The sequence below is a fragment of the Hippopotamus amphibius genome, chromosome 4 (assembly GCF_030028045.1).
Source record: "Hippopotamus amphibius kiboko isolate mHipAmp2 chromosome 4, mHipAmp2.hap2, whole genome shotgun sequence".
Taxonomy (NCBI): Eukaryota; Metazoa; Chordata; class Mammalia; order Artiodactyla; family Hippopotamidae; genus Hippopotamus; species Hippopotamus amphibius.
Window position 1 is genome coordinate 178,331,385 of NC_080189.1, and position 60,948 is coordinate 178,392,332.

Here is a 60,948-nt window from a genome sequence, read left to right on the forward strand (position 1 = left end):
AACCCCAAGCTGGTTGCTTGCACCAAGTGGGGCTATTTGGCGTGTGAGAGCTGATTGGCTTTAGACAAATCCAGCCTGGCCTCTTTTTAGCACCTACTCATCCCCCAGGGGCAGGAAACCTGATATTTTAATGATTTGCTCCAGACCCTTTGGGGGGTGGGGCGGTGATTTTGTGGAGCCAAGCTCCCGGTGGAGGCAGGCCTGGTAGATGTAATTAGCAGGTGAGGACTCTCTGGGCTGGGAAATCAGGTGCTGTCAGCAGACGGTGGGCTGTGCCCTTAACCCACGTCCATTCCAGTGGGAGCAACTCTTCATCTCCCAGAAGCACAGGGACAGCCTTCCCAGGGAGGAGACAGGCTTTCAGGAGAGGGGGCTCTTGTGCCATGACTGCTCAAATACTTCCTCTCTGTTTCTGTTTGTTTGGTCCCCACTTGCCTGTTTTTCCCCAACCCTTTTTCTTTCTTTGCTAAAAGATTTTCTTACATTTTGCTGATCCTTTCTTTGGATCACAGACTCTTAGGAAGAAAGAGGCAGAAGTTCAACCTCTTTGTTTTTATACATGGAGAAACTGAGGCCCAGAAAATGAGGATAAAGGACTTATTCGAGGTCATGGAGTGAGTTAATACAATCATTAACAACACCTCTGCTACCATCACCACCACCATCCTCACCACCACCACCATCATCATACCATCATCACCACCACCTCCACCACCACCATCCTCACCACCATCCTCACCACCACCTCCACCACCACCATCATCATACCAACATCACCACCACCAGCATCATCAACACCGCCTCCACCACCACCACCATCACCACCATCACCATCATCATGATTTATTTGTTTATATTCTACATTATTTCAAAAAGAATTTAGGGCACCTTAGCCACCGCAATCATGGGTCTACAGACTCCTTCCTTGGGGGTCCTCCTTCCCCCACCTTATCCCCCTCTCTCTTTCTGCAGGTTGCACACCATCTCTTCCTCCCGCCTCGTCCCTTCCCCACACCAGAAGATGGCTTCTGTCTGTCATCTAGGAGCTTCCCTCCAGTTCTCCTAACCTCTTTCCAGTTATTTCTCTTGTACACACGTCTTTTCAAATCCCCTGTCTCTACTTCTTCCTTTTGCTTCGGGGATGCTGAAATAGAAAGATCCTGGAGAAGAAACATATAAAACACGGAGGATGGGGGCTGGGAGTGGAAATGAAGAAAGTAGCATGTGGTATAAAGTAAAAGGGTCCCAGACAAGCTGCTGCTTCAGCTCCCCAGCCAGGTAGGTGGGGACACGGATGAGCCGCTTCCCCTCTCTGCGCCTCAGTCTCCTCGTTCAGAAAATGGTCTGAGAGGAGGGAAGGAAGGATTATGCTGGAATATCTGAAAGCCCCAAACAGTTCTCACATTGCATGATTCCAAGAGCAAAAGAAGGAAGGAGGAGGGTGGGGGGCCCTAGTCCAGGCATCCCTTGAAGAGGGCAGTGGAAACCGTCATCACAGCCCCCAGCCTCTAAATTCTGGGCTGCATCTCCACACCCCACAGGGAGATTACGGTTTCAGCTGCCAGCTCTTCTGACAAGCCATTTCTTTCTCTGGCCGCCTCTCACTGGAGCCTCCTTACGTGGGGCCCAACGGGCTCACACGTAGAGGCATCAGTGCCCTGATCTCTGCAGGACCAGCCACACCAGCAGGGCCACCCTCCAGGTTGTGCCCTCCTGGGCCAGCTCCTGAGTGCAGAAATCTCCAGCCTTCTCCCTACCCCGCAACCCCACCATGTCCTCTTCCCCACCCTCCATCCTCCCAGCCTTGCTCTTTGCAGCCTGACTCTTCAAAATGCGGGGTCCAACTTCAGCTGGATTTGGCCAGAAAATATGCATCCATCACAGCCACATCTTTGGAAGGAGAATGAAATTCACAAACCCTCCTCCAGGAGCCTCCCAGCCGGGAGGAAGGCAGCTCCGCTCTCCTCCCCAGAGTGATGAGTGAAGGCACAGATGACTTCAAGCTGCCCCGGGGGCCCTCATGAGCCCAGGGCAAGGGGCCCAGCCGAGGCCTGAGTTACGCTGGGCAGAGCAAGTCTGACAGGCCAGCCAGGCTGCTTTCCCCAAGGCGGCCTAATGAGGTGCTTCCAGCGAACCGCTGCAAGGAGAGGAGGCCAAATCGATGAGGACAGCAGGGGACTGACTCAGTCCTGGAACAACTGATCTCGCTGCGCCTCGGTCCAGCAATCCAGCCTCAGCTCAGCATAGCAGCTCTGGACTGCTCCGGCATTCACGGCTCCCAACGGCTGCGCCCTTTTGGAAAAAGGAATGCGAGGTGGCTCCCAAATTAAAGGGGGTGCAGCCAAGAGCAGCGCCCGTCCCCTCACTTGGGGATGATGGAAAGGAATGCATAGTCATCTTCCAGACACAGATGGGACTTCAATAAGGATAGGCACGTTTATTGTACATGTGCTGTACCAGGCGCTGTGCTGGGCACTAGAACTCCTGCTAGGTTGCGGTCACGGTCATTTTCATACGGGGAGGGTCAGACAGCTGCTAAGTGACAAAATCTGGGTTCGAACCCAGCCCAGCCTGAGTCCAAAGCTATGCTTCTCCCTGTTACGTCATGTTGCCTCCATCTCCGACCATTCGCTCCAAACAACCCACTCATCACAGGGACACAAGAACCAAGGTCGGGGGTAAGTGGCTTCCCCGGACCATCCAGCAAAAGGATGGGGCCTAGTCTTGCATGGCCCACGTGAAGGCAGGTAGATGGAGAGGAGGTGAAGAAGGAAGGCCGGAGCCAGGTGACAGCAGTGATGGGCCAGCTGAGCAGTGAGCCTGGAGGGCAGGGGTCAGTGTGGGTGGGGATGGCACAGGAAGAAGAGAGAGGAAGCGGAAGCTGTTTGAGGCGGGCTGGACATGATCTGAACTGTTTTTGTCCGAAAATTCTGCCAGTTGCTTGGGACAGGGATGACAGGAGAGGAAGGCTGAAGACAGGGCTGCGGCTGAGGAACCATGAGGAGGGTCCAGGTGGGCCCGAGGTTACGGCAGAACCTGGAACGGTCACAGAGGGATGGCGAGGAGAGGCATTTCCGAGGGAGAGCTGAGGACAGGAGCAGGGGAAGGTGGCCTGATGTTTCTGGAGTTGGAGATAAGCAGGCTCTTCGGCCCAGCAAAGACAAGCAGAAGAAAAATGGGTCATCCGGGCACAGGCTGGGTTTGGGGAAAGCTGGGGAGGCATCAGGAAAATCAGCTTAAAGTCAGGGCTGGAATGTGGATTTAGGAGCCAATCTGCACATTCAACATTCATTCTTTCATTCAGTATATGTATTGAAAACCTCCTGTTTCAGGCTCTGGACTAGACACTGAGGGAGACAAAGATGACTTTGTAATGGTCCTTGCACTGCAGGAGCTCAGACTCCTAACCTCCATCACCCCCTCTTTATCCATCCCTATCACCCCATCTCTCACCACCCTCATCTCCATCCATCTCCCACCTCTATACTCCTCCATCTCCATCTACCCCTTTCTCCATCCATCCTCTTCTCCATCCACTTTCATCTCCCTCATCCCCATCTCCATCATACCCCATATCTTCATCATCCTATCTCCATCCATCTCCCATCTCTTTCACCCAATCTCCATCCATCCCCCACCTCTATCCACTCCCATCATCTCCAACCATCCACCATCTCTACCCACTCCCATCTCCATCCACCTCCATCTGCCCCCATCACCCTCCACCCCGATTCTATCATTCCATCTCCACCCATCCCCCATTTCCACTCATCCTCCATCTCCATCGCCCCCATCTCCATCGCCCCCATCTCTATTCCTCCCCCATCTCCATCCACTTCCATCTCCATCACCTTCATCTCTGTGGTCCGGGTGTGGGTTTTCAATCACTCTCCGATTGCCTCTGTGCATCACCTCCCCAACTGTACTGGCGTCATCTCTGTGGCAGGAGCCGCACCCCCCCGCCCCGCCCCTCCCCCCCCCACACACACAGGGCCCACTGCACAGTAGATGCTCAGCAAGCAAATAAGGTAAGCTTGACCACTGCGATGCTTCGTTGCTTAATAAAGTTCCCCACTGACAAACACTCATTAAACTGTTCCAAGTCTTTTTTTTTTTTTTTTAAAGCAACCTAACCTCCCAAATTTGTGGCTGAAGCTAACTCTTTGGGATCAGCTCCTCCATTTTGTTTTCACATTCATTCAACAACAGACATGGCCGCCCTGGGTACAGATAGAGATGAATCTGCCCCCGAGTGGTTCCCAGGGGGATCTAGCAATGCACAGAGTAGGACTGATAACATGTGATAGATGTGTGTGGCAGGCGTGCCCAAGAAATGGTTCTGCCAAGAGGAGGAATCCAGGAAGTCTTCCCGGTAGTGGGCGGAGCAGGCGGGGTGCTTCCGTGAGAGTTGGGTGGAGCCAGTCGGGTGGAGAGAGAAGGTTGTCCTGCAGAGCAGAAGCCGGGAGGTTGAGGCCATGACCGTGGGTGTATGGGGGGAGGCTGAGGTGTATGGATTTGCTTGTTTGGGGGGTTTAGGGTACCTGCCAACCTGTTCATAACATATCGACCAAGCTAGGCTATTAGCCTTATTGGATTCTGGACTTTCCTAATCACATCGTCATTCCAAATCAGTTCTTCTGGGCAACATTCCCAGCCCTTAAACTGTCTGGCACTTGTGCCCAGTTGACTTCCAAGAGTCTGAGCTCTGCCTGGAAAACCTGCTCCTACCAGAGTCCTGCCAGCATCCACCTCCCTTCCCAGGTGTCCCCCACACCCTAATTCTGCCTCCACCCACCTTCCCCTGAATCCATCACTCCCTTCTCTCTAACTCTGGGACTCCTTTGGTACCTCCCTTGGGGTGCAAATTGTGTTCTGGCTGGTTAGTAGAATGTTCAACATTTCCTGACCCCTTTGTAGGAGGTAACACAGCATAGTGGACAAGAGTGCAGGCTCTAGAGTCCCAGCGGGAGGGCAAGGGAGGAGCTGGAAAGCTTCCTGGAGGAGGTGACCAAACTATGTCTTGAAGGGTGAAATGGAGTTTGCAAGATGAAGAAGGAGGGAGGAGGGAAGGAAATTCAGGCAGAGAAAGTTCCACAAGCACAGGGTGGAGGTACGAGAATACTTGGCATATTCGGATCCTGGTGAGAAGCTGGGTGAGGTGACATACAGGATGCTTGGCCGACTAGGATGTGGAGTTCCTAGGGACTGGATCAGATGAACTGCCCATAAAGTGTCCAAGAAAGCAGACACATCCAAGGTCCCCAGCGGATGTTGGTCATGCAACCACCTGGTGGACACGACACCTTTAGCTGTCTCAACCCTCCAGAAAATCAAGGCATCTCCTGAAGAGTTTTCTGACTGACCCTACCAGTGAGGAGCATTCTGGCTGGGCCCCGATTAGCCCTCTGTCACCCCTCCCTTCCCAAGGCTCCAAGTCTGCGATCCTATCAGCCGACTTTTTTTCTTCATTCATTCACTCACTGATCGTTACCCTCCACCCTTCCGATGCTTCAGACAGGCCGTCCATTTAATTTTGTAAAACTAAATAGCATGCTGAGTTCTTTCAGGACGCACTAGGAGCGCAATATGTTCTGGGGAATGTTTTTCTGAGCGGTGAAAAATTTAATTTTTTCCCCCAGCATCGAGATGTGTCAAACATAATTTATGCCTGGACATAATTCATCCCTAAAGACAAATATTGAAACCCAAGAGAGGAGAGACGGCTGCAGAATTTCCAGGGGCAGGGGGTAGGCAAGGGGGTCTCCCTTCCTGATCCCACCACTGAAGGGGTGAAAAAAGTGTAAACTAAACGCAAGCAAGTAGCTAACTCCAGGTCTGGTCCCAGTCTCCTTCTACAACTGCTGCAGACTTTTTTTTTTTTTTTTTTTTTTACAGGCCTCTTTTGTGTCTGTTGAACTGTTGCTCTGTCTTGCATAAAATCTCTTGCCGTAGAAGTCTTCAATTAAAGTCACCTGCTGGTCTTTGTCAGCTGAGCTTGACGCTGTCAAATCAGGCAGAGGTCCTTAAGCCAATACAAGTCATTAAGGAGGAGGTGAATTAGAGATCCGACATGGCGGACAGGAGCCATCCATAATCAATTGATATCTTCCTCTGCTGGAGGCGGGGTCTCGGGGAGTCCCCTCCCCGCCCGCCTCATCCACCGGGGACTCTACCCCTGGATCTAATTAGGCTGAGGCTCAGCAGGTCCGAGGCTGTGCTGAAAGGCCATCAGTAGGCGAGCCCATTAATAACTCGCCGGTGCCCTGCGTATTGTAATTGTCAGGCTGCAATTTACAGTAATCCTCTGATGCAAAAGCCTACATCGCCGCAGCTGATTGGAAATTCACACACCCATTTGAAAGAGAAAAACACAAGATGCATGGGTTAAAAGGCCAAAGCATGCAAGTGTGTGTGTTGAGTGACAGACATTTTAGTACTAGCCTGGGACCATATTTTAAAAGGTCACTGAAAACTCTTGGCTTGGGCCCTCTGACAAACAATGAACGTTCCATATATTTATTTGCCATCTCTTTGTTTTTACAGCAAGCAGAATAAATGAGTTAAATGACGTTGTGCGGGCCTGCATATTGTCAGCACAGGTTATAAGTCATTATTAAACTCCATCAAATCAAACCGAACCCGGTCAAGGCAATGAGACTAAAAGTTATTTGCATTCCTTCTGTCATAAAAAATCATATCCCCTTACTCAAGACTTTCGTTTCTTTATTAAATGCAGCCACAAGAGTATTTCAGGTCTGGCAATATAAGCTCAGGGAAACCTTCTCGGTATAACTCAGTGTAACTGCTTAGACCCGATTCCACTAAAAAGTCCCAGTTGAGCGTATCTGGGCACTCAATCAAGACATACATATTACTTTTAAATAAGATTAGCCTTTATATTTTGCTGCTTAAGTTAAAACTTTTCATGTCATTCTCTACTTTTATGTAAACTCCAACATAATTCTCTTTTAGCAAAATACTTCAAACAAATTAAAAACCTCAAGTCAAGCGTGTCCTTAACAAAAACTTTCTTAATGGCATCGCAGTGTTTGCTGACACTAAAACACTTTTAAATAAGATGGATTTTCCCTTCATTTCCCTGCATTTGTAATTACTGCCGTGCAGAGCCAGGTTGCAATGGCAAAAGCAGTTATCTGGACTCCAAATATTATCTGACCAATAACTTAACCAGTGACCCGCAGCAACTGTGTAAAACGTCGTCTGTCCCTATCTGTCTCCAATTGGGTTCTACCTTAGTTGTGAAATGGAGAGTGATGGACAGGGACTATTTGGGGGAGGGGTACCGGGAAGCCAGAGGGTAGGTAGGTGGAAAGGAGGGGCAACTGTGTCCCACTGAATGGCCCTCATATAGCAAATCACAGGGTTGTTGATCTTGGTGCCTTTCTGAATCTGATGAATGGTTGGGAGGAGATGAGGGAGTCAAAGTAAACGACTGGACACTGCAACCATTCCTAATCCAGTAAAGATGTCATGGCCATTATTAAGAGTGTGAGGATTTGGAAAAGGAACTGTTTTGAAAAGTGAACTATAAGCAACTTCAGTGCCCACTCAGGTCACTGATCAAATGACAGGGAATTGAAGATGTGTCCATGGTGTCTTCTCTTCTACATCCACTTAGCGTATTCAGTGGTACCTGCAGCCGGAAGCAGGTAATACTCCCCCCATCTTATTCTTCCACTCAGGCACTTCTGCCTGCCTGGGCACCGCACCAGGGGCTGCCCAGCTTACCCCCTGATTTCTGATGCATTATCTCCTTGAGGCTGCCAACGTCCCTCCAAGACAGGTAGGAATTACCATCCCCATTTGACAGTACATCAAAAGGAAAGCTAAAGAGCTGAAGAGACTCACATGGGGTCACATCTGTGGTGTGGCAGGCAGAATTCTAAGATGCCCCCGGGATCCCCACCCCTTGGTGTACAGCCTTGTGTAACACCCTCATCTCGCGCATGGGTGAGACCTGGGAATACGATGGGACGTCGCTGTCATAGTCAGGTTATGTTACATGGCAAAGGTGCAAGGATTTTGCAGATGTAATTGAGGTCCCTAATCAGTTGACTCTGAGTCAGCTGATGTTATCCTAGGTGGGTCCAAGCCTTCCCTGGAAAGAAGGACTGAAATGGGAGAGAACTTCTCCTGCTGGCCTTGAAGCAGCAAGCCTCCAGCCCTGCACGTGCAAGGAAATGAATTTCGCCAACCACCATGTGAACCTGGAAGCACCCAGGGCCCAGATGAGACTTCAGCCCAGCTAACACCTTGACTGCAGCCTCATGAGATCTGAGCAGAGGACCCAGCTAAGCTGGTGCCCAGACTCCTGACCCACAGAAACTGATAATGAACGCATGTCATCTTGACCCATCAAATGCATGGTTATTTGCATTAATAGAAAGCAAACATGCATGGCTAGTCAGGAACTCAGGGCATCCTGCCCACCAACCTGGTAGACTTGCCCCAACATCCACACCGTGGCCATATTTCAATGTGTACTCCATCCTCATATTTAATCTACACATCAAGTATAAGCTTACTTTTAAGCTGTTCTTATTCAGCCATCTTATCCTAAAATATACTCTGAAATATACTAAAATCCACTTCTTGATTTGGCTATTACTGTGAACATTATCTAAGAGCATTCCTATAATACAAACAAAAACAAAAACAAAACCCCAACTACAATACCTTCTCTTTTTTCATTTCAAAGGCCCACAAACAGCAGCATACTTGACACCAATATGAAACTTGCTTGTTAAGCCCATAAAAATTAGTACCTTATGAGAAAAATCATACCTTTACAAACACCTGACTAAATATTTCATAAATGCAGTGCACACCAAATTCCTACAGTAGATTCACTGGATTTACAACCATCAAACTATATTAAACTTACAATATCAAGATTTATCACCTATTAAATGGAGTCTCGTTTTCGTAATATCTTGCATTTGATCCCAAAGGATCTCAAATACCTTCGACCCTTCACCAGGGCACTGCGCTGTAATTCATAACGAGGTAATCAAAACCCTCATTGTAATGCTGCCGCCACCACATTTGGGGATTAGCTCACCTATCAAGGAAAGGTAGCCAGATCTGGGAGAGAAGGCAGCTGCTCTATGGAGTGCAGAAATGGTACCAAGCTCCAGCCCTCGGGGGAAAACCACAGATGGAGAGTCAGAGGGTCTGAGCAGGCTTCTGGCCCAATGGTTTTCAAACATTAGTTTTGGCAGAAGGGCCCTTTCTTTCCACACAACGTTATGAGAAAGCTCAGTAAATAGAACAGATACAATTGGAATGGCTCTGGCTGAGACAGTAGCAGGGGTCTCATCAGCCTTCTGCAGCACACGGGGGAAGACCCTGCTTCCACTCTCGTGGCCCCTCACCTTGGCTACACATTATGATCATCTGGGCAACTTTTTTTTTTTAAATGCAGATGCCTGGGCCTCAGCCCAGACGTTCTGATTTCGGTGTGATGCTAACTCTGATTCACTGGTTTGGCTGAAGCCCCACCTTACATTTGAGGAAACTGAGACTCAGATTTGCTTAAGGAAGTACAGGTTTAAAGCTACAACCCAGAAAAATACAGCCTGCTCTGAGAATGTTTGCAGGGATGTCATTATCCACACTGACATTGTAAATCTAGGCTAAAATGTGTGAGTTAATTTTGAAGATTTATAGTGACCACTTCCCTTAAATAATTCCTCAAAAACATTCAGGGCTTTATGAACTGGCCAAATAACACGACCCACATCTTAGGCGCCTCCCTGGACCCATCATGCCAAAGAATCATGTGGTCTATTAAAAAGCCTGCAAATACCCATGGTGCTACAGAATAACAGTTACCACAGTGAGACATTCCGTGACAACTTCTACTCATCCCTCAAAACCCAGCTCAAGTATTGCCCCTTCGGTAAATGTTCCATTAATCCTCCAGCTTTCTTCCACTTTGCCCTAGTCAGTCCTTTATCAGAGGGGACACTAGATTGAAGTTATTTGGATATACACAACTGTCCTCACCATAACTTGAGCCCTGAATGCGGGGTCTGTGTTTTACTCGTTTTCAAGGATGTCAGCAGCATCTCTGCATATCTTTACTCATGCGTAAATTGGCAGTCGTAGCTCCTCTGGTATGAAATACAGGGACAGTGCTTAGAACACTAAACAGTAAATGTTATCTGTCATTGTGATCTAACCTTGGCCACACCACTCCACCTGCCACTCGATTACGTTACCTTGTTTTACTATCTTCCAGGCAATTATTCTCCAAAACTATCAGATTTCCTTCAGATGTCTTCCCTCCTACCCCCACCCAATTGGAATGTAAGCTTCCATGAATGTGAGAGGCCAAACTGACTGAATCCCATTGACTCCCGGCGCCCGGACAAGGCTTGACCATAGTGGATGGCGAAGCGACACTCGTGGATGAATGCACAGCTGATATGGAGCGAGAAAACAAGAACACGACCTTGGCTTCTAGGAATTCATGGTCCTGACCAGCCATGACTCAGATTTCTATTACGTCTGTATTCACAAGTTCCAGTTTTGTGGCTTTGAGTATTCTCAGCTGTTAGATTCTGCAGGTTGACTCCTCTACTGTACACGGAGGAGGCAGAGGCCACGGAGGTGATGGCTTGGCTGCGGTGCAGGCTCCTGGGCACCGGCTGACTGGCTCCTTTCAGCATCCTTGGTACAGGAGGGTTAAAGCTGGATCGCCCTGGGGGCGTCTGGGACTCAGGAATTCCAGATGCCTAGAAATGCTCAGACCACTAGCTGACAGTACCTCCCCTTTGTCAACAAAATTGGTTTTAGTGAGCTTTAGTTCTGGAAAGCCTCGATTTTCTATTTATAAACATAACCTCAAGTTGGAATTCTGGCTTGTTAAGGGGACTGATTCAGCCCTTTATTCCAAAATAGGTAAATACAAGTAAAAATAACCAACCACCAAACAAAACCCAAAGTGGCCTTACGGCTCTTAGAAGAACTTAAAGCTTAAACACACTTTCCCATAAAAGCAACTTGTGTCCCACTACATCTGCCCACATTGGAGCCTGGGCTTGGGAGCAAGAGGAACACTGAGAGCACAATGTCCCCTGTCGTGGTGGGAGAGCAAGACTGGCCGTCGCCTTGCTTGTCTTCACAAAACAGCGTGTGGACTGTGGCTGCACCCATTTAACAGGCCGGTCCACTGCGACCTCGCAGCAAAACCAGAACAAAGTTCAAAGCTGTGACTCTACTGTGCTACCTGCCTTCTCAAGAACCACCTTAACTCATCTCAGTCAGCTTCATGCTGAATACTCGTCACCACAGCTATATAATGCATAAATTCTGGACCAAAGAGTATCAACATGCTCGTTACAGCTCATCTTATTCCCAACATCTGTGGCAATGACTGCAGAGATGCTGTAACAGGATAGGCTGGAGACTTAGGGGAATGAGGGCAAAGGGAAATGAGAAACTACTAATACAAACACAGGGTTTTATTCCCAGAAAGTGACTACCCGTTGGTTTGGCCGCGGCCTGCCTTCCCACTGGGATGTGACAGCCTGTGACGAGGACGAGGCCTTCGTGCCCCTCACCGCCCTGCCCTCAGCGCCTGTAAGAGTACCGCATACAGATGGTGCCCCACAAATACTCCAGTGAACAGATGACTCGGAGGCCTGCTGCAAATCTGGCTCTGAGTTGCTGAGCAGTCAAAGCAAAAAGGGAAAAAAGATCAGTTACAAGATTCAGTGTCCATTCAAACCAGATCTTCAGGAAAAGCACAGGCTCTTCCAGACACTTCTCGACCAGGCTTTCAGCCCTATGTGAACCAACAGTGTCAGATGGACCAGGAGACCCACTCTTCACCCAAGACTATACACAACATTCAGGAGGACCCAGGTCCCAGTCCCCTTAGCAAAGACATTGTACAAAGCAGGGATTCTCCCCACTCTCCACTCGGCTGCCCCCTCACCCCCACCCCCCCAACCCTGCCCTTCATCAGCCTCCTGAAGAATCATTAACATGTGCAGATAGAGGGCACCCAGCACTGAGCTGAGAGCAGCACTTACTGAGGTCCTCCTGTGGTCCAGCAGCATCTGGGACCCTGAACACGTGGTGGTGGTTAGGACACAGTCCTTCCATGCCAGAGGCTCACAGACATGTGGAGGGGTGGGGCGACGGGGTGAAATGTGCTGTGAGAAGGGGAGGGGGCTGTGGTGGGGACCCGGGCTGAGGGTGGGGCTGGGTATGGAAAGATGTCCCGGGGGCGGGTACCTGGTTCTGTCTGCAAGGAAGGGGAGCACTGAATGAGTGAAAGAGGTGGGGAGAGGGCCAGGAGAGCTTTAGGCAGGCTCAGCAGCACTTAGAAAGGCCTCCCTGAGAGCTGCCGACTTGGGGTTATCGGGAAGACCACGTCCATCATCCGGAGGTGGCCGAGGTGCAGCCCTCAGGAGGCAAACATCCTGAAGCGTGTCCTGCTCTGGGACTGTCAGGGACCAAGCCCTGGGCGAGCAAAACTCATTTTAGCAGAAAATACATCCAACAGGAGCATGACTTCGTGGCTGCAAATTGCAAGTCAAGTGTAGCCAGGACCACAGGACTTGAACTCACCTATGACTGAGGACCCAAAGCGACCCAGTGATTAGAACCCTTAGGGTCCCTTCCAGTCCACCAGCCACGGGGACTGCTTGTCACCTGTACGTGTGACCTTGGGCCTGCTGGTTGACAGACCAAAGGCTGGGCTCCTGGGCACTGTCAGAGACACGGTTCACCAAACGCCCACATGCTCGGCAGGGCATATCTTCAAGTGTATGGTTCAGGATGCTGGTACCTAAAACCTGTGAAGGTGTCTGTGGTCTATTAAGTTTGGGAAATGCAGCCCTCTCTCCGAGGCCCAAGGCACTTCAGCATAATAAAGGACCAGCGAAGTCCTGCAGAGAACCCTATTTAATTGCGTATAACCCACAAATGCCAAAGCTTGGTCAATCACGGAACTTTCTTTTTGCCATATCCCATCTGTTAACATCCCTGGAATCTACTCAAGTCTCCATCTCAAAGGCAGATTCAGGCACTGATAGGAAAGTGGGGATGGGTGGGGAGTCGTACAATGAAAGGCAATGTTCAGAACAACAACAAAAAACTCAGGAATACGCAACATTAGTAAACAGCTCGTCAAAAATTATTCCCTGAAAATGTTATAGAAAAAAATTTCAAGACACCAACAGCACTCTAGCACTGCTACATCACCTGATACCTTCTTAGTTAGATTCGAGGTTACGCACACACCAACCACCATACCCAGTCCCCCCAACCCAGGAAAACTGGGAGGAGGTCACCAAGATGAGGAAACATCCTCTTTACTTTGCAGGGTGTAAATGCCATCATGGTCCACGCTTCTGTTGTGAGGCTGTGTGTGCGCGCGCACGCATGCAAAGAACACACTCTGGACTGAAGCCCAGCTTCACTAGCTCATTTTGGTCCTGTTATAATGACATCTTGCAGCATAGTGGGAGTGGCTTTACTGAGGTAAAGGGGCTTTCCTTTCTTTTCAAAATACAGTGAATAAAAAAGCAGGAGAAAAAAAGCAAAGAGGTTAAAATAAACACCTGCTTCTTGTTGGACCAGGAAGAGTGTTATTTAAAACAGGGAACCAATGGCTTCTCTTACCAAGACTACTGGCCTCAGGCATAGCTCTTAAAACAGCCACTGGGCATGTCCCTAGTTTTTCAGACTAATGTGAGCTGGGTAACAGAGTAATGGTAGGTTTTAACCCTGGCTCTCTAACAAAGACCATGAATCTTCTCAGGAGCTACTGGGGTTACATACAAAACAAAGAACAAATCCCACAATGGCCGCCCATGTTGGTCATGAGTCACCATCTGGTTTGCTTCTCCATGGGAAAAATCTATGACATACACATGCATACATTCACATATTTTAATATCCTCTTTATCCTGAAGGAGCCACATAAATTAGAGAATTATTGAATGACAGTTAAACACTCTTTTTGATTTCGGTAGACGGGTGTTCAAGGCCAGGCCCTGACTCTTACTGTGACCTCAGGTAAGTTACTTCCCTTCTCTATGCCTCATTTTTCCCATCTGCAAAATGGGGATTACAGTAACAATGAGCATTTATTATGGGCTTAGGATGCGTGCAGCCCAGTGCCCAGCATTTTACGTGAACTCTCACTGAATCTGAATGACTCTTCCTCACTGAAAAGGCAAGGACGTGAGGCTAAGGGTGGTTTAATGATTTGCCCAAAGTCACACAGTGCTGGAAACCAGACATTCTGACTCCAGGTCTCAATGTGAATCTCTATGCTCTACTTCCCTCCAAAGGCTGCCATTTCTGTAATCATGGTGAGGAGTAAATGGCATAAAATGTGTAAAACATTTAGTACAGATCAGGCACCTAATACACATTCAATAAATCTTAGCTATTATAGGTTCACAAGCCCTTCTCTGCAATCTTTGAGGCCCATGTGTCTTGCAATTCAGAATTTTTCGAGGGAATTTTCAAGGGAGTAAAAAGGCAACCTACAGAACAGAAAAACTATTTGTAAATCACAAACCTGGTAAGTTTAATATCCCAAATATATAAAGATCCCCTTAAAACTCAACAACAAAAAACAACCCAATTCAAAAATGGGCAAAGGACTTGAAGAGACTTTTCTCCAAAGAAACACACATGGCCAATAAGCACAAAACTACAATAAGATACCACCTCACACCCACTGGGATAGCTATTATCAAAAACGAAAATAAAAACAAAAGTAGGGAAGGATGTGAAGAAACTGGAATCCTTGTGAACTGGGGGTGACAATGTAAAATGGTGCAGCGCTGTGGAAAGCAGTTCGGCAGCTTCTCAAAAAAGCAAACACAGAATTTCCCGTGTGACCTAGCAATTCCACTCCAGAATACGTACGCTAAAGAACTGAAGGCAAGGATTCAAACAGGTAAGTGTACACCAGTGTTCACGGCAGCACTGTTCACAATAGCCAAAAAGTGGAAGCAACCCAAATGGCCATCAGCAAATGAACAGATAAACAAAATGCGATCTATCATACTGCAACGAAGCATTACTCAAGCCCTAAAAAGGAAGGAAATTCTGACACATGGCTGGACCCTAATAAATGAGCCAGACGCCAAAGGCCAAATATTGTCTGATCACACTTACCTCTAAGTACCTAGAATACTCAAATGCAGAGACAGAAAGCAGAATGGTGGATACCAGGCCTGGGGGAAGGAGGAGATGGAAGTTAGTGTTTAATGGGGACAGGTTTCAGTTTGGGATGAAAAGAAGTTCTGCAACTAGATGGTGGTGTTGGTTGCAGAACAATGTGAATGTGCTTAATGCCATTAAACTCTACACTTAAAAATGGCTCTGTGGTGAGTTTTATGTATAATTTACCATGAAAAGAAAAAAAGAGGAAAAAAAAAGATCCACGAGCTGTTCCCACACGGCCTTGCACACAGGTCGGGAGCACCCCTGCTGCGTGTCTAAGGTGAGGGTGCTCCCTTGCTCTGCTGTCTGGGAAGAACACCACTCTGTCCACACCTGAGCGAGCTGCAGCCAGCACCCACCATTCCATCCAACACCTGCGTTACACACTTACGGCTCCACAAAAAGAAGAAAGTTCACTTCCATCTGGATTCTTGTCATGCACAGCCTGCCCACAAGCTGATCTGCCTGGCCTGGCTGTGTTCCCTGCTCCAGCCACGGGAGGGGAGGGCGAGGGGGCAGGAAAGGGCTGTGGCTCTCAGGCTTGGCCTGAACCACGCAGTGAATTCTGGGCAGTAACACCAAAAGGCGCAAGCATGCAGCGCTCAACCAAATTCCTCAGGATTAAAACAGGAATACTTTTTCTCCTTCGGTTTAGAGAAGTCAGAGGGAGGGGAAAGGAAGAGATTAATTTAAACTCTTCTAAAGGAAAGTGGAATTTTTTTTTTCTCATTCTAAGAAACTTATACTTACCATCTTGTCCCTACAGCAAAGGCATTCCTTTTAGTGCTCGGTTTACTCAGTTATGAAAAGGTTAGGTCAAAGCTTGAAATAACAGAATTCTTTCTTAACCAATAATAATTGGAAGTGTGTCCTAAAAACCTGGAAGCTGAACATTCTGTCCACTTGACTTCAGAATAACCAAATTCACTTAAGGAATGTGTCAAATGTGTCATAAATAATCCAGGACCTGGAACACAGTCAATGTGGCAGAATTTCAGACAAACACACTGGGATTATTGAAATCTGTAAGGCGCAAGGCAATTGTGAGTAGATAACTCTACCAGTAGATGGGAAGCAGAACTTCATAAACAACATTTTATCATATTAAAGTATGCATTTTTAGATGACCATGGAATCAAAACATTTTAAAGATAATTTCTGCTACAGCAATTTAAGCTTGAATCAAAACAAGAAAAGAAAAAGACAAAAGGACACAAAGTGAACAGACCATAACTTTATTGGAGATTTACTTGGCTACAATTATTACAAAAAAACGACTAAAGGTAATTGTGACCCATAAGGTGCAGACTGCAAATTTCTGCAGCATGATTAAGTATGAATGAATTACATCATGTTCCTTAAAACAGCTGCAGCATGTGATGTAAATATTTTATTGTCAATCAAATTACATGTGTTAGTTTTACTTGATTTTAGTCATTTTCTTTCACTCTATTTACAGCAGAAAAGCCAGAAATTTCACTTCCTCTTCACCTTTGCATTTTCGCTATGTAACCTGCTGCTGCAGTGAATTCTGAGTGCATCTCTAAAATTTAAATTCTGGGTGATGTCCAAATAAAAATGGACTAGAGGAAAAAAAAAACCGACTGAAATATATTTACACATTAGTTTTGAAAGATCATTTTCACTGCTAGTGGAAAATACAATAGTCTCGATGCAAATTCCCTAGATATTGCTACTGGCGAATCCAACAACTCTTAAAATCACTTCAATATTCTTGGTCTTAAACATATCTTAAAAACTTCTCATGTACAATATAAAATAAAGAAATTTATTTGGAAAAAATTAAGTTCCTGAAAAGTAATCAGTGGTTGAAAAAATATACCTATTTAAATGTAATTAAAATAACCATATAGGTAATAAACAAGACATGAGTTTCAGTTCCGCAGCGGACACAAACTGGTTCAGGGCGCCAACAGAACTTCAGATGCAGTTGAAATGAAGATATCAAGGTCTCAGTTTGGTGGCTTAAATTTTGTGTAAAAGGATTACACATTCTAACAGAGTTAAGATAGAAAGTTTTAAATCAACTGGGCCTTAAGACTGAACTGTGGTAGGTCTGGGTCTCGACTTGTCTCTGTGCCCTGCAGTCACCGGCTTATGTCAGGTCATGACTAAGAGAGCCGACTGCTGGGTGAATAATTGTATTTATGAACTGAACCAACAGAACCAAAGTAGCCTCCGGTCCCTTGCTATTTAGGTAGGGTAATCTGAATCTTTCTGAGGGCAAACTATTATTAGGAGAGGAAAAACATTAGTATTTTAAAAGATAATTACAGGAGTGTTAGAGGTCGTTCTAAATTTAATCACTTCACATAACGTAAAAAGAGAAAAGAAAAAAAAAGTAACAAACATCTTTAAAACATAATTCAGAGTTCAGTTAACAAATCTTTGTCATACTTTCACAAACAGTAAAAATGCCACAGACAAAAATGACCTATTTAAGTTGTGCAAGTATATGACACATTGCAGGCATTACAATTATCTTTTTCAAATTCGGTAAATCAAAACAGCAGCGAGGCCAAACCACATTTTTTCCTCTCAGTTAAGCATATTTTCCTTGAAAATGAGGTAAAGCATGGTACCAAGTGCAATGCTTATCTGTGCTACATGAACAGAACAGAGGGGAAAAAAGCTATTACGAAACGCAGCATAGTCAGGACTGCTAAAAGTGTATTATAAAAAAAAATCAAAAAACATTTACAATGAAGGTTCATGCCAACTAACCTCCACACAATCATCGTAAGGAATTTCTGCAGTTGCTTTTCAAAACGCGCCTGCCCAGTCCTTCCCGCTTGTGCTGGCCGCACAGCCACACCGCCCACCGGTGGGGTTTCCAAATCACACTCGGTCTCACATGGCAATCACAGGAACAAAAGGATGACAGACGAGGTGGTAAAGCGGGGCGACAAAGAGTGATTTTTTTTCCTTAATTAATGGATGTGAAACATTTCAATAAGCTAAATGGGGGAAAGTTTACAGCATTAAAAATCAGCAGCACAAAAGCGTTCATAACCATTTCATATGTCTAACTCATAGTTTTTATTTTTTAACTTAGTAACCAGGGGATCATAGATTGCTTCAAAGCATGAGTCACAAATTAAAATCAGCTATCATCCTCCAACCAAAAGAAGAAAAAAAAAGCAATACCTAAAGTTTGCTGTTGATAAAATATTTTGAATGGTAGCAGGAAATTTGAACCCCTGAGACTGTGTGACCTAATCTTATCCAATTCTGAAGTTCTTAGTATTAACAAAAAATACTCTTCTTAAGGTTACAAAATATATTGAGGCATTTTTCTCCCAATGGGAATTGTAACTGTGAAACAAACTGATTTTGGTGCCAGGAGGCCAGAGAATCCCTTAACACTGGGATTAGTGCATTAGACAGAATGCAAGGCCCTAAGCTCCTGGCATCAGGTAGTTTATAAATTATCAAGAGATTCGTGATACAACTTTATCACAAATCACCCTCACAAGTAAAACTCATATCCAGCCTTACTGGTTAATTGTACACATTTACAGTTATATAATTCAAGAACTGCTTGGTTTTAAATTGCCAGGAGATCTTACATCGAGGTTTCTTTAAAAAACCAAATAGAAATCTAAGGTTCCAAATCAGAATTAAGTATTTTAAAAACACGTCCACCCAAATTAATTTGCTCTAAAGCTCATTTAATAATTTAGATCTCAACTGAAGATTAGGATTGGAGACAACAGATCACGGTGGAGAAGCTCAACGTCCCCTTCACTCAGGTCTCCTTAGAAAGCAGAGCTGACAGTTTTCTGTGTGCACACGCGCAGAGGTGTTTCTCTGGGGGTGGGGGTGCAGATAAAGCAAGAAGTACAGTATTCAACTGCAATTGAAACATAAACGCAGAGTCACAGGAGGCATCACGTTCAGAAGATGTGCTGGAAATTATTAGACACCTCTGCTCAGCTTTCTTGAATTTCAAGCATAATTAATGGGGCAAATTGCAGCAAAACTCTACTGGTATGTTGGTGGGAGTGCAAGACTGACCCACAGCTTTTAAAAAGGTAAATTAAGAGGTATTATAGTTACAGTGCAAAAAAAATTTTTTTAATTTCAAGCATAATACATAAACATAGCACCAAACAGGGGAAAATGCATGCAAAAGAAAAGAACTGAGGTATTTAAGTGAAGAGTGCCTACAAGTCTAATTAAAGAAACTTAGGCAAATGCCTAAAAATGTCTTTTTTCTTCCTTTTCCAAAGATGGAAAACAAGGAGCTAGTTTATCTAAATTAATGGCCTAAATCACAGATGTATCAAAATTACGGCAGTTTATCGCAAACGAACTTTCGTGGCATTAACAGCACAGCTTTGGTAGGTGAAATATGCATGCAACACTGTGAAAAGTACAGTAAGAAATGTATGTGAGAAGACTAAGGGTAAGGTGCTCTGTTTTGCTTCTTTACATAAGTAACCAATCCATTATAAAATCTGCAGCATATTTTAGGTGTGATATGTCTAAAGTTTATTTTGTTAGAGCAACAGCCTACAGGGCAAAATTATTTGCCACAATTTCCATCAGTGGAACTACGCAGCAGGAGGTTTTTAGTAAAACTGGGTATTTAGCCAAAGATTACTTTTATGATAGTATTTTTAAAAAATCCATAGACTACCCATTCTGGTTTTGAAAATGTCTTCAGTACACATATGACAGAAATTCTCATATAATCCTGTCATACGTTAGGTTACAACTATACTAATGAGTTGTAAGTATCACGCTGTCTCAAGGTCTAATGCATAATAACACAAGGAAGGGAATGTAAAATGGTTTGTTCCAAAATGATCAGAAATGAAAGAATATCCATGAGGGTTTTACTTTTAAGGCAAGAACCTCTTATGCAAGACAACATGGCATGAGAAAACTAAAATGTGATTTGCCAACATGCCAGCTAATATTAATTAAAAATCTGTCCCTTACTATCAAGTGCAATAGTGACCGGGAAACATCATCTTACATGATATAACGTGGAAAGGAAAGACAACACTGGCACGCTTCTCTCGCAAACCGCATCGCTCTACTCGGCTTATCAACTACGCAGGGCCAGCACTGCCGCGCACACCAACGGGTGTCAAGGGCTCTCGACAGAACCCTGGTGGCTGTTCCAGGTTCAAGCTCCTTGGCCTCCTAACACTAAGCAAAGCCGACAGAAATTAAACTAAAATGCAACAAAACAAAACAAAAACTGTCAATAATTACTTTGAACACTTGCTAAATGTCACCGGTAAAGCACTCTCGTGATTTAAACAAAGCAGAAGTGAGGAAAGAAGACAAGATTGTGTTTGCGCAAAAAACTAAAACTACAGTTAGTTCCAAAATTTTTATACATGTTAAATGTTTTATTCTGTAATCTATCTTGTTATCAAACTGTAAATTCTGCCTTCAATTTAGTCCACTCTATCAATTCGAAATCATCCTTTTCAACTTAAATATTTTCCACCTTAATTCTGCTTTTTCTTTTTTTTTTAAATTTTAAAAAGGGGATTCAGCTGTTGGGAACCTGAGGTTGATTAGCTTTGAGGCTTCGTAGGGCTCTTCTCGCTGCTGCAGACTTGGCAATCCTGTAGCTTCGGCCGACACCTTTGAACTTCCCCTTTCCTACTACTTCCACGGTGACTCTGACCTTGCCGTCGTAAGTTCTCTCAGCCGGGCTGTAACAAGGCCAAACAGCTTGAATGAGAAGTCAGAAGTATTTATTATTATTGTCAACTGGCTCCGAGTACATAGTCTCAGGCCGAGAGTCCCCGATACAAGCTGACACCACACAAAGGAAACGTGCGTTCTGACTGCCACATGCTACCGACGGACAGGGCTACCGCCCCTTCTGTAATTCAACACCACTTTACAAAAACAAAATGGCAACTGCATAAGAGCACATCCCAGGGTAAATATTTTTCAAAATCATCAGTTGATAACATCTTTGAGAACTTTTCCCCCTTGTTTTTCAGCAAGTTAACTGTTTTCCATGCACATTTATGCTTACCTAAATTTGGCGGTTTCTGGTTCCATTTCAAGCAATTCTCGCACAGGGGAACGGGGCACATTTGCAGAAAATTTTTCTGTAATCAAAATGAAAGAATAATGTGATTAATACCTTTGAAGTTGTTTTTAATTGTGATTCTGCTTCCTTCAAATTGGGGGGCCAACCTTACCTATCAGCGGCCGCATCATAGGATAGTACACCTGCCAGACCATCTCCAGCGACATCCCACTATCCATGTAAATGGCACCAGCCAGCGACTCGAAAATATCCCCCATGGCCTTTGGAACTTCAATATCCTCTTCTTTCTCTTCATCCTCCTCAGATCTCCTAAGCTATTACAGGGAGAAAAGTGACTTGTGAGCAAAAAGGCCACTTTGAAAGGCAGTCTACAGAGATGTGCTTCTTTTCTTGGCTATGACTCTTAACTGTATCTCTAACAAGGGGAACAACATCAAACATTGATGACATGCCAACTACACTGTAATACGTTCTTCACAAACATTACCTTACCTTAAAAAAAGTTTTTCACACTTAAGAAAAATCTCCCACTTAGTATTCTATATTCAACAAAGGAAAAAAGATTACTTCAAGTAAAAACAAAAACTGGAAATAGTCAAATTTATGAAGAAATTTTTCAAATTCACTCATAATCATAGAACTGCACACTGAAACAGGTCTATCTGCTGGCGGCTTGGCAAGAAGCAGGCAGAATACTCATTAGTGCAGCGTGAGCAAGGGTGTACACTGCTTTGGGGAGTGTAAACTGCCACTTTTCTGGCAGGGAAATTCTATTTGGAAGATATTTTGCTCCAAGCTCCCCTTTCATTAAACTTAATAAATGTTCACTATGACAGAAAACCTGACACACAGGAGGTATTCAAATTAACAGAATAAAAACTTACGTATCAAACGGCTTTTAAAAGTTCATAATTCTTTGATGCAGCAATTCTGTCTCTAGGAATTCATCTTAAGGAGGTAACCGGATATTTAAGTATATTTACCACATCCAAGTTTATTAAAAACCCTCACTAAAAATATCTTAACCATCCAGTCACGAAGGACTGTTTAAATGCATTACATTATAGGCATATATTTACCAGCGTGCAGCTACTGAAAGTCATAATCCCAACTAAGAATGACTGGGGAAAGTCAACCACAATACATTAAGTGAAAAGAACAGTGTATGGTACACTATGCATGACATGATTTCAGTTTATATTTTATATATAAGTTTATGTCTATATACATTAGCAACAGAACATCACAAAATGTTAATTTTGGTTATTTGTATTTTCTAAAATACACACAACTTGTGAGAGAGAAATGAAGAGGGGACAGTAGTTTCTAAATGGACTGTTTAGCCACACAAACTTCTATATAATAGATTAATAACACCGACTACTGGAAAAACAAGATACTTACTGTTGTAGATGGGAATTTTAAAACTTATCAAGTTTAATTCTCTCCTTTTACAAATGAGGAAACTGAGGCCCAGAGAGGTGGAGAGACTTTAAGATCAAACAGTAAGTTAGAGAAGCCAGACCATGACATTCTTAATCAGTTTTTGTAACTTCAATACATACGTTTATATAAACAAAGGGAAGGAAAAGAACAAAAACTAACAAAGCCAGTATGTCCAACTGTCATCAAAAGAGAACTTTAGGCTTAGCTAATTCTTCAACTTCCAAGTTTAAATATTTCTACAGAATGAGACTAGAAATAATAATGACTATATCTGAGACAGTTCTAATTCCTGGTCTCATTGCTAGCTGTGCTCCAACACAGGCCATGACTCTTGGAAGAGGGTGCAAGGGTGAAAGGGGAGAGGACGGGCACTGCCTACTGATTCCCCTTCAGCACATCCTCCATCCTATTGTCTGTGCTTGACACTCTGCCCCGTGGCTACACCTCAAAACCCAGGCTCTTCCTTTCTCTCACAGGAAGCCAAGGAAATGCACTACTCCGTAACAAGTTTGTGCAATTAAAAAATAGCAAGGTACAAATTAAAGAAAAAATAATTAAAATGGCTACCAGAGTTATGAATGAATTCTCTGACTTCTCATAAGAAATCTACAGAAAGAAGAACAAAGGAATCAGAATGAGAAAAAGAAATGAAAGTGGTCTCCTGGGTACCCAGGTATGTGGATGAATGTTAGTGAAGGATTAGAGGAGACTGGAAAGATCTCAGCAAAACTCTTCCCTGCAAAACTTCAAAAGAGTTCACAAACACATCAGAATTAGCTTCATCACCAAAGAACCTTTGGCTGAACTTACAGTAGAAGCCTCTCAAATTCCGGTCCTTAAAAATGTAGAAGTTTGGTTTTTAAATGAGATTTTTCCTATTTCAAGTAGAAGCAAAATATACATTTGTGATGCTTACCTGAGATATCAGCAAATATTTCTGATCTATCTTAAACAAAAAGAAAGACAGAACCAACCATGCTGAGCTTTCATTACGATTAAAGCTTCTTTGGGGGCAGGGGAGCTGCACTTCTCTGGCATGCCGGAAGACCAAGTCAAGGCCTGGGAAAGCCCCTGGCTCCTTCTCACCAGAGCGAGCACAGTAGGAGTGGTCAAGTTTAAAACGCCTGCCTGAAAACTGTGACCCATTTAGTCTTCCCTGGAGAGCACAGAGCGTGCTGGGGACCACGACCCTGGCCTTCAGCGGGCTCTCTGGACGGCTATGTCGCGAACCCTAATCAGAAGGCTTATTTTAAACACTGAATTCAACATGTCTTAAAATGGCACTAACCTCAGAATCCATCCCTTGCATTTCATTCTTCTCGAGCTGAAACTGCACAAAATCATCAATGACGTGGAAGAGTTCAGGAGAAACTGCCTTAAAGTACTTGTGGTAGTCATACTTCACAGCCAACGATGCAAAGATGGTGTTGTTGACCAGAGCAGAGCGCAGGTCAGTCAGGACTCCTGGGGAGTGCTGCCGTGGGTCTTCGTAAAGGTGCTTGGTTATGAGGTAGTCCAAAATTGCATCTCCCAGGAATTCTAAGCGCTGGTAACAATCTGAGGGAAGATCCAAAGTGAAGCCATGAGAAATGTTTCTGGCAGAAATATTTTCATGATTTACAAATAATGACTCAGGTAAAGAAATGATCTCCCAGCCCCACTAAAATGACTTTTATTGGGGTTCATTTTCATAAATATTCTTCAATGACAACATTATTTGACATCCTACTGAAGCCTTTGGAAATCAAATTCTAATGGCAAATTAAGCACATTTCTTAAATAGAAATTGGGGTCTTAAAATCTTTACGTGGCCAAAAGACTAATGCTCGTTAAGAAAAAAGCATTTCCCAAGTGACATCATTATCACTGAACCCTTTTCCTTTAGCACTGTGCTGGCCAGGCAGGTGCTAGGGCACCATTCTGAAGCCTCCATCACACAATGTCACCTAGCAACAAAGGCCAGACCCTGCACACACCCCCTCCCCACACTCTGCACTCTGTTGCCACCCCTACACACTGTCCACTCACACTCTCAAAAGTGTAGGAATGATACCACGCCTCACCACTCCTGGGTTACATTTGTTACACAAGATGACAGTTAGTACAAGAGACCTTCTTCTCGATTTGAAGGAAAAATGTTGAATCTGACACAAGCCAAGAGACGAAGAAAGGAGAGTCATGGAGGGGAGCAAAGACCTTAAGCAAAAATGGTCGATGTCAAAATGTGAGACGTTATCAACGCTAATTTCTATTTTCTCACAGTGTTAAAAAAAAGCCATTCGGGTGGGAGGAGTTGGGAGGTCGGGATTGGCACATATACACTACTGATACTATGTATAAAACAGATACCTAAGAAGGACACACCGGATAGCACAGGGAACTTCACTTAAGGCACTGTGGTGACCTAAATAGGAACAAAATCCAAAAACGAGGGGATGTATGTATATCTATAGCTGATTCATTTTGCTGTACAGCAGAAACACAACACTGTAAAGCAACTATACTCCAATAAAAATAAGTTAAAAAAAGAAAAAAAAACAGAAGCCGTTCAACTGCGGAAACTGAGGCGGGAAGAGAGCCAGTGGGCAGCCCCGATGGGCTCAGAAGCCGGGGCCGGGCCAGACTCGCACCCAGGCCTCCTCCAGCAGAGTGCGGCCGGAAACCAGGCCTCGCTTCTTTTCCACAAAGAAAACCAGGTTTTAGTTTCACCAGGCTTTCTAGTCCAGAGTCAGATAATTTTCCACTTTTGGTTTCACGTTTTTCTCGTCATCTTAACCTACACTGTTTTTTCTCATAGAAACTTTACACTCGGCTTTGGTTTTCTGAATTCAAGCGCTTATTACCCTGACACAGGAAAAAAAAAAGTACAGACTTTAGCTGTTTCACAACCTGAAGCTGACTTGGGTTTTAGGTGCCTCTTCTCCCTTCTAATCGAATGCAGTGGGAGCCTATTACATAAAGGAGGGAAGACACCACGGAGTACAGTGCAAAGCAGAAGGTGACCACAGAGTCGGAGCAGGAGTGGTGAAATCTTCCTGTGGAAGAGTTTCTTTTAATCTATTCAACTTCAGATTTTAAAAGGCCTTAAGAGAGGCACCTTTTTGTTCAGGAAGGACAATAAAAAGATGTGGAAACACATCCAGAATATACAAATAAATTATTCAAGAACCAAAAGCAGTAGTGACTCGGCATCAGAAAGATACTGGGGTAAGATAAAATGGCAAAAACGCACCAGAATGCCAAGACTCAAATCTGTTTAATTATGCTGCGTGTAAAATGACAGATACATGAGAAGCTAAGATAGCTCTGCTCCCAATTATCCAAGTTAAGGAACAGTGTAGGATCCCAAAAGGATGAGGAAAAGAAAGGCTTCTTTCATCCTCTCGTGCTTCCTCCCCGCACCGTGCATGTTAATCTCTAAGGCCATACATGCGTAGGTTATTCTTTTTACGTTATTTTACAAAACAATTCAATGAACACAAGGTCTCATTTTCAGAGCAGTGAGCTCTGGCCTGGGGCTCCTTACCAGTAATAGTATTGTAGTGGTAGGAGGCATGTGTAAAAGCCTGTAGAAGGTAAGCCTTATTCTTGAATCTGTAGTTGATTTTCTTTTCAAAATTTTCAAAACCCGAGATAAGGTGACTCAGTGTCCTATCTGCACCTGGGTGATCAAACATACATCTCGGTGGGATCTTCAAACACCCATACTCCAAGTCCCTCAACACCGAGGAGCGGGAGCCTGCTCCAGAGGCGGCGGCCGTGCGGCTCCCTGAAAGGTTCTTTTGTTGGCTGGTGAAATTCTCCCTGCTCGGGCACATGGCCTTTTCCCGATCAGTCCTTTTAATTACCGGGAGCACCTTCAGCCCCAGCGAACAGAGGAAAAGCTGAGCAGCCCTCTCGCCACAGCTGGTTAAATAGCAGCCCAGCAGGGCTTCCACACAGTCGGCTATGCTTTTGTCAGCAATGCACTGCTCGGTGTGCAGGTCGTAAGAAATGGACTGTTTCCCTGTGTCAACACCACAGTTCTCTTCTGATGGATTCCAGAACCCCACCACAAAGTCATCCTCTTCAACAGCTTTGCTAGGATCCAGATAGCACATTGCATCCCAAGAGCTATAGTCAAAATCCTCAAAATCTGATGAAAATGGCATACTACCTAAGGAGGATTTTTTGGGCATTTTCCATTCATATGCAGAATCGGTGGCTGAAAAAGGAGAAAGCGAGATTTTCTTTACGAAAGCTCCTGATCCCATCAACATGTTGTCTATGAACTTGATATGCTCCTGATCGTACTCCAGGAAGTCCTCTTCGTCATCGGCGTCCTCCTTGGGAGCCCTCCACATCAGGTCCTCCTCCTCCTCCTCCTCCTCCTCAAAGTCATCGTCCAGTTTGCCATTAGCCAACATGCAGTCTTTTGTCTGAAAGAGGGGGAATGGGGAAGGAGGGGAGACATAGCTGCTGTTTTTAAAAGGGTTTGAGACTCAATAAAAGCAAGGGTTATGGATAATTTCAAATGACAGCCACAAATACTAAAAGGCAACTTTCAAATCACGGCCATTTGTTTTCAATTAACATAAGTTATTTAATCACATAAACAAAGTAAAGCATGTTCTTTGAATGTTCATTTTCTAAGTTATAAAATGACCTTTATCCAGTATGACGCTTTAAGTTAAGGATTTTATACATGGATATAAAGTTTAAAATTAAGGTCCACAAGGCAAACTTCAGCTAAGAATTCTAACTCTGGCAGGATACACAATGAAAGCTCTCATATGCTGATCACAGAGAGCTTCAGGTTTGCTGACAAAGTTTTGAAATGTTTTTTAAAAGATTTTCAAATTAATAAAATTAAATTCCAGATGCAGAAAAAGCATTATCTTTGCAATTACAAGTATAATGTGTAAGCAGATAAAATTATTTTCTTTATAACATTAAAAATGTACAGTGGGGTTTCATGATAAAGTTTTTGTCCCTATTTCCACTTCAAAGCACACTTGCTACAATGTAAAACTAAACTGCTTTGCTTGGAAACTAAAAGGGATCACTATGAACTAAGCTATGAATCTGAGAAATTATGCTTTTCCCTTCCACTGAGCTAGAGTGATCAGGGCAACAGATTATAGCATAACTGACAAAAATAGAAGACAATTTAGACTAACAAGAAACACAACGATCCAATTTCTGTCAGAAGATTTCTGCTAATTCCAATTTCTTTGGCAAAAGCTTATTTGTGAATGACAACCTTAATAATGGGCTGGGATTCAGTAAGGATATAACTTTTTTGCAATGCTAGAGAGATACAAAATTCGTAACTTGTGCAATAAAAAATAAATAAATAAACAAGACTTTGCTCCGGGGGAAAGGCAGGAGGCAGTGCTTCAATTCTGATAGTGACAGCTTTGCAGAGTATTCTGACAAAAAAGATTTTCAAGTTTCCTGTCAAGCATTTTTTAAATACTACAAATATTCTCATTTTAAGCCACACTCAAAATACAGAGAGTGCATTTCTTTGACAAGAAATAAGTGCAATGAGCCAAGCCATATACCTACCACTATCTGTCTTTATATTTTTAATAAAAAAGTTTATAAACTTTTTTCAAGAATAAGGAAGAACAAACACACACACACGAAAACTACACTGGTAGACACCTCTAGGAACCAGTACCTAATAAAAACTACAATTTCCCAAGGTAACATGAGATGTTTCTGACTATCTCGTACTCAAGAAAAAAAGGCCAAATTTCAATCAGAAAAAAAAGACTGAATCATATTTTTAATTTAAAAAATCTTTATATTTCTTTAGTAAGATGCTACCATAACCAAAAATTGGCAAAACGCAAAAAACAAGGGCTGAGTTTTATCAACAAATAAGCTGTGTGATCTTGGGCAAAGTTCTTTAATGCCTCTGGGTTTTGGGTTTTCTTATCTGCAAAACAGTGGGATTTTACCACTTCAGTAAATGGTTTCCAAGAGTACTTCAAGCTCAAAAAAAAAAAAAAAAAAAAAAAACCCAACCCACCAGCGTGAAACTCTTTGCTCTTACAATTCAAGTTCACTTTCCACCTGAGTTATTCCCACATTGAGCATCTGCAAGCAAAGCTTTCACTTAAACCTATCTGGTTGAGGACCAAGGCAGGTAGAACAGGAATGGATCAAGCATTTGCTTTCCAATATCATGTAATGGTCTATTTCAAGAAGCAGACATTATTAAATGAAAACATCAACAGTATTTTAATGTATTCTAAGAACCAAAGTGCCAGGTCATTTGAAATATTAAGGAAAATAAAATAAGAACTTTGTGTTGTATCTTAAAATTAAAAAAAAAAATTAATTAAAAGGATATGCTAACGTCACCTTTATGCTAAAACTGTTTTTAAAGCACCAAGGATATACTATGAAATAGTATTTATAAGGCAGGATAAGTGTTATTGCAATGTTTCTCACAGAAAAGCAATATTTTCTCTAAAGTTCTCAAAATCTTACATATTTTCCTCTAAGGTTCTATCTATTTCTAAATTAATAACAAATAAAGTTTTTCTAACCCAACTTGCATTAAAATATTCTCTTAATGCTTTTCCAGATAAGTTTCAATATCTATAGTAAGTCAAATACTGCACGAGTTAAAAATATACTCAATAAACAGGTAAAAATCAAAACAAAGTCACAGAGCATGCTACCTGGAAATACTTAAAACAGATTATCTATGATATACATATCAGAGAGAAGATACAAGAAAAAAAACATATATTTAGAAAATATAATCTGTGAAATAAACAGTATTCTCATTGTTGGCCTTAAGTAGAAATGAAGTAACAAGGAGCCAGTTTATCATTAACGCAAAATAAGTGTCTGAAAAATGAAACTGCCTGCGAGATGGCCTCCCAGCCAACCGCACTGGACAGACTACTTCCACAGCTCTCGGCTCCCAGGCCCTCCGAGGCGCCCCCTGGTGGCCCTCGAGACAAGACAAAATGAAGCAGCTGCAGCTAATGTTTGGAGACTTAAAAGTCACTGGCAATATTTAAACTATTTCCAGAAAGCTACAACTTTTATGTATTTTTCTTAAGTTCACAAGAGGAGCAATAGTCCTGAGAAAGCCCTGAGTTGCAAAAGCAAGATTTTACTGAAATTATTTCACAGACAGATTGGAGATAACAGGTCACTGAAAAGGCATTTCACTGAACAGAGCTAAGGATCTACAATAAATCGTAATATATAACATTAAAGTGAAATGTTACAGTTTTGTTTTTTCTTTTTTTTTGAGTCACAACATCAGATACTCTTTGCCTTTGGAAAAGGAAGACAACAGAAATTGTTCTCTATCAAAATTGCAACACTTCTAAATTCAATGAAAAGACGTCTGTTTAAAGGAATTATTTCAATATACTGAATTTCTACTCTATCATAAACACATCAGGGAAAAGAAACAAAAAAATTAACAAACAAGATTCTGCCCCTGGCCAAAAAATAAATCCATCCAGTTACCAAAAACTTACCATTTCATCTTTTTCCCATTTCTCTGTGTTACTTTTGTCTTGATTTACCACATAACCAGGAGGAAGCCAATTCACAGGGGGATCAAATATTGACACCACCATGCGGCTGGGCAGTCCCTTCTTTTTTCCAAGCCGATACAGATTACAGTTGCTGACCTTTAGCAGAAAAAATTTATAAGACACTTATCCATAAAGGATCACTGCTGAAATTCATATAAGGCATGAACATAAATTTTAGCTAAATAGTCTTCATATTCCACAACTGGTCATCAATTATACAGATTGTACAGTTTTTCTACCTATTCACTATAGGAAATATTAAATTCACATATAATCTGATGACATAAAATCCAAACTACTAATTGGGACTATCGGAAAAGAATGCAAATCTGTGTAAATCCAAGATGGCACAATATTCTCAATGAAATAAAAGAAGGAAATAGCATAAACTCTAGCTACACAGTGAAAACTGGCACTGAACTGAGCTTAAATAATTTTATGTTCCTAGAACCTAAGCTATAAATATGATTTCGACTGCAATGCTTTCTCAAATATCATTCCTTTGTTTTGGATGGCATCTCAAGATATTTTGTTCAACCATTTTAAAATAGCTCAAAAGGTAATACAGAAAAATCCCACGTTTATTGTCATCAATAAAACAGCTTTACAGTCTACCCTCTGGTGTTTTTCCTAAGACCTCCATCTCCTCTTTAATTTATTCAGATCTATATTTCTATCTAGTTTTTACTTGGAAACCAAGGTCTAGAACGGTCAATTTCATTTTCAATTTCTAAAAACTGGGTTCCTTTTTAAGTACTTCCTGAGCCCTTTCTCCACATCACTCAATACTGCTGAGCAAGCACCCACGTAGGAGAAGCGTTGGTCGGCAGCGAGACAGGGGAATGGGCCCTGGAGCCTGCAGGCTGGGCGGAGAGCCCCCCACGACGCTCACTCTGAGACGAAGCGCTTTCCCACAATATCTACATGCTGGCTTCCCTTTCCACACCACGGGACCACAGCATCACGGATGCCAACAAGAGGGTAAAGTGTGACGGACACTTGAAAGGGATGGAAATCACGTTCAAAGTCAGCAGAAATGGTCAGCAGGATGGAAAAGGAAGAAAAGAGCTCAGTACGGACTCATGTGAGGCACAAGGTGGGACGGGCAGAGTTCAGCCCCTAGAAACGGGGCAAGCAGCAGAGGAGGGGTGACAGCAGGTGTGAGAGTGGGTCCCATGAAGAACAGCCAGGGCAGCACCCTGGCCAGGACACGTCGGGGCGTGGGCACACTGAAAGGGCCTTGCCCACCATGCTGCAAGAGTGACAGTGATCGCTGCAGCAAATAAGGAGTCAGAGCTTTCCCAGCAGGCGGATGGATGAACTTTCGAAAAGGAAAATAATTTCTTTCTTACGTAAGAGTACGCTGTCTCTGATATTCTCTTCCTGCAACCACCCCTGGGAAAACTCAGTTGTTCTCAATTATCACTCTCATGAAGGCTACTCCCCCAGACTGCATCTAAGTCCTAAATTCATAATTACCTGAACATTGCACCGAACACACCACTTCCTGGTCCATGAGGTCTAAAAACTCTAACCCTAACTCTGACTCCCACACGTCTGTCTTCCTCAGCACCAGCCCCGTCACCACCCCAGCGGCTATCGTCCCTAGTGCGGCACTGCCCTCTCTTTCAGGAGGCAGCAGAGTGCAGCAGGCTCTGGGCTCCAGCCTCAGCCACACTCCTGACCATCCCTGACTACTGGATGACCTGCATGAGCCAGTGGAACTCCCTAGGCAAGAGTTTTCTCATCTGCAAAATGGGGACATGTCATCTACCTTTCAGGGGCACACTGAGAAGACTGAATAAAGAAGATCTGCAGAGAACTCAGTGCGGTGCCGAGTGTTACTGAGAACACTGGAGGGGGGCCAGTGTAATGGTTAAGAGCACGGTCTCTAAACCCAGACAGACTGTGCAGGTGGTGCCTCGTGCTTGCCATGTTAACTTGAACAAGTTAATCTCTCCTGCCTCAGTATCCTCAGCTATAAAATGGGGATAATAAAAGCATACACAATTATAAAAAAATAAAATAAATAAAAGTTTACAGAATTAAATTAGGTAATTACTGGGCTTCCCTGGTGGTGCAGTGGTTAAGAATCCGCCTGCCAGTGCAGGGGACGTGGGTTCGATCCCTGCTCCGGGAAGATCCCACATGCCGCGGAGCAACTAAGGCCGTGCGCCACAATTAAATTAGGTAATTACTAGATGAAGGTGACAAGAGTAGTGTCTATAGTAAGTACTTGTAAGTGTCGGCTGAAATTCTTACTTCCTCTGAAATCTCACTCCCCTCAGTGCTTTCCTCGCTGCCAGAACTCTACATCTGTCTCAATTTCTGCTTAAGCTTAGACTTCTTCAAAGGCCCAAATGATCACTCAGCGTGGTTAGGTTTTACTTTTCAACTCACGCCACATTCTGCTACCAGACTGACCATTTAAAACTACCACTTTATTAATATCTGTAGCCCCTTACACAAAAAAGTGCCCTCAACATGCACCTCATTGAAAATAGTGCTTACCCTTTAGCCAGCACTGAAGGTCCTCCATAACACAGTTGCAGCCCACCCGCCTTTTTAAGGCTTTTCTCGGGCATTTCCACACTTCTGATGGCTGCCGGGGTTTATTCACCGAGTGCTGACACCTCCCCATCTGTTCCCGGTTTACACACTATAAACGCACCTCTTCCATTAACGCCTCCCCTGATCACAAGTGATCACTCCTTCCTTCTGAGCGCTTAGCAGCTTTGTGTGTTATTTATCAAGCAGGTACATGGTGCCTCGTGTCACCTCTTTTATCATCATTTAAATACTGATCTTCGCTACTTTTCTTCCCTGAATCTTAATTCTGCACTAAATGAGCGTCACTCCCGGGCGGGTACACTGGAAGCTCGAGCCGCCCTGCCGGGCGTAGCAATCCCTGCCGCAACACTTTCCTCACCCTCGGAAATCATCCAATGCGCGAAACCACTTCTAGGCATGCTGAATAATTCCTCTGACTGCTCAAATTGAAGGACAATCGCTTACCTTTTTGCTTCTCATGTAGGAAAGGCGGCCCTCGTGAGCATCGGGATAAGTGCAAAAGAGATACGTGGTGATGGCATGCTTTAGAAAGGAGTCGCCAAGCATTTCGAGCCGCTCCAGGTTAAATCCATCACTAGCGTTTGAAAGGGTCAAAGCCTGAAGAATAAGTCCAGGGTTTGGGCCAAGCGTCCTCGAGGAGTACCCAGAAGGGCTCTGCTCAGAAGCCGTCCTGTCCATGAGCGCCTTACCAGTCTCTGCAGTACCAGGCACGGCAACCATCGTGGGACTTCCATCTGAGGTAGATTTGTTAGCATTTCCATCAAGGTATTTATTACTCAGTAGAGTACATTCATCGCTGGGCTTGGGCTGGTTCTCATAATTGTATAGATTCTGAATGGGATATGAGGTAGCTGGTTGTACAGGTATTTCCTGCTTGTAGTCATTCAGATGGTTTCCTTGGCAAAAGTCTCTGTTAGCTAAATCGTAACTGCCATTGGCAAGATTTTTATTGTAAGAAAGACCATTAATTGCCGTAAGATCTGCTGAAACTTCAATTTGGAGCTTACCAGGTGACTCGCTGAACAACGTTCTGCAGTTCACAGACATTTGGTCATGATTTTCTAGAGAGGCGGTTCTATTAGCACCTTGATGTGCAGCATTTTCAGGGACGACAATTGTGCTGTGCTTACAGTAATTCTCATTTTCAGCTGAAGAGGAGTTAGCAATTGAGATGAAAGATTTGCTGTCGATAGATTTTTTCCACCCGAAGTCTAAGTTAGGGTATCTGCAAAGACATTTTTATAACTTTTCATCAGATCCTTCAAAAAGGCTAGGCTTAGAGCAAGGGCAATTTGAGTAAAAGTTAAATAAATAAAGATCCCTATAAATATATTCCTACCTTAGAAGAGAAGTAAGTTTCCAAGGCAGAAATCAACACTGTCAGAATTCTGCACAATGTACACCACGAAGCGGGATGTGGTTCTCTGCACGGGTTTATTCCCAGCCCCACAGCACCGTGTGGGGCTCGGCTCATGAAGCCTGGAGTCAGCTTACAGGAGCTGGAGCCACACACTGTGTGGGCTGGGACTGGGCCAGCCAGGTAACTAGCTGGGTAACTTCAGGCAATTTACTTAACGTCTCTGTACCTTAGCTTCCACTCCTGGGAGAGGAACTAACAATTCCTACCTCACAGGACTGTCCGAATGATGAAATGATCAAACATGAGCTAGAGCACTTAACCCAGTTTAATACTGCAGCAAGTGCTCAATAAACGTCACCGTGACCATCACTATTACAAAGTTCCTCGACTTCTGAACCATCTTGGTCTTGCCAATTGCAAAACCAAAATAAATCTGAGTGGTTAAACCAACAATTTCCTTAGATTGCAGAGACTTGACTAATGAGAAGAAAATAATGAAGACATAGAACACACTGAGCCAACTGCTCTTTAATATATATTTGATTTTATAAAAGAGGAAGTCTTAAAATGTCAGCACAGTGACCAACAACTGCTTTCATTTTCACTTTAACTGCAGTCACTGAAGGGGGAATGACTGTTTTTGACCTTAGGCTCTCCTCTCCCTCAGGAACTTGCCAAGAACATCAGACCCAATGACCGATATACATATTTTCACTTAGGAGTCAAACGATGTACTTATTTCATGTATTAAATAGGCATCCACATTTTCTTTCTAATCTTTTAAAAATTATTCTACAATAAAATTAAAATGTGAACTTAATTCTGTTCTTTTGCAAATAGGATTTCACGAGCTGTGTTGTTTCTGGCCCACAGCACAGGCATACCTAAAATCCAGGGGAAGCGATCTGACCCCCACACCAGCATCGCTGGCTGTCTGGGCTCTTAGCTCCTCTGCAGTCAAAAGGCAGTGAAGGCGATAAAGTATGCTGGGGAGACAAACTGCTTTTCTCCACAGTGATGCTGGAATTGGATGTATAGCACAGAGTTCTGGAACCAGTATCTTTGAGTAAGCAAAAATGTGGATAAACATAAATGTGCGAAGATAAATATAAAACAAACACACAAGAGAATAAAAAATAAAACTTAAGACCAATTTCACTAACGAATAAAGATAAAAATCACAAACATTTGCAAAATCTTATTTTTAAAAACATTTTTAAAAATAATCCCTTAAGGAAAATGGTATCATCCTTGGATTTATAAGGATGATTTTCAGTGGACCAAGTATAAAAGCCAAAGCTCTCACATTTACAAAAAGACACTCAAATGAAGTCAATACACCATATTAATTAAAGCAAAATAAAACCTAAGGGTTGGGCAACTTCAAAAAACTCACAAGCCACTCAATTCACTCAACATAAAATATTCAAACTTCTCTTTCGCAACATTAAGTTATGCTAATAACAATTAACTCACTACCTGTTTATTCTGCAGACTTTCCCACTTGGCTTTCCTCTTTTCAGCACTGCTTAAAGGAAGAGCTTTCCCCTTCTGATTCAAATGGCGAGGTGTCAAAAGATTAAGTCTATAAAAATTTCAAAATAATTTTATCAAACAGACAAAAACAAGTACACTCACACAGTGGTTCTACAACTTCGGTGTGCCTACAAGCCACCAGAAGAGCTCATTTAAACTGAAGACCCCTGAGCCATACTCTGGGCGACTCTGTGTGCAAAGGACCTCCCGAGCTCAAGAGCCTCCATAGGTGAGCTGTGGGGACATGAACCTCCACACCTGCCTACTGACCTCGAGAGATCATGCCGCAAGTAACAGCAAAGCGTCACCTCAAAAGCTCCTTACCTTGAAGATGTGTGGTCCACATCCAGCAGCGGCTGGTTTAGATTGGTCAGGTCAAGGTTATACTTTGTTTTATAATATTCTGCAAAAGTTTCATACTCAGGGGAAGGAAATTTACTCAGGGGGGTAAGATCAGTGTACACATCAGCTACATAAAATCGATGAGGCTGATCAAAATTGCGATATCTGAAAAAGAAAAACGATCAGTGACTTTCTGGTTTAAATCAAATTTTCTCAAAACACAACTGCTTTTAATATGGAAATGCAAATTATGATTTTAAAGTAAGAGTTCAAAAGGTTACAAATAAATAACATTAATGAAACTTTAATTCTAAATAATACATTTCAAGTGGATTTAAGATGAGAACTATATTTATACCAAGTAAAAACCGCCCATTCTCCCCTATTTTTCTACTGTCCTTCTTCTAAATATTTAAACTTTGATAACACATGAAAGCTAAATGGCATCTTTAAATATCTCTTAATTTCATCAGTATAAACAGTATAGAAAACTTTCAATATCCAAACAACCAAGTAAATACTTGTATATTACTGCACTAAACATGAAAGACACTTGCCACAAAAATGTATTACTGCACCATTTATGATAGTGATAGGCTGGTGTTAGCTAACATTTAAAATATGGCCTTGAAGTACAAAAAGAAAAAAGAAAAAAACAAAAACAGAAGCCAAAGACTGAATTGCAGCCGCTACTTTAATTCTGTAAAAAGTGTAATATTTAGTTTTATTGCTCAAAAACTTCACCCCTTAAATTTTACAAAATGAGAAACAAAGCATAGTAATTTACTATTTTCATTGCACTTAATAACATTATGCCTTTTAACAATTTTAATAAACTAGTACTTACAACCAAATTCTTTAAGACTCTGGGGATTAAAAGGATGAAGGTTTTATGAAGAAAGCCTAGCAACATAATTTAGATGATGTGACCTTCACAAACTGAAATCCCTTCACCAACAGGGTTTTAGGTTTTGTTTTTTAAGTAAGTAAACTGGAGAGAACAGGCCCACCATGAAGAGACAACTAAATTTTCTATTACTGAGAGTCACATCAATGCCAAAGTCACAGCCCACTTACATTCCCTATGTGAACAAGGGAATCTTCTGAAACGAAGTATCACCACCACTTTGCTTTCCACTTAAAATCTTACCTTGGAATGATAACTGCATCTTGGTAATCTTCTAATTTAAAAACAAAGGGAGTTTCTTTTGAATACTTTGTATTGGGAATGCCTATGCGAGCTTCAGATTTCTCAATATCTTCCATGAACTTAAAGTCAATGTCCAAAGTGCTGGAGTCATTAACTTAGGGAAGAAAAAGACCCTTTAGCTTGTTAAAATACAATACAGGTAAGATCCTTACTCAAGCTATATATTCATTACATGTGTCTAATTCAGAGACATCAAAGATATTTCTGCAGTGTATACACAACAAGCTCACAGTTAAGCAGCACTTGCTTTCTCAGCTAGCACACAGAAACCCCTTCGCGTCTGGGTCCGCTCCTCTTACCAACATTAAGAGGTAGAACACAGTATGCTGAGTCAGCGTCTGTGGGTTTAAATTCGAGTGCAGGTTTTTCAAGCCGAAGAATATGTGAGAATATATACTGGTGAAGTCTTGTAATCAACTCAAGCATTTGTAGAGATAACGTGAAACCAGACTTCTTCAACTCAATTGATATGGTAACCTCTCCAGAGCGTGTGTACACAGGAAAGTGCGGAATCTTAGCAAAAAGAAAAAGAAAGCACCCCCGAGGTTAGCAGGTATTTCACCCACGACAAATATTTAACTTCAGAAGAGGAATGGTGCTTTGTATCAGGGCAACAGAAGAGACACCTCAATTGTAAAATATTAACATTCTGAGGTAACAAAAGATAGTTACTTTTAAAGTAGCTTTTCCTTTTTTAAGAAAACCAGACAGTTCAACATAAACCACGATTATGAAACGTCTACCTGAGGTATAGGTTTGGCTGTCAGTATTCCAAAGCATCTTGTGGTGTCCTCAGGGGGATAGAGCTTCCGCCTCCTGAAGTTGAGTTCATCAGGTAAAGGTGTCGTTAGAACCATTCCTATCACATACAGGTAACAAGGCTGATCGGGCTTGGGGTAGCTATCCCTCAAGCATTCTGGAATCTGGTATTGGAAAGAAAAATTAAGCACCAAGCACAAGTGTATTAACCTCTTTTCCAGATGTTGGCAAGAAAACAAATTTATTCCTGCCTTTACTAAAAGCTGATGAGACAAAACTAAGAAAATATCCAAGGCAGGAGACCTCGTAATTACTTAACCTCACTGGAGAGTCAGCACTCCTGGGTCTGCAAAATTATATAAAACCATCAAACACTAGGGTCATTTAACACAATACTATTCATTTGATCTATTTCTTCTGACTAGAGAACAAACTCTTTTCTTTCTTGGTTTCTCAGTCTTTACTCACTGTAGAATACCAGAAAATAAAGGTAGCCAAATTTTTTAAAACCCCATGTAATTCTGAAACTCAAAGATAACCTTTATTAACACTGTGATATACTGTATCATCTTCCAGACTTTTTCTGGAATAAACGTATACATTCCAGAACAAATGTATATAAATGTATATGTATACATATTTTCATTACACATGGAATCACAAAACAAAGACTGTATCATAACCTGATTTTTATCTCCATTTACTACAATGAGAATATCTTTCAGGGTCAATATAAATCAGTGGCATTTTTAATGACTATCTCATTGAAGGAGCAAACCATGACTTAAACTAAGATTGTTTCTAAACTTTCAATGTTCATACCACCCCACCCAACAGCCTTGCAGTTTCTGAGGCTCAATAACATCAATAATTACATCCACAGTTAAAAGGTACAGAAATGCTGGCTATGGGATAATTATAGTTAACAGACTATCAGCTAACACAGAATGCACCTATTAATTAAACAGGATACAAAGTAATACTAAGCTTCTCAAAACACTTGTTAGTGATAACATCTGTCATATGAAACTAGTCCAGTAGTCTCTAGGGTAAACGTCAAGTAGGAACCATGGATATGAGGAAACAAGCATTTCAGAAAACTGGATAACTTAATTCGTAATAGTTGAAGACCTGACATGATTTGGAATCTTGAAAATGCTTAGCTGCGTGCAAATTTTTTAAAAAAGTAAAAACTCAATAAAACTGCGGAAAAAAACCCAAAAGAATCATACATTTAGGCTAAGAGGAAAGCACACAGCAAATTTTTGCTTTTGTTTTGGGTTTTTATAAGGTTTTTATAAAAATATATAAAAAATATTTTTATAATATTTTTTAAATAAGTACTTCAGCCCAGTATGGTTACAGCTAAAAGGCCACAGATTCAGCTGAACACAATACGCTGAAAACACTGATTCTGACTCCAGTCAGGCTACATGCTAACTCCTGACAAACAGTCGTGCCCGCACTGGCTGGTGTGCCCCTCATCCTGGACAGGCACTTGCCTGTTTTATCACACACACCCTTTATGTCTTAGCCCCAAACATAAAGCAAGAACCTTGCCACTAAAGTGAATGAACCAAAGCACACCTCTTTAAATGAAATTAACTCATTCTGAATAGAATCTGATAAGTGAGTCCAAGAATCCTTTTGAGATGAAAAATGAAAGCAATGTCTGAGGTGAGAAAGAGCACACAGTGCACACGTGACAATTAAGGAGCTGATCTGAGAGAAGCTGTGCATGAAGGAGGGAAACGAGCTGAGATCCACAGAGCAGCCTAAATTACAAGGGTTTGGGAAACCAAGCAAAGGAATCTGGACTTGACACAGCAAGAAGTAGTCAGAAAGGCTAGACTTCCATTCGGCTCTAACCGATACTAACGGCTTTTGGGTAGCACTGCCTTCGTTTTGTGGAGCCTGGTCTTCCTGGAACACTGGTCTCTTCTTCGTCATGTAAATCAAGCTCTTCTTCGTACTTAACAGTCTCTTTCCCAACTGGCATCAAATGGTCGTCCAGTTCACCTAAGAAATTTAAAGAGAGCTGACGAACAATCCTGACTTTGTCCCTCTAACTAACCAGTGAATAACCCAGAACAGGACTATGTCAGGAAGCAGCTGGGAAAGTCATGAAAACTAACACATCTGTGCTTTTAATGATACAAAAGTACTCAGATGGGATAAAGTACACATTCATACTCAATATTATCAGCATTATAAATTCTGTTCTAAGACTCAAAAATAAAAACACGTGAACAGGAAAATAGTACATATCACTTTACAAATGCCACCGGAAAACAAGTTTTCCCATTAAAAAAAAAGTTTTAATTCGTATACTAATACAGACTAATTTGAGAGACTGATACATTAAAACACAAAAACACAAATGTTCATGATTGGACAGCTACTAGAAGACCTTTATGTATTTATATATTTAAAAGGGGTCAGAAAATGGGAGCAAGTAAATTACAGCTGTTAAGCTGTGTAAAAAAGCTCCTCCATCTTACAGGATCTTCACATTACATCATACGTACATCTATCTTCACCAAAGCACACCAAGAGCAACAAGTCCACAGCCCGAAAAATCCTCAGACCTATAAAACCCTTGATATGCTTTTGTTTCACAATGTTTTTAAATCTACTTTTATTTACATGTGCTTTTCAAACACTCTTACCAATTTTGTGCAGTTTTTCACAGCAAATGAGAGCTACGACTCTTTCGGCCAATCGTATACAGCTCATGGGGGGACCCTGAGAGTAACAGAAAAGGTGTCCATTGTATATGCATACAGCTGTATTATCATTAGCACATAAAACACACGTGAAATCTCTACCCCGATATCTTTAAAGTTGAAATGTACCAGAACAAAGTTCTTCATTTTGAAAAATGTCAGCAAGTTTTAAAAAATCCTAATCTGCATATTTGAAAAGCCATCTTTAAAAATCCTGCCTAGTAAAATCTACATAAGTTATAACTAAGATTTTACAATTTTGATGAATTCAAATTTCAGTAAGAATTTAATATATCAGTATTGAGACCAAGGAAAGCGGTGACACAAAGGCAGATTTTCAAGTCAACAACAAAATAACTAGAGCAGCCCAACTACATTTAATGAATTCTGTGACACTGTAAGTATCCACGCCACAGATGAATGATTCTGCCAGAAATGTTTCTAGTAGTAAGATCTTAGAGGAAACTTCAGAGGTCATCTAGCCTAACTCTGAGAGTCTATGAATTATATAGTCTACTGAAGATGTGAACATGTAACTGACTACAAAAGAGATTTATAAATTTACTTTTTAAAGTAGATTTAAAGCCATATTTACCTATAACGTGCATAGCCTTAGAGAAGCTGAAAACAAATTAAGGACATAATTTAAGGCACAATCATTTCTTTTTCTAAACTTACAACAATGGAGGCTCGAAGAGGTGAGTTAATTGGCAGATAAAGAGTTGAATAAAATGTACCATCAGGCAACTCTCGGGTTCTACATTTAGGAGCCAGGTGAGTAAATGGATCACTTGGTAATCTAGCACAGTATCTGTGAAGAAAAAGAAATTCTGATGCTAAGTCTACAACTGAGAAACAGAGGAAAAAATCTGTACTGATGTTCACATTCTAAAGTTTGATTTTTTACACCCCTCTTCCCCTCTACTGGATTGGTATTCGCATGCGAAGTCTGAGCTTCACTGCTTCAAACTTTCAGTAAGATGGAACAGGACATTCATATATATAATGGAACTCTGCGATGATGCGTTCTATCTGCCCTGACAAGGAAGTCACCGAACACGTGAAATGTGGCAAGGGCAGCTAAGGAACTAAATTTTTTACTTTATTTAATTTTCATTAAAATTGAAATTTGAAAATAAATAGCCATATATGTCTAGTGCTGTGAATGGACAGTGCAGAAAGTATTGCTCAGAATCCGTTAAGGGAACAAACTGCCAGTGTTTACTCCTTACAGATCTTACATTTGCCAACAACTACTGGGGCCTGTGCAAGGAAGGCATCAGAAGCGGGCCCAGTGTCCTCACAAAGGAGGGCAGCAGAATAAGGCGACGGCCCAGCAGCAGCACAAGGAGAGCACTGCAACCAGGGCAAGAAGCTACTCTCAAGGGCTCTGGGGCCCAAGTCAGGAGGGCTCTGGGGACCAAGGGTGCTGGGACAGGAAGCCCACCCAGTGGGCCAGGATGCATACAAGGAGGGCCGTGGAATGGACAGCCACCCTGCCAGATCAGGCCCTGCGCAATGAGGGCACCTAAACGCGGTGGCAGCAGCCCTGTAGAGGAGGCAGACGGCTGTATACACGGAGACTGAACATTAATCATTTTGAGGACAATGGGAATTAGATTTCTCACTATTAAAAAAGCCAAGAAGATGGAAAGAGGAAAGCTATAATAAACCCTCTGGTGTCACACTAAAAATGGAGCTAACAACAGATAGGCAGTCCTATACAGAAAAAAATATAAACATTATGTGAATAAGCACAAACATATTTTCTGGCTCCATCTACTAAACAGCCTGGTAGCAGTAATACTCCAGAGGCAACAAACACACCTGGTGCGCAGATCTTGGTTTCTAAACACAACTCAATCTCTACTAAATGGAACCAGGACCTTTTGGAGGAATAGCCAATATCTAGCTTGGGGCATGGAAAATATGAGTCTAGAACATCTTAGTGTGCCAGAAAATACAGAAATGTTCTAACAATAATGATGACGTGTTAAAAAGACATAGAGGACTTCTTAGGTGGTGCAGTGGTTAAGAATCCGCCTGCCAATGCAGGGGACAGGCTTCAAGCCCTGTTCTGGGAAGATTCCACATGCCACGAAGCAACTAAGCCCGTGAGCCACAACTATTGAGCCTGTGCTCTAGAGCCCATGAACCACAACTACTGAATCCATGTGCCACAACTATTGAAGCCCATGCGCCTAGAGCCCGTGGTCTGCAACAAGAAGCCACTACAACGAGGAGCCCGCACACCACAATGAAGAGCAGCCCCCACTCACAGCAACTAGAGAAAGCCCGTGTGCAGCAACGAAGACCCAACACAGCCAATAAATAAAATTTTTTAAATTTTAAAATTTAAAAGACATAGAAGGTAGACTGAAGGGGCCCCCACTAGCCAAATCTCACACAATCTTAACATCAAAATAAATAAGAAATAACAGTAAAAGACTATCAATGACTGAATAAAACAGAAGCCCGTTAGTTCACACTGGATAAAAAAATAAAAGGAATAAACAGAGAGACGAGAAAGCTCTCCCTCATAGTAAAAGAACAAATAAACAGAGAGAAGAGAAAGCTCTCCCTCATAGTAAAATGACAACTAATAAATGCAGAAAGAATAACGGAATCAGAAAATCACCATTTTGCAGACATTACAGAAATAAGAAATAATTCAGGCAAGAAATATCAATGAGCACTTATGCTGATGGGTGAAATTGGGAAGAGGAATAAATTTCATATATCTCAAATATCTCCCCATGAAATATTCACTAATTAGTGGGGAAAGGCACCTTTACAGTAGAGAAAGCTGGCAGACCTTGCGTAAGCGATCCAAGTCACCACCATAATAAGAGCACAAATCAGCACTGAGTGACCCGGTGAGACAGAACGAAAGGAACGCAGCATCACTGCTGTGACATGCGGGCCAAAAACACATAACCTGGGTCTAATCATGAGAAAATATCAATAAACCCAAGTTGAGAGACAGACCACAAAATGACTGTCCTGTCATCTTCCAAAGTTTCAAGGTCACTAAAGTCAAGGAAAGACTGAAGAAAGGCTCCAGGTTGGAGGAGACTAGAGAGAGGAGGAAAACAGGCACAACCCACCACCCGGGACAGGGCCCTTTCCCTCCAAAGAACATTCTCCTGAAACCTGAATGGGTCTCTGTGGGCGAAAGGTATGTGGGAGTTCTTTGTAGTATTCTTGCAACATTTTAAAGCTGAAAATTGTTTCAAAGTAAAAGTTAAAAAAACAATCTTATGTTCTCTGCTCCTTTATTTTGCCCCTGCATGAATTTATCCTGATACATAATCTAACTATGTATCTGCTTTTCTTAGTTCTTAGAAATGTATTTACCAACTTAGGACAAAGTAAAACAGAACATACACCAAAAAAGAAAAAGTTTATTTATCATAATCTTCCATTATTGCTAATGGAAAACTCAACATCCACAAACATTCATGACACAAAACAAGCAACTTCTTTTCTTTCTCTCATCAAAGTATCACAGGCCATAAATGGAAAGATTGGTGATTGTCTGCAAAAGGTAAACAACACAATACTTATAGGTTTAGACTTAAATCTGGCCATTCTCACAGGTTCTCCACACAGATGATCTGATGCCTACCTATTGATGTGTCCAATGGCCGTGTTGATTGTGACTCGTGGACCACCATCATCGGGCCTCAACACATACGGTGGGAAGACATCGTCATCATCCACAACGGGCTCAATGTCAGTCTCACCAGTATCAACTGACTTGGAACATTTGTTTCTCAAGATCTGAACATTTTAAAAACAGAATTTATGAGAACAAATGCTTTTTCTGCCATTAGTTGTCTGCCTCTGTACCTACAGAAAAAGCTCTCGACGTGAAACATGTCTCCTAAACACACTTCAATACCCCAGAGTTGCCTGCTGCTGAAAATTTCTCCCAATGCATCCTTCCCAGCGCCGATCATGTGATGTTCCCTATACAGGTAACAGGGTTTACGAGATACTGTACCTACCTACCTGCCTACACACACACACACACACACACACACACACACACACACTCCCTCACAGATACATGGGATCCCCAGTCTTTCATGAATTCAGGGGCTATGTCATCACTCTCAAATCACTCCGTAAGTCAATCAACTGTTACTACATTGTTCACATGAACAGTACATTTTCCAGCCTTCCACCCCAATAACCCATATGACCATTTTCACTGCTATTTCATTACAAAATACTGCTGACTCTGTGTAATTACTCTCAACTTTCTAACAGTGTATACACTGCACACCTCTGCTGAGACTATTCTCTGAAGATACAACTGTTTTTATCTATTTCTATAGACATAAAAACAACTTAAAGATAACATATAAATCTTACCTTTTCAATAGCTTTGTATGTTTTAAGGTCTCCTTCGAAACTTTTTATTTTGTCTGTATCTGCTAACATTACATAATTAGAGATCGGTGCCCTCGCTCTTCCCTTAGATTGAACATAGGATCGATACTCTGTGGGCAGATCAAAACGAACCACCAAGTTGCATTTTGGTATGTCAACACCCTCTTCCACAATACTTGTTGCAATAAGCAGGTTGGTTTCGTGTGCTCGAAATTTCCTAAGTACCTGAAAAAAATCCACCAAGGAAAGCAATTCTAAGAAATTTTCCAAAGAAAACAATGTAGTCAATTAAGGGACAGCTGTCATTTCTGACAATACTGTGAGCACACTTAATCCAGACCAGGCTAAAGATGATAACAATCACACAAAACTCAAGATGCATAAACACATGGGTAAAGAAACTGATTTAATGACATTTTCAACTGAGTGTGACTTGCAAAATCAAAGTGCCTTTCTACTTTACAGAAGCACCCATGGACAGGCTGAAGGCACTGGCTTCTTTAATAACCACCAAAGTGACCAAATGAATCCACTTCTGCAGTCCTGTTGCTATTCTGAGCCTCCATAATGGGATCTTAGGGCTGTGAGCCTGTGCCAACATCCCTCCAGAGATGTCAAAACTCTTTCACTAAAATTCCTAGGTCACTTGGAATTAAAAATTACAAGCAAAGCATTACTTATTTTTTGGCATCTTGGGACATTTAAGGGATCAGAAATGATTTTCATTTTTAAGTAAAAAATTTTTTCATACTAGATTTACGGTAACATCGTTTCCCAATCCAGAATAAATTAAATATGAAAGGAAGCTAGCTTTAGACTGATCTGTCAGACTCTGGCTACTGGACTCCCCAAACTTGGAATATTATCAAAGAGCTATCACGTAGAAAATGACTTCAACATGAATTAGTCTGCTACTTTTAAGTTAAAAACAAGTTTTAAATAAGAAGCTTTTATTTGCAAGCTGGAACACTATATTAAGTTTTAGCACCTTTACCATGCTGTTTCCTATACCAAAATCTTAAAAAGCATGAAAAAAATTAAACCAAGATCTTTAAAATACATTGTTATTTTTAAAGTCTTCAACCAAGGCAGGACTTTAAATAGAAAACAAAACACTTTCTAGGAAAAAATTTCAGGTTGTTGCTTCAGAGTCACATGGCGTCAACAGGATTTAAGTTTAAACAAGCTTCCTTTTTCTAAAATGAAATGTAGCTGTGTGCCACCAGCCCAGCAAAGGAAAGCAAAACAGTTGATGGCAATTAAGACATGAAATTGATTTACCAGACAGCTATTCAAATTCTGAACATATGAATCACCATACAGCTACCTCACAGGAGATGGCGAGTCTCTATACTAAAGAGTACACTGTATTACAAAGAAATGCAGAGGAACTATAAAGAAAGGGAGTTCCTATGGGCAGGGTTTGTATATGTTCTGAAAATTGTTACTGTACGATTATTTTAACTTTGGTTACCTCTTCCTGTTTTCTGAATTCGGCTTCCATCTGCTTGTTGCGAGGTTGGTTCTTTCCAATGCCATGTCCAGTTATAAAATTGCTGCTGATGTAAGCCAGCTCTGGATCCTGTTTGCCAGCTTCCTTTATCAATCTAAGAAAATTACATATATTTGGAAGTTAAGCACTGCTGAGGGAAAAAAAACTTAAACATTTGTTTATAAGGTCTCCCTTAAAATAGAAATTCATGTAGTTTTTTGCTGACATACCTAACAGAACAGCCTTGGTATTTTTTTTTCAACTAGCTTAAAGAGGAATCACTGCCACTCTTCTCTGTGTCAATCCGTGCACCAAGTACTTATAACACCAAATACGGGGCTGATTTATACTGATGAACGGGATGGTCACAGTCCCTCAAACTGTCTAATTTGGCAGTGATGACCTTCATAGAAATGTGGCCCAGGAGGGGATAGCGCTAGGCAGAGAGAAACATGGATTCCTCATGTATCTTGGCTTTAGGCCAAGACTTATAATGAAAAAGCCACACACACACATTCTCTCTCTACGCACTTCCCTCAGCACACACACAACTTGCAGCAACGGTCATGCCCTTGTCTTCATGGCCAAGCTTATGCAGAAAGTACCAAATATCTCAAAGTAAACTTCATTCTCCTCTGCAGGTAGTAAGAGTTCCAGCTGCACGTGAAAAGAAGCACGTTATTTCCTTTAGCTTTACCCCAGTACCCTGTACCACTGGAAGGAGGGCTCTAGGGAAAGGAACGCCCCCATCCACTGACAAGCATCTCCATCCCCAACATTTCATGTCCCCGGGCAGGCCACTGACCACAGCTCTGCATAAAAGACCACTGAGCTTCGGCACTGCAAGGCCAAGAGAGTTCCTGTTCCCATCCCATCCTGTCAGCGAAGAAAACAGACTCCTGAGCTCATCCCCCTTCCGGGCTGCTCCTCTGTATTAACCCAGAATGCTTGTCCCCTAAAGCGGGCCCATGGCTAAGAAATTGAAAAGAGCTACAGGACGGGCTCATGTTACATGGGTGCAGAAGGTTAACAGTTAATGTTGCTATTACAGCTATTTTGGAAATATCCACATTCAAAAACTCAGCACATAGGATAAATGGTTCCACACCTGACCTAAGTGATTCCATATGGCTCTTCTGAAGTCACACAACATAGTATAAATTCCTAATAGAAAATTGCATTTTTAAGTCAAACCATTCTTTTTTTTTTTCAATAAGTACATGAAACAGCCTAATATCAAAGCCCTGGAAGAGACCTTGAGTGGCCATCTAGAATATCTTCCTGCCTCCAAATCAGTAAAACACTTGTGTGTCTAAGTTAGTTTGAGAGTCTGCTCTATAGTTCAAGCACTTAAAATGTTCAAAATCAGAAATGTCTTTAATATGTTCCAAGATTTCTTTAGTTATCATAAACTTATGATGTCAGTAACAGAAAGCAGTGCTATATGCAAATGGCATGCCCCAAAATCTAAAATATGAAATTAAATATCTTGGAAATGATATGTACTTCCAAATTCCAATTTATGTAAATAAATATCAATTTGGACATAAAAGAGGTTAAAAAATGCATTTCAAGTTACTCCTAATTAAAGAATGTATTTTAACTTGACTAAAAAATAAATCTGGTAGACTTCAACTAGCTGAGAATTGGAAGCACTAAGAGTAAACTTATTTCTCCTTAATGAGACTCTCATCAGTACCACAGGGAACAGAACAATGTGTACATTAATAAACAAAATCTCTTGTAAACAATAATTAAATTCTACATACCTATGCGGATAATGCTTAAAGAGGAAAAATTTCTCTTATCATCTGATAAATTTAAAGAATCCCTACAGACAAAACTACGGGCTTCCAGAGAAACAAAACAAGGTCTACTGGTTGTCAGGGCGCTTGTAACTGAGTAACACACACTGCCTAGAGATTTCACGGTACCACAGAATTGCTAGCACAGAGCCGTATTTCTTTCAATTTTATACTGAGTTTATGTGAGTTGTTCCACAAGCAAGCTATCTGATAGAGAATGCTGTTCTTTAGTGCACAGAGCTTCTCAATCTACAGCAAAAAACTGATTATTTTTTCCCTAATTTCAAACTCACCTAAAACCAATATTTTTGTAAAACTCCATGAAAATTGACTAAGAAAATGTAACTTTAAAAGCATAAAAATTCAATAGCCAATTGTATAATATTCAGCAGACATAAAAAATTAAGTTTATGAATATAACTGTATTCCATTCAGCAGACAGAACTTACTCTTAAAACTAAGAGCTTATGCTTACCCTCCTTCATTCACCACAGCTGGCACAGGCCCACAGATCACATTGTGTCTGTGTGTGTGTGTGTGTGTGTGTGTACAACGTCAGGTGGTAATACTGCCGTTTTTACATACAGTGTCTCTTATTAACAACCCAGTAAGAGAGGGAGGTATTATTATCATTTAGCCTTAAAAAGTTAAATATCTGGCACAAAATATACACCTAAAAAGTGAGTAGAAATAAAAGGAACCAGGGCTCCTTGGAGAAATGGCTGACTCTACGGCTGAAGCAAGGAAAATATAAGACGAGCCCAGAACATCTTGTAGTACCAGAAAGTAAAGAAGTGTTCAAAAAAATGAAAGGATGAGGACGTGTCAAAGGGACACAGGAGCTAACCTCAAAGAACCCCCGATGGCCCAGGGTAAAAACAACTTGTATTAAAAAAAAACCCTAGTATCAGATTATAACCAAAGTAGAAAATAAACACGAGTTCATGATGACAAAAGAACATGATTCAACACATATAAACAGATAAACAGAATAAAAGAGACATGCTTTCCTTACAAAAGAATTTCAGTAACACACATCAATAAGCCCCTCTCCAGGAATGAAGCTGAATCCCTACCCACTGAGGATAAACTAGATTTGCTTCTTCCAAAGAATTAAGTAAGAAAAGAGAAAAATAATCACTTTACAGTGCAGAGCACTGGCAAACACAATCATAATCACATGATGAAGTTTAACATCACCAGCGATGTTCTGTGTTGACAGCACGAATCCCCCCAAGATAAAGTGACGAGAAGGGCACTTCACATCTGTAGTATTCTTCCAAATCCTAAAACCCAGTCTCATCCTGAGATGAACATCAGACAAATTCAAACTGAGAGGCATTCTACAAAATACCTGACCAGTACTCCTCAGAACTGTCAAGGTCATCAAAAACAAAAGAACAATAAGCCGTAGCAGACCAAAGGAGATTAGGCAAATACAGCAACTAAATGAACTCTGGTACACCTGGGATTAAAAAAGAGGACACTAATGGGAAAATTGCTGAAGTACTACAGTGACTTAGAGAGTGGAAGCCACTTTTTGCCACTCGATAGCTGCATTATTTTGGGAGGTCACAAACTGAGTGTTATTTTCCTCATCTATGATATGGTAAAAACATCTACCTTCTTCCCTCATGGAGTGTTCTGAAATTTTAAAAAATATATAAAGGTAAATTATAAACGACAGAGCCCTAAATACATAAGGCAAAAGAGAAACTATAAACAGAAGAAGGTACACACACTACATTATATATAGAAATAGCTGTGGTTTATTTTTTAATCAGGAGAGTAGAAAACTGCCCGTGTATTACAATAGCTTGTACTCCCATGAAACTGTTCACTGAAGAAGGGTTTTTCCTCCCATTAAATTGATGGAAAGAAAGAATCTGGATTTCAGGAAGTTCTTCTAAGCTTATTAAAAAGCTTACTGGAACAAGACCTCTATTGTATATTTAATTAGCTGCCCATAAAGTCAACCCTCAAACCCCTCCTGATTCATCATCCAACACTAAATTCCAGCCACATTTTATGAAAGTTGATCACAATTAATCTGACCCTCAAAGTCAATAGGAACTAACATTGATTTTTTTTTTTATGGCTTTGAACAAACCTTTTATTTTTAATTTTTCTTTGCTTAGCTAATATAGCATCAATTCTGATAGCCATAGGACATAGGTTTTTTTTTTTAATTTTATTTATTTATTATTTTCTTGGGAGGGGTACACAAAGTTCAATCATCTGTTTTTATACACATATCCCCGTATTCCCTCCCTCCCTCGACTCCCCCCCCACCCTCCCTCGAGCCCCCCCCATCCTCCCCCTCCCAGTCCTCTAAGTAACACTGATTTTTGATAAACCTTTTCAGGCTGACATTCCTGCAGTGAAAACTGGCACATCCCTATACTTAAAAATACATGAAGGAAAGAGGGGAAAGGAAGAAAATGAACCCCCACTTCCTCTCTCCAAGCCCCCCAAAAATTATTTAATTCTTAAACCATCCTGTATGGGAGCAGGGAGTACGTCTGTAACTCGGCTTGAAACTGTGCCAATATTAAACTTTTCTGACCCCCGAAATGCCTTCCCCCATTCTCAGAAATAACCCAAACAGCCACGAACTCCACGGACTGTCTCCTGACAGTCTTCCCACTGTAAAGCACTGGTTTTTAGCGTTCTGTCATACCCAAGGGCATTATGATTATACAATAACCTGGAAACTAGGAGGCAGAATATCAGGATTCTAGAATTGTCTCTGCCACTGACTGGCAATTTAACTCAGAGCAAATCACTTTTCCTCCTGAGGCCTTTTCCTTATAAAAGTGAGTGAGTTGGATTAGACAGTCAGTGAAGTCCCTTCCCAACCTTAAACTTCTGATCCCAGTGTAATTCCCTACACAAAGTTATTTTACCTCGCATTCATCATGAGGATCAGGCCCAATGACTATGAAAATTACCAGACTGAAAACCGCCAGATGACTACCCCAGAGCCCAATTTCTCCTTACTCAAGTGAGTTCTCAAGGCCCCAAAACAGTCAGAAGCAGTTTAAAAAAAAAAATCCCAAATTACCTCAGGAAACAAAGCTTAATTTCTCCTCAGAGATCAATACTTGCAGAAAAGGCTCTTAGGGATCAACTCTGGCCAATTAATGGATCTTGTAGAAAAGTAGACTGAAGTGCAAAATAAGGACCCTTTTTGGCCCTTATAAATAATACAGCATCTATCCACAAGTCAAAAGAACCACATATTACGTGACCACGTGACACAGATGTGACGTGCAGCTCCTTGGCCGGGTCTGTACTCAGGAAGAACACACCTCTGCTGAGGAAGGGGGCAGGGCAGGAAGTGGCCATCCAATCGGCCGATATGCTATGACGTCCTCCCTAACATTCTTATTCTCTTCTGATTCAGAAAATTTTCATATGTAGTCTATGAACCAATCCAAATTTCAAATCCAGTTGTTATAAACTTTTCACGCAAACACACAAACCTGAATCGACATCTGTTAAGGAAAAAAGCTAACAGAAAAATCAGCCACAGTAACACCCTGATACATTTCATCCTAAGATCACCTGAAGGAGAAAGCTCGGTGTGGAAATGCGCAGCACAGTGCCTAACACATCACGGTCACAGGTTAATAAAGGTCTGAACTGAATCTAACAACTGAATACGAAACAAGGAACGCTCTGCTTTAATGTAACCTAATTCTTCTCTACTTACGCTCTATTGCAGACGTATTAGAAAAGATTAGCATCCTTTAGGGGAAAAAAAGAAACCTCAGTCATATCCAAGCCCGCCTTTGGGGAAGGCTATTGCATACATACACGCCCCGTCGATCCCAGTACAGCATCACCCAGGAGCTGTGATGATGGTGCCTACATAAGCCTTCTGCCAGCTCCCAAAGCTATCACAACGTATCGCTTCACAAAACGAAAAGCTGCCTGTTCCACCACGGAAAACACATCAATCTCAGAGACTTACCTGTTTAAGACAACTGCAGTATATCTTCTTTCCACAAAAATAATTCCGCACAGGATATTGGTAAACGGAGAAGGAAAATGTGCCTCTGGCTTTTCTTTTCCTTCAGTTTCTTCATCCTCCTCATCCTCCTCAGAATCGCTCCAAGACACGTAATCATCCTGATTCCTGTTATTATACCACTCAACGCTTTCAAACTGCTGTCGCTCATAGGGTTTATATTTACGTAAGATTTCAAGCAGCCTTGTGACTTTAGGAGTTACAAATCTCAGGTCAAGTGAGGCAGGTGAGAAGTGCTCTTCACACAGCGCGTGGATTTTCCTTAGGAAAGTGTCTGTAAACAATAGAAATTTCCTGTGCAGCTCCTCTTGCTCATGTTTGATATATTTCTGTAGCTCTCTTACCATCATTCCAGCTACTTTATCGGCACACCAGGGTCCCAGAACTACCAATACCGCACGACAGTCTGAGAGTATCTACAAAAAAATGTAAAAAACCCAAATGCGAAACAACAATCATGTAGTAGTTTCAGATGGAGTTTAACTGAGATTTAAGCTGTCTTCCGTCTGCCCCTTCAAAATAAATTTACCCCACTAATATAAACACTGAGGTTAATTCCCCAAGGGGAGGGGGAGGGGCCAGCAATCTTCGCAAGCTCTACTTTTTCATATATGTGCCCAGAACCATCCTTTTGTTTTCCCCAGTGAAAATAACTGAATGAGAGAAATTAAAAGATGCAATTGTATATGGTTAATAAAGCAATTTTAGAACTGTGATTAGTTAGAAGTACAACAATCATTTACGGTAAACATGCAAGGAACTATGTAGCAGAATATACATATATACGTACATGCATGTGCAGCAGAGTATGTCATTTTATTTTAGGTACCAAAGAAGAGCAAGACAATTTTCCTTGAACTTTATCTATGCCCAGAGTGCCACATCTTACAACCCCAGCTCAGCGTGGAATGTAAATCCATATTGAGGCTATAACTGAGGAACTGCCAGTTCTGCAGTCAAGTAAGACATACTGGGTTGAACATGGACTTAATGAGAAGACAAGTGCTGAGCACAGTCTGGGCACTGCTGCTCCAGAAAAAAATCAGCAGGAGAGAATTAAGACTTAGATTCAGTACAGTGTTAACATTCACAACTGGCTGCAAAGTCCTGGGATGATGGTTCTCAAGTTTTAATGGCATCAGGATAACTGAAGGGCTTGTCAAATCTCAGACAGCTGGACTCTACCCCCAGAGCTTCAGATTCAGCAGGTGGGGCTTATCATCTGCATGTCTTAAAAAGCCCCAGAGGGAAGCTGACGCTGCTCATCTAGGGTCCACACCTTGAGGACCACTGTCCTCAAAGCTGCACTACTCAGGGATGATGAGCTCATACCCAGTTACATACAAAGAAACAGAAGAATTCTGTTAACCCAAGTGTTTGATCAGGAACTAATTCACTGGCCCAAGGGGGAAAAAAAAAAAAAACTGGACTCATTTCCTATGCTGAATCATGACATGTCCTTAAACCAGGGAGGCCTATACTTAATAATATAAATGTCCGTCAGGTAATAGTAAATTCAACCCAATGTGATACATTCAAAGAAAAATGTCCAAAGAGATAAGAAGATAAACTAAAATGTATATAAAACAGCCTTATTAGAAGAATATTCATTTCAATATTAAAAATTCTTTATGCTTTTATTATACTCCCTATACTTACTTTGTATATGCTTACCTGTTTAGAAATTAAAGTAGAATCTCTTTCTTTTGAATGTACAGATATGTTACAGTCATTGATAAAATTAAGTGCTTCTTCTAATTCCATCAGCAGTCTTTCATAAAGCCCACTTCTGTCAGTAAATGGTCCACAGTCTACCACAATCTCACACGGCTGAGAAGTATACCTTTAACACCAGAAACAAATGTTGTCAATACACAACAAATTCACTACAGCATTACGATCCATTACATATCCAGACCAAAAAAGAACTAACCACCCTGCCGATTTTCATCTGGCATAACAGATGGGCTCACAACAAGCCTTCCTAAAGTGGTCCTCCTCCTATCTGTACTATGTTTGCCTGTTAGGTCTCAATAAATGCACAAGAGTAATAGTCAAAGAATTCTGTTGTTTCATTATTATCCCAGGTTTTTCACTTTCCTTTTAGGTTTAGCCTTTCATCTTCTGCCCCCTTAGGCATCACCAAGAATGAGAAACAATGTTAATCAAAATGCTCAAGAAACTCAATAATGATTACTTCTCAGAAGGAGAAATAGGGAAGGGGGAGGAGAACACAGCGAGGAAGTGTTATTACATTTATCCACTTCCATACTATTTGAAAACTGTTAGCATTTGCAAATGTCAATTTTATTTTTAATGTATTTTTAACATATCCTCATAAGGAAAGCTCCTCCAGATTTCAGTCAATTACAATATCACTCCTTGGATCTTTCATGCCCTTCATAATATGACAACCAGAACAACACATAAAATCCTAAAAGCACAAAAAATAATTAAGGAAGAGAAATACAACAGAGACATATTTAAATACTACAGTTTTCATTACTCCCACCGAGAATTTATAAGAGTCACATTTTGAGAACTAGGTAATGCCTAACTCAACAGATTACTTACAGCTTTATCTAAGTGCTCTTATATCACTACTTCCCCTAAAGACTTCAAGTAGTTCAGGCCTACCAATCTAATTCAGGTCAGATAAAAGCAAAAGCACAGCCTATCACTTCTACGTCACAGACTGTCTTAGCTCAGGGAAATCAGAAACAGCATGTCCCAGAGAGCATGTCCTAAAGGTCATGAGATTTGTATTTCATCTCACATTTGGACTCCTAAGTTTCATGAATTTACAAGCTACTTTTTCACCTCACTCCACAAAGAGATATCTTTCCAAAATCCTACTAAATGAAAGGTACACCGAAAGGTATTTTCCATGTCAATGTAACTGATCACTAAAGAATCTTGAAACCACACTGAATGCCATTTTACAGACTCAGGGACAATAAATGACTCACTTGAAGTCACATCGCTTACAATTAGTGGAGCCAGTACTCAAAACCCAGGTGTGATTTAATTTCATAACCTGAGAAATAAGTTGTCTCTATTATAACTGTTCGAAGAACCACTTGGTAATCTTTAACCTTATTAAAGGCTATATTTAATAAGGATATTTTAATATGAATTGAATTAGTTATATTTATTTAAAAATCTAATTTATATAGGCTCACTTCCACCAACTTAGATCAAAAAGGCTGTTTGTGTGTGCACGTCTTAATGAAACTTGAAATAGTAACCCCTTCAAAAAGAGACAAATCTCAAAATCATAAACATCTTCTCAGGAACTGACACCCACTTTCAAAACTAGAGGGTGTTTCCTATTATTTTAAAGTAGGTTGTAAGATACTGAATCCTGTAAATAAATAAATGTTCTTTCAAAGCATCATGTGGGACATGAGGGTCAGAACAACAAAGTGCACACATGGACAGAAAAGAACAGTGATTTCCTGTCTGAGTTCCCCATCCTTGTCAACATCAGCAAACAGGACGCACCCATGCTTACGCACTATTCCCTCTTAAGGCAGAAACACCTCCATCTGTTACTCTCTGTGGAAATAACGTTAGATTCTTGCATTTGAAAATGACTGTTCTGATAAGGAATTCTTAGTCTTGCTCTTTCCTTTTAATAGCCAGTTGTTCTCTTAAACAGAGACTATCTGCAAGGTACTGTGAGACTGAAGGCCTAAAACTGTCAGAGCAGGTCTCATTAAAGCCAAGTCAATACTAAGTGCATACCTGTCTAAAACCACCAAGTCAGTTGCAGTTTCAGCATTACTCTTAAGAATTTTCTCCAGTTTCTGAATCTTTTCTTCCAATTCCTCTGGATCACATCTCCCATTTAAAATGGAAGCAGTTAGTCCCAAAATACGAGGACATGATGGACAATCTTCACAGAGCTAACATAACAAAAGACACTGACAGTAAGGAATTCATTTTGCAAGGCCCTAACCAAACAGACAGCATCCTAACAAAACATGTCAAAAAGACCTAAGAAATACTAAAATTATCACGTATGGAATTACTATAGCTTATTTAAAAGATCAGTTTATTGAAAAAGAACATTTAAATATGCCATGATGGATTATGTAATTCACATGATAAATCATACAATTTATCGGTTTATATTGTTTAAATTTTTACTACAGATTTAGAAGTTGCAATAAATTTATTATAGTTTAATATTACAAGTTATAGATTTAAATGAACATTAATTTAATATACATTCATTCATTCATTCCTACACTGGAACCAAGTTCCCAAAACAGGTAACAAATACTGCTTTTGATATATAAAAACACTGCTTATACTCAGTAAACTGACCTGCATTATTAAGTGATAAAATCTAAAAACTCACCTTCATAATTTCTCGGTAGGGGTGGTCTAAGATTGCAAGATGACACTCATCAAACACCAAAAGGTTAATGTCTGACAGCGATAAGTAACCATTTTTCAAAACATTCAAGGCGATATAGCAAGTCATAACGAGAACCTAAAACAAAACTGGTATCAGTATACAACACATGCCATCCACCTGCCTGGATACGCTTCTAGGAAATCAGATATGGAACCACTGTATTTTGGGCGAAGATTAAGAAACTCATCAGTAAAAATTAAAACCAAAATTCCCGATGTAATAAAGCTCACACTTGAGAACCAAGATATAAAATCAGGAAAACATGGAAGGGACAAGAAAAAAAATCTTGATAACGGACACCATGTTTTCATGATAAATCTACTAAGTCTACTTCAGGTTTTAAGGTTCCGACAGCCAAAATTTGACTGATGAGACCTGTCAGTTTTATCAGATCACAAACAATTCACAAATTTTGTTTCCATCAAACTGACAGGTTTTTTGGAAGAACATATGGATTACTTCGTTCTTTTTATAGCCTATCATTCTGTGGATTTTAAGTGCTTTATTAATGAGGGTTAACCCAATATGTAAGACATACTAGCAGACTGGGGACTGCTTGAGGTTAGTTAGAAAGCATCTCTTAACCACTGCAGATCCACCAACACACGAATGGCCCTTAACACGTAGAAACATCTATGAGAACGTCTCCATCAAAGACACTAAGATCTCAACCAAGAAATGACTCCAGTTTCAAAACATTTAACTCAAGAGTAAACTTTCCAAAAGCAAGTTATCTGCAAGATGAAAACAGGACATAGGAATTTGTGTTTTTCAAGCAAGTAAATCATACTGTAAAACTGTGTCTTTTCTATGGAGTAAGAGCAACACAAGTTAGTAATTTATTTGGCTTTAGGATGAGATTATAGTAAGAAAATGCAGTAGGACTAGTTTCTAGGCTGACAAAGTACAGGAAAGTAGAGTTTTCAAACCTAATTGAGACAACCAAGACTGCGGGTCATCTTATAAACCAAGGACTTGCACAGATTTATTAACTGAAATTTCTCTACAAGTCTTACCTGGTGCTTAGTAAACTCTTGGTTCCATATCTCTTTTGTCCAAGATGCACTTACTTCCAGGTTTGAGTATTCCCCAACCTTGAGATCTGAGTGAGTTCTGACAGCTGACACTTGTTGAGCAACCTGGTTTGCTGATTACAAATACAATACTCTGTGTAAATACAGGAACTCTTTCCTAGCTGGCCCTCTGGACTATTAACAATTTAACAGTTAAGGAAATCCTTACTATTATATATTACACCTAACCATCAATTTTTTTAGACCGTCAACTTAAAATCATATTTTCAGTTATCTCCAAAACACACTTATTAGACTCACCACCCCGCCCTCTGCCATTCACTTCAGAGAGTCCTATACCACCTTCCTTCTTTAAAGGTGACTTTCCCCAATCCAAGAATATAATTTCTAGGTTGGAACGGCAACTACTCCAGATCCACCCCTCCTGTTTTCTTCAATAAAATCAGATTGTATCACCAAGAAATAAGACAGACTACTATGTATTTAAAGCACATGAGAACACCACATGATGAGACAATCTTTAAAAAAAAAGTGACATGGTTATATGTCAGTTTATGTTCACATTTTATACTTTTTATATTAATATATACCCCAAATACAAAAAAACAAGTACTTTAAACTCTTACTGAATATCTAACTTTTAAGAAGCATCTACCTTTCTTTCTACAACTGGTATAGCAAGATCATAAATCAAAAAGTTATCTTTCATAATCAAGCACCTTTTGATATACTTTATGAAGCTAAAACATCAAAAACAAAAATAATTAACTACTTAGATCAGATTATATTCCAAAAGTAATCCTTCAAAAGAAATGCAGACTCAGAATTAAATGTAATTACATATAAGAAAAAAGCTGAAGTTTAACACCTATGAAATAAGGTAACTAACATTTAAGAGAAATATTATAAAGTTAAGAAATAGGACAATGATATTTCTACTTCAACAAGCACATTATCTGTCAACCTCTCTATACTTTCAGGACTTTAACTTAATACCCATGGAAAAAAATCTGCTTAACCATAAAATCTCATCCAATTTCCTCCACACAATTTGATACAATAATTTTTTATTACCAGAGTTGACCAAGAACACCGTCCTTTTGCCATTTCTGTTGAAGTCTCCCCTGATCTGATAGGACAGCTCTTTAGTGAGTAGTACTGCAATAAACGTCTTCCCTGAGCCAGTGTTTAAACAGACTATGGTATTATGATCCAGAGCTGCTTCAAGCAGTTCAACCTAGAAATACAGTGGGAAAAAAAGATTATACACTTCTCATCTAAGTACAGAATTTAGAAAATTGGATTTTGTTTTAATTCAGAAAATTTCACTGTATTCTAAAATCTTCCTCCAATAAACCTGCCCTTTCAAAAAGCATACATTCTACATCTTTATATAAGAATAATAATCAGAGGCATTAAAATACCGGTTACACATAGCTGTGCTATGTAAACGTGTTGAAATGGCATTTACAATTTCTTTAAGAATTATCTTCACAGGGACAGAAAATTTCTCTAGAATACTATGAACAACTGAAATGACTATCACCATAGTTCTGCCAGTCCATGGTTGTTCAAACCAATCTCAATTCCTACCCAGATCATGAGGACAGACACACCCAAACAGATACTAAGGAACAGTGAGGTTTTCACAGAGAAAAAATATAAATTTCACCAATAAAACTAAAAAATCATTTACTCAGCAGATGTTAGAAAAGAAAAGGACTATTAAGAACAAAAGTATCTGGAATGAGAAAATTAATCAGAAGAGGAAAGCTTGAAAAGGTAAAGGAGTTTTATTTAAGTTGTGTCAACTATATGCTAATTTATTCCATTTTAGTGAAAATGCTCCAGTATTAGTGTTCTCATTAGTACCTGATATTTTCTTGGCGTATAAATGTTATCATGAATTGCTTCTTGTTGCCATGGCAGTCCAAAGAAAGGACCCATTGGTGAGGAAGCAGGGGTCATGAGCTGCAGGCCTGCCATGCTGAGGGGTTGCAAAGCAGGGCTTTTCATTCATCCAGTGTTTCTTTCATTGCATTTTTGTTCTAGCACAGCTTACTACAAAAGGGAAAAAGAATACCATTACACAACCATGCAGGGTTAAAAACAAAAGAAAGCACAGAAACAAGAGAAACATCAGAATATCATTCCTATGGGCCTTTTCAAATTCTTCCTGTAATTGTTTTAGCTTTTTCTTCATCTAAGAGGATCATTTTAAAAGTCAAGCATTCTGTACTCGTCAACCCAGCAATTCTACACCTAGAAACCTGTCTAAAAGAATTAGGCAGCTGCGCAGAAAGGTAGACACGTGAATATTCATTGCTGCATTATTACTTAAGAACAAGAAATCACCTTAAAATATATTAATCAAAAATTAGCTAAGTAAATTATGGTCTAGTATTAAAATGGAATACTTTAAATCCATAAGATAATACAGATCAATATTTACTGATATAGAACTATGTCCATAATATACCTTTAAAAGAAAATATGTACAGTATGATGCCCTTTACATGTGTATATATACAAAACACGTAAATACATACGTAAATATACTTCAAACATTCTTTGTAAATTCTATGATGCTATTACTGACAAAATAATGAGAAAACTGTATAGAACGTACTTCGCGCTGTGCCTGCACACAGGAAGGATTCAAATCCCTGCCAACATTTGGTCATTTTATCAAAGGACCATAAACACAGAAGGTCATTCTTCTCAATTGACAACCTATCACAACTGCACAGCTGATCAATTACTTACATATGTATCTTTAAAATTATTCACATCCTAGATAAATTAAAACAAGGCAACACTATTCTGTGAAATAAAAGTTACTTCATGGTATCTAAGCACTCTTCTATATTTCATATACTCTTCCCCAAAAATAAATCTGATTATGTAAAATGAGACAATAATAATTCAGTCTTTTTAAAATTCCTAACCTGCAGATAGAGGATTAGGGTTTCAGATCTCTACGTGA

The 60,948-nt window shown here is 41.1% G+C and overlaps 1 protein-coding gene across 1 annotated transcript; it reads right to left on the reverse strand.

The window, feature by feature from the left end:
• Positions 1 to 20,573: 20,573 nt before the first annotated feature.
• On the reverse strand, positions 20,574 to 59,982 carry DICER1 (dicer 1, ribonuclease III). Its single transcript, XM_057733580.1, is given in 27 exon segments — positions 20,574 to 20,918; positions 21,251 to 21,326; positions 21,420 to 21,582; positions 24,003 to 24,271; positions 26,241 to 27,132; positions 30,211 to 30,366; positions 33,286 to 34,066; positions 35,086 to 35,261; positions 35,681 to 35,786; positions 36,062 to 36,244; positions 37,230 to 37,383; positions 37,589 to 37,802; positions 38,033 to 38,212; positions 39,928 to 40,067; positions 40,718 to 40,793; positions 41,453 to 41,585; positions 44,403 to 44,557; positions 45,155 to 45,397; positions 46,647 to 46,779; positions 52,446 to 52,918; positions 54,177 to 54,345; positions 56,250 to 56,410; positions 56,869 to 57,003; positions 57,945 to 58,075; positions 59,037 to 59,199; positions 59,835 to 59,954; positions 59,956 to 59,982. Coding segments are annotated over 27 exon segments (5,775 nt in total). The 3' UTR covers positions 20,574 to 20,752.
• Positions 59,983 to 60,948: the final 966 nt, after the last annotated feature.